Below are 55769 nucleotides of genomic sequence, written 5' to 3' on the forward strand. Positions count from 1 at the left end.
TGAAGCAAGAGAACTGTCAAACAAAATGTGTTTCACAGCCATCCATCCATCTCAGGAGATGGGCCATGTTGTAACAAAAGGGGTCAATTACTAGGAATGAAGTGGGGAGAAAACGTGTATCTGAGTTTACATATTAGCTGTATTTAATATTCTCAAAAATGTCATAAATGAGGAAACAGACCCAGGGGTTACATGACTTCCTGGAGAAGGAGAACTTAGCAAGTTTCCCTCACAAAAAATAAGTTGATCTCCTCATTCCCTCATGTCAACAATGGCCATAAAGCTAGGTGGTAAGTCACAGTACCTGGCCTTTAGGGGCTTGTGATCAATCTTCCTGGGAAGTCTCTGATCTCCAACTTGGCTAGGAAATGAGCTTTCTTCTTCATAGGCTTTATGCTGAGGCCATTAGGGCCTCACTAGCAATAAGTCCCACTAGGGTTTGGAGAGAAGCCTCCAGGTTCAGGCCTGAGCGGCAGTTAGGGCCTTTTACTTCCCTAGAAGGCTTACTGAGCAGGATGGTCCCTGGCACAGAATCAGCCCTTTCAGTACTCACGCCCTTGTGTTTCTCAGGGTTATTAATGCAGCCAACACACTAATCTTCCTGACTTGTGCCCATAGGAATTGGATCCCACCAAGTGGCAAGTCCAAATGCAAAAAGCAATGTAATCCAGTTGACTTTCCAAAATGTCTAATTGAGAGCAAATGGGAAGTACAAAATGGATCAGCACAAAGTAACAGAATAAGGCAGGATTCAGGGACTTGGATCAGCTAGGCTTATGACCTCTGCTTTCAACTATGCCATTAAATTGGAACTGTGCCCAACCATGATCATGAACGCTGTCCTCCATCACTGCCGCAAGCACGCCACAGCTAAGGTATGCTGTGCTGAAACAACGTAGGCTCTCTATCAGCTAATGCCATATGCTGAACTCAAGGCAGGCGAAAGCAACACTCAAAGGAAGCGCCATTACAACAGAGACATCACAAGACTCAGCTTCAAAACCGTGGTGCTTTGCAAGAAAGCACTGCAGAGTGGTAGTCGGGAAGATTTTAGGCTGACCCCCAGTGTTAATGGGATGCAGGGCCTGACCTGAAGAATCTGGGTAGATAGCTGCAACGGAGTCACATTTCCCCCATGGTTAGGGTTCAGAGACTGTGGCATCCTTCTATGTACCTACAGTAACCACCAGCACTGCTTTCTTCAATGACAAATATTAAGATCAAGTGAATTGCTCTGATGGGAGACAGCCTGGCAGAATTCTTCCCTAATACCTGAAACCCAACATTGGCTCCAACTCTGGGAAAAGCAGAGTGGCAAGTGAGAAGGGCTCCAGAGGGGAAATTACAAAACATGGATCCTACTCCCTGGTCTGCCTCTGACCAACTGCATTTAACTAGGCAAGCAATCTCCCCGTCTGGGCTCAGATGCCTTACCAGTAAAACCACTGGGGCTAGCTAGTGATTGCCACTATGATCCTTCCAGTGTTAGATCTTCAGTGTTTTATGGATTCCATGAAATTAGCTAAAAAGACCCTTTGCTGAAAATGTAAAGTATGGAGTTGCCTCTCAGGAAAACAAAGTTCAAAATAAAAGTAAAGAATGGAAAGAAAGAAATGAAAGCAGGACAGTCCTTTCAACTTGAAACTCTTCTGTTTTAAGAACAGCAAAGCAACAAGTTCAGACAGTTTGGGAGGAATAGAAAAGCACAAACTGCAAAACAGGAAATCCATTCTTGGCTTGGCTGGCTGTCAAAAAGCCATGGGCTGGTGAAAACTCAGATCCATTTAAATTTTTAATTTCTTAAAGCTAATAAAGTCCCCAAATTAGTGAATTATTCAGATGACCGCTACCAAAACACAGAAATCCTGTCCCATCCCAGGCTTTTTAATCCGTCCTGATTTCTCCAGTCCGATCTGTGAGGGTGTGACGGTACAAGGAACCGCTGGTTCCACCTTGTGCCTGTGCCGAGTACAGACTCCCCTAGCTGCTCGCCATCGTAACCACTGTTCTACGGACAATGGTCTCACACGGCCTTGTCTCACAGCTCTATGGTCTACAGACCGACCTTACCTCTCCAGATTGTGCATCACCTCTTGAACTTGTAGGGACCTCAATTTCCACACCTTTGATTCCTCCAGTGCCTTGGCTATAGTAAGCACTCAAATGATGACTAAGGATTAAGAAAAGTACTCACCAGTCTCCTCATGTATGTCAAACTACATGACCAGGTTTGTATTTCCAACCTCGGTTTGAACTACAAAAATCATTTTTTTTAAAGGCATCATCTAGAGACAGAAAAGCTAACAAAAATGAACTTAATAAACACTGAATCCAGATTTCCACAGAAAGCAGAAAAATAATTTATTCCAGTAGATGTCAGAAATAAGAAAGTCATCCTGAAAATATACTTTGGTGTAATTCTGTTGGGACAGATACTCCCTCTGAACATGCTCTCCTACTGACCGCCCCCCCTGGATTCTGTCTTGTGACAGTTTAAACACTTTGTTGATTCCCATGTTGTGACCAGGCAGGAGTCATCTTCAAGCTCACAGGTTCCAAGAAGAGAGCAATGTATTTCTCAGAAGAGTGCATAAACACTTTACAGAGTCAGCACAGTTTAGGTTAAGTAGGCACATAATTTGTCAAAATGTAAGAAAGGTGACAGGAAAAAATACTGCATTGTAGAATAAAATATTCAAATGCGGTGTGAATATTTAAGGCAGCTGATGGCCAAAAGAGGCGAGTCAAAGAAGGTGGTCTGGGTTTGGAGTTGATTTTGCATCTAGAGGAATTCTCTTCGTGACCTGCAAAACAAAGCCGTTCTAGTAACTCATCCTTACGCCATCCTTAAGAGGGCAAAAGGTTAATAACATCAAGAAAAGTCAATCAGGCCAATAATTTAAAAATATATAGCTACTCAATAAATACTTGAATGAAAAGTGGGCTCAAGTAATGTCCCAGTTTGGGCAGGTTTTGCAAGGCTGTGACAATAGGTCCGATTACCGAGGACACTGCTGAACCCAGGATCACAAGTTAACAGTTTGTGTCATGGAAAGCAGGAAGCTGACTCAGACTGATCCTACTGGAATTTAATGAGTTCATGTCAAGAATCTGTATTTGCCCCTTTCCTCTTACAGTCTGCAAACATTTAAAATAGAAATCTTCACAGATTAAACTGATAGCAGTGGTCACATAAACTCCCTTATATAAAGCTTAAAGGACTGTACAGGGGCGCCGGGGAGGCTCAGTCAGTTAATCGTCTGTCTTGGGCTCAAGTCATGATTTCACGGTCCTGGGATCAAGCCCCGCATCGGGATCCCTGCTCAGCGGGGGGTCTGCTCCTCCCTCCACCTGTGCCTTTTTTCTCTCTGTCAAATAAATAAATCTTTAAAAAAGAAAAAATAAAGGACTATATAAACAAAGCCACATATGCTGCTTTCAAAATTAAAGACCAATAAAGAGAATATAAAAATTAAGTAAATAGTGGCTTTCAAAGGAAATTTCCACACAAAGCCTGAGTTAATGGAAAAGAAAAGCTGGCTACGGGGTGCCTGGGTGGCTCAGTCAGTTAAGAGTCTACTTTCAGCTCGGGTCATGATCCCAGGGTCCTGGGATGGAGCCCGCATCAGGTTCCCTGCTCGGTGGGGAGTCTGCTTCTCCCTCTGCCCCTTCCCTACTACTTGTGCTCTCTCACTCTCAAATAAATAAAATCCTTAAAAAAAAAAAAGAAGGCAAGCTGGTTATGACACACAATCTGTCAGAATGTTGAGGGTTAGGTGCAGGTGGGCGAGAAGCTAGTTAAACTGGCAAGAGACATGGTTTACAGCCAGGCATATCTGACAAGACTGAAGGTCACATAGTACATAGGGGATCCGATAAGCCTTTGAGGTTTTCCCAATCAGTGGGCACAACCAGGAGAATCCACAGAGCAGTGTGGTAAAATGATAGGTTTCCCAAGGCCTGGGGTCCCTAATGCCCAGAAACAAACACAAGGCTGCTGGTAAGTTTTACCTGAGCCAGCTGGAGCAGTCCAATCACCCTCAATATGGAAAGCACCAGACTGCTGGACCCACTAAGGAGGGACACTGCTAACAAAATACATTCAACTCAAGATATAATCAGAGGACTGTTTTTACAATGTACTAGGAAAATAACCACATCGGGCCAAGGAGGGGCAATTACCAGAGCTACTGGTTTCTTGTGGCCTCACCGCCTCATAAAACCTTTAGTCTAATGATCATTTCCTCTTCTCCTCCTTAGGACAGCAGAGCAATCCATCTGCACAGACCTGAGTTCTAGGCAGATGATAAATATAACTTGAGAACACTGAAGCAGTGAATACAGATGTTTTTTGTGTTAATTTTTTATGAAGCACACAGGTTAGACCTCCTCATTGTTTAGACCTTTTTGGACACATGAACAACAACAAAAGGGAAAAATAAGTCTTCACCTTTGGAAAACCACACAGAAACAGAGTAATTTTCACTTAAGCTCAATGATACTAGTTTGAGATAAATTTGAGTGAGCGTTATGTTAAACAGCATGGACTTGTGGTTTGGTTTGGGAGTGAATTAAAGAAGCATATATTCTAATTGTCTCTCTTCACATGAAATAGCCATTTGGGGGTGGGTGGGGAGGAACTCAACCAAAGTGTCCATGTTCTCATTTTATAAAATAAGGAAATAGCTAAGGCCACTTTCAGATACAACGGGCAAATGAAGACAACATGAAACATATTAAGGGAAGAACCAGCAAATCTGTTCAGGGGAGGACCAGTGAATTTTTTTTTTTTTTAAAGATTTTATTTATTTATGTGACAGAGAGACAGCCAGCTAGAGAGGGAACACAGCAGGGGAGTGGGAGAGGAAGAAGCAGGCTCCCAGCGGAGGAGCCCGATGTGGGACTCGATCCCGGAACGCCGGGATCACGCCCTGAGCCGAAGACAGACGCTTAACGACTGCGTTACCCAGGCGCCGCAGTGAATGTTTTTTTTAATCAAAGAACAGGTTTCATTTTTATCTATATTTTTTCATTTTAGATATATTCACAAAAGAATTCCTTCTTTACAATTATGTGTAAGATATGTGTTTATTGTAGATTAACTACAAGAGATATTTAAGCAAACGAAAGCTATGTGTATTTAACATGTCAAGGCAATGCACAAAATGAATGGGAAAAACTGGAGAGCTAAATACATCTAGGGAGAAAGGAAATCACTTTGAGACCAAGTGGCCAGAAAAGAAAGTACAAGGATTTGCAAATTGGACACTCAAAGAGAAAACATCAGAAAGAATTGAGAGAATGGGTGAATGGAAGCAAAAGAGCAGAATGTCTGCAGAATAGTGTGTTTACTAATCTGCCTCCTAAATTAACGAATGTCGTAGGGCACTGAGAGGAAAGGCTAGGCTAAGCAAATTTCATTAGATCAAGAACATGGAAATGGCTGCAAAAGTGGTTTGAAGGCAACTGGGAAGGCCTTGACCACCGACTTAGGAAGCTGGACATAACCTGCAGGTTAGCCATTCTTACCCTTTGTGACTCATGGGAACTTACTTTGGTAACCCCGACAAAAACTGTGCTTACCCCATGTTACAGAGCATTCCAAGGGGCAGGTACCCACTAAACTCAGGGACTTCAAGTTTTTTAAAAAAAAAACCCTGCAGTAGCCTATAGAGAACTACTGAAAGCTTCTGGGGCAAGCAGTGATCTCTTTCAGGAGGTGCTGCATCAGGAAGACAAACAGGGTGCTGTTTGGTAGATACGGTGACTGTAGAGAAGGGGGACCTGATGAACAGCCACTGTAATAACTCAGAGCTGCAATGATCTGAGTCAGAAATTAGGGTGCCTGAAGGAGGAACAGGGAGGAAGAGCAGACTTAAGAGCCATTAACAGGATCAACTGGCTTCAAGGAAGAGGAGAAAGAAGTGATCAAATAGGTTCTGACTCTCAGTGACAGCGAACCCTGTAACCTCAGGAATTGAAACAGAGACATGACAGTTTGAAGTGGCAGCAGCATATCCGGTCAGAGACAGCAGAGTAAAAGATACACTTTTTAACCACAAAACACCTTGCACCGTTCAACTTTTCACAAATATGGCTCAATTCCAACCTCTCAACAAATCACAAACCTCTTCAGAGCGCACAGCCGTCCCTGAAATCCCCACTCAGTACCACGCACCTCATGAGCACTCAAATATTTTTGGAATGCATAGAAAAACAGCTCCCCTGGGCTGAGGCCTAATTACCAATACACTTTATTCCTCTCCCGTCCAGACTCTGTAATAAAATAGAATGTCTGCCCTTTAGGACTACAGTAAGCCATATAAACTCATCTAAAATATTATAATGATGTGGTAAACCAACTAATTTAAAGGATGCTGGGGCTAAAGCCAAATCCAGTCCAAGGAGATTGCACACTAGCATCACACCCCCAAGGCTCTAGGAAGAAGGGCCGTGACAAAAACAGCAATCTTGATGTGACCGTTCCGGAAGCATCTTAGGAATCTAGGAGAGGCAGACAAGGCTGGCAGGGGGCAGAAATGGAATGAGCGCTGTTCTTAGAAGTACCAGCAAGATTTCCAGCCAGTAAACATAATGTGCTGTAACTCCGTCTACCATCAACACATGAAAGAAAATCGTGGCAATTAAAGTGATTAAAGTAGCAAAAGATCAGCTAGGTGTTTAACTGTGCTGTGGAAATCAAGTCAATTCCATCTATATAAAATTATTCTAAAGCTTTCATGACTCTTCCTCATTTTCCTCTGCTGAATACCATGTCTGGCTTATACCGCCTACCTTCCAAAATCTGGCCTCTAATCACACACAAAATCAAACGCTTTTCCTTACCAGATGAAGACAGGCCTAAATCTGGTTTCTGGACTCCGTTATCATCCCACTGCTGTGTAAAAGCACAAAGTTCAAAAGGGAATTTAGCTCAGTCTTTTGATTTACCACAAAGAAAAGTGAGGTCTTGTCACAGGAACAGTTTGCTCCCATGTTAGGCAGAGATTAGATCTCTTTATGTGATAACTCCAAAGGCCTACAGCTAGGGTACTACCATAATCACTACCTCAAATGCAGAATATATGTGACAGGACATTCCGAGTTAGGGTTCTCCTGGTTTATGCCCTCCTGCTTCCTGGCATTTGCTTGTAAAGGAACCACCTTTAATATAAGAGTTTCAAGCAGCCCTGGTTTGTGCTGTGGACCAGAGTGCAAACAAGAAATTTGTCAATCAGGTTAACCTGAGTTTGAGAGTTAAGACAAATGAAACCTTCAGATCCACACACTCACTGTTCTTCAGACCCAAAGGGCCCATTTCTCTTTTATTACAAGGGAAGGAAATGAGGCTCAGAGAAGTTAAATGAAAGGCAATGCTGGAAGGAGATCCAACTGAGGCCTGAAAGTCTCTGCTTGAAACCCCAATCAACATCCTTACCTAATATCCACTGTAGTTGAAAGGAAGGATAACAAACAGGAGAAATTTATGGGGGGAAAAAAAGGTAAAAAAAAAAAAAAATCTTGTAAATCAGACAATACATGTGTGTACACACACACACTCCCCTTTGGGCAAAGACAGAACTCTAAGGGAAAAAAAAAAAACCTGACTACTTATCTATCAGATTGGCAAAAATCCAGGCTTGTTAGTGGAAATGTAAAAATGGTATAATCCCTATAGAAGGGAACATAGTAATAGGTAGAAAAAGCATATATACCTTTAAACCAGATTCAATTTTCAGGGAATCTAATCCAAAGATCATCACCAAAATATAAAATGTCATATGTTTAGAATGATATTGTACCTTTATCAATAATAGCAAAAGACTAGAAACAATCCAAAAGCTGTAACAATCCAAGGGCTATAAAAAGAATTGAGGAAGATCTCTATATATTGATGAGAGCAATCTCTAGGATATATTGTTCAGTGAAAAAAAAGCAAGGTACAGAATAGTATATAAAATACGATATCTCTTCTGTAATAGCTGTGTGTGGGGGACATACACTCGTATGTATATATACGTACATACATGTAAATCTATATATGTATGTATTTGCTTATCTTGGCAAAATAAAACACAGGAAGGAGGGACCTCTCTGAATGTAACTTGTTTATAATTTTGACTTTGGAAATACGTTTTACATATTCAAAAAACAGTAGCAAATAAAAAAATTACTATGAATTGAACACAAAATAAAACAATCTAATTATATATTAAATTGATAATGATGAGAGAAAATAATTATTCCAAGTGACCTCAGAAAATGACACCTTTTTCTTTATTTGTTATAAGGACAAATAAAGCAGCAAAGAAATCCTAAACTGCATTCAATAAACTTAGAGTTAGGGGTGTCTGGATGGCTTAGTCATTAAATGTCTGCCTTCCACTAGGGTCATGATCCCAGGGTCCTGGGATCGAGCCCCATACCAGGCTCCCTGCTCTGCTGGGAGCCTGCTTCTTCCTCTCCCACTCCCCCTGCTTGTGTTCCCTCTCTTGCTGGCTGTCTCTCTCTGTCAAATAAAAAAATAAAATCTTAAAAAAAAAAAAAAGGAAACTGTATGTATTACAGGATAATGAAGATAAGTAATTAAATTATTGTCTGTAGGAGCCAAGATTTTCAGCATATGTGAATGGTACTCAAGAATAAAACCAAAAAAGTAAAAACCACGTAATGTTTAATTTGAATTAAAAGTACTAACATGAGGGGCACCTGGGTGGCTCAGTCGGTTAACCATCTGCCTTCAGCTCAGGTCATGATCCCAGGGTCCTGGGATCGACCCCTGCATCGGGCTCCCTGCTCAGCTGGGTGCCTGCTTTTTCCTCTCCCTCTGCCTGCCGCTTCCCCGCTTGTGCTCTCTCCCTCTCTCTGTCAAATAAATACATAAAATCTTTAAAAAAAAAAAAGAAAGAAAGAAAGAAAGAAAGAACTAACATGAACTCATGATCTTTTTCTTCTTAGAAAATACTTCCCGGCTCTGTCCACTATAAAGGCTTAGAAGCAACAACACCCCAGCAGAAATGAATGCACCTAACAATCAGATCTTGGTTTTTAAATCCACTTCCCACTGAAAGGAACCACAGCCAGCTGGGCTTAAGGGCCAACCAGTGACCCAGGGATCCTGTCGGTGGGAAATTTAGAAAGCAATCTGAGGAACAGCTGATTCCAAGTCTGGGACAGGAAACACACAGAGGGGTCTGGGATATCTTGATGTTGCCAGTAAGTAAGGAAACTACCAAAGACTAACATCAAAAGGACACAGAAGCCAGTCTAGACAGGCTCCCATAGGCCAAAGAAAGAACAATTGAACATTAAAATCGATTAAAATTCAAAAGGGAAGAAAAGAAAACCTCTCTGTATACCCTGGAAGTGACTTGGGCACTAACATCTTACTCTGAAAATTAAAAGAAAAGAATTAAATATGAATACTGCTTTTCCTGTATGATCTATATTTCAAGGTTACTAAATAACCCTAGAAAGAGGGTAAGTTCACCTTTATAGAAACATTTCATCTAATCAAATGTAGATGTAATGATGGAACTAGAAAATCACCATTTTGCACTTTCTACTGAAATGTTTACTTCAGGCTAAGATCATCAATGGATAAAATCCGCAGATAAAAGGCTGGCAGAGAACTTGGCAATTGGAGGGACCAGGCTGCTGTTACCTGAACCCACTGATCATCACAGCATCATGAAAGACAGGAGAGTCAGAACCATGTGTCTCTTGATATGAGTTCACAGTACCACCTAAGAAAATGCTCTTGCCAAAAAGCAGAACCAGAATCTAGGCAACCATTCAGTGCTGACTTCCATTTATCAAAATAATGGAGAAAGAGGAACAAACTAAATGACAGGTTTTCTGACTCTCAGCCAGTGAATAAATCTTTCCATGATACCACTCCTTACCTCTCTGATCTTCTGAACCAAATAAAACCTACAATTTTAACTCCAGTTTTCAAAGAGCACCTGTCCCTCTCTATCCAAAGCACTCAGAAATGCCCTTCATTTAAAATCTGTCAGCAACTTTGAGAATCCTACAATGTCAAGTATAGTCATGCTCCTGTGTCTGAAAGACTGCATGCAAACTTTATTTAAGTGGCTGGGTAAAAGCAGAATTTAAAAGACTCTTATGAATAAATCCTTTGGTAAAGTGAATGGCCTAAGTTCCAAATTTATTTCTGCTCTGCAGAGGTTTACTTTCAGCAGCCTGCCCTTGCCAAGGGTTAAAATGGCTGTAGTTTTCTGAGGAAAAGTCAAGGCAACCTCTAGCTGCACACTGATGTGAAAGGTCGAGGGTATAGTCACCTCAGTGATGGAGCCCTGGAGAGCAGGTCTTCCTCCTTAAGGCCAGTGATACTTGAGGTACCAGATGGTTTCATTTTTCAACTGTGGTCCAAAGAGAGGGTTGAGTTGGGCCAGAATTGCAATCAGCCAACTGAAAGAATGATGGGGGGAGGAAAAGCAACAACAGAAAGTGGTGAATTTATGCTGGAACATAACCATTTTCAATTAGGATGAAAATGAATGCTTTAGTAAAATTTAAATCTATTCTGCTCAGACCAAACCTTCCATACCCTTAAGTTCATAAAACACATGGTGCTAATGGGAGCATGTCTTATAACCCATGTTTCAAAGAGCACGCCCTGCCTTTGTTTCAATACAGAGTGACAAAGCAGTGAAACTTCACCATAGTTGTTTTTTCTCTCATTATCTTAATTCCAAGTATCTAAGATCTCCCGCATTCATGAGATCTTTAGCTCAGAATATCTTTATCGAACTTCAATTTAGCATCATCACAACTTCCAAGATCAGGAAGAACGGGGGTTACTTTATCCATTCTCCAAACGCTAAGACCCACAACCAAAAGGACATGCCCATTTTTTTTTTTAAAGATTTTATTTATTTGACAGAGATAGAGACAGCCAGCGAGAGAGGGAACACAAGCAGGGGGAGTGGGAGAGGAAGAAGCAGGCTCACAGCAGAGGAGCCTGATGTGGGGCTCGATCCCACAACGCTGGGATCACGCCCTGAGCCGAAGGCAGACGCCCAACCCGCAGTGCCACCCAGGCGCCCCAGGACATGCCCATTTTTACTGAGAGCCGAGGTTAAATTTCAGCCCACCATCTTTCAATTAGGCTGTAACACTTGAGCTCCCCTTCTCTAATCACCATCACCACTAAAATATGTAACACATCTTTTGGCCCCAGTGGAGCTGAACCAAATGGGTATTTAATTCTCCCAGCTTACTTGAGAATCTAAGCAACAATGCATTCCTCTGTACTATACAGACTAATTATGGAGGAAGTACAGTGGTGTTACACACTACCTCAAGGTTAAAAGTGAAAAAAGCACACAGTCAAAACTGTCCTTAAAATTTTCTTCTACAGCTCACCAAGTTCGGAATAAATGGTTTTATGTCTGATACAGTGATACATATAACCAGCAAAATTTGAGAATCACTGAGCTAAGACCAAATCAAAGAACAAAAAGGAAGATAATACACAAATATCTGGCCATTCAAACCATTCCCTGTTTTACTTATTAAACAAATATTTAATGAGCACCTACTAGGTTCCAGACCCCAGGGATACAAAGGAGAAAATGAACTGTCACTACCTTCACAAAGTTTATATAATAGAATGTCAGGAAGGAAATAAAGGAGGATGAAGGAATCGAGAATGATGGAGGTAGTCAGGAAAGGCCTCTCCAACGAGGTAACATTTGAGCTGAGAGCAGAATGAAGCAGAATACACACTGTCTTTCATCTCTCTGTAATATACATGAAGTGATTAGGGAATCTCTCTCATTTTGCAGGGAGAAGGTATGGTAAACAAGCCCAGCCTCCATCGACTGATCGGGGAGAGGAGATGTTAGTAATATAATCTGACGCAGCTATTCTCTGTGCACAGAATAGAGGGAACTGCTTTCCAAGGAAAAGGAGAGATACTGCTACAGGAGTCTCCTTCTAAACTTTTAGCCCTTTAAATTCCCCTATAAGAGAGGAACCAGCCAAACCCAACCAGGCTGTTACCCGGTTACATCTCTTTTCTTCCAGTCGCTGTCATTTTTAGAACTCTTCCAGTCAAAGGATCAAACAGCTGATTCTGATCACCAATGACCAGACTGCTGGAGAATCGGCCAGCACCGCGCCCGCCCGAAGCTTGCACCTACAGAAACAAATGTACCCGCCCCCTCCCCGCCCCACAGAAGGTGGTTTTGTGACAGGAAACACGATACCTGAGGAAATCAGGCCAAAACAGATACCCCAGGCTGACTCACTTTATAAACAAAAAGCTAATTCAGATGAGACGCTCTGATCGGCCCTTAGAATGGGAATATTAAACACAAACAAAATACCAAGACTTGTAGCTGAGGTCACATCTGACACTGAGAAACAAAGAAAGAGGACAGCAGAGGCAGACACGTTGAAAAGCTCTGTGACTGCAGTGAACACTAATGGTGTGGAGCTAAGAGTCATGGAAAATTCCACACAGACCCAGGACTTCCCCAATCCCAGCAGGCAATAGAGGCTGACTGTAAAAACAGTCATTCATCCTTTCGTAAGAGACTGAAATAACTGGCCAATGCATAGAAGTACTAGATAAAAATATGCTAGAACCTAAACTGATCTTTTTCATCGAAAAAATGTATAGAATGATATAAAAGCACCACCTCCCAGCACTTCGTATGATGCTGAATAGCAGTGCGTCTCAATCCTGGCTGCTCATTGTAATCACCCAGGGAGCTTTAAAACATACGGATGCTATGCTTCACCTGTAATCTTTCTTTTAATTCTCCCACAATACAGTTAAGGAAACTGAGGCAGAGAGAGGTTAAATGGTTTGCCTGTGGTTATAATATTAAGCAGGTAGTAGTAGCTCCTGAACCAGAATGAGGTTAGACTAATGTTCCCCCTACAAAAATTATCTTCTGAAATATTTTTTAATGGACAACATTTCAGAAGGCATCCATTTAACTGTATCTAATCTGTCTGGGAGTTAAGGAGACAAAGAATGCATCTGCTGATTGCTGAAGAAGTCCATCACGAGCCGTTGTTACCTGAGGTAAAGCAAGAATACCCTAAATCAAGAACAAAGTCCACTTTGCTTGTTCAGATCAGGATTCAGAAACTTTCTAAACTTTAATTTTACGTACTACTCTTATTAATGTTTCAAATCAAGCAAAACATCTCACTTCAAAACAAAACAAACCAAAACAAACCAACAAACTACAGTTCAAGAAAATTCCTTGGAAAAAGCCCAGGTCAGTTCACTTGAAATTTCATGGAGGAATTTTCCCCCTCTAACCAGCTGAGCTCTGTGCCTGCCCTTCTGACTACCGCCTGACTTAAAATTTCCCTTCAAAGCTGATAAACACGGTGGAAAATTGGAAGGAGAAAAAAAATCCACTCTGAATTGATGGAAGTGGGTGGAGGAAGAGATCATATTCTAATGAATCTATTACTTCATGTGTCCAAGAAAAGAGAACTAAGTGTACCCTTCACATTTGCTCAAATTATTCCACATCTCTCCATAAGCTGGAGGCCAGTCTAATAACTAACCATCTGAAAATTATTCAAACTATTGAGGCAGCTACGGTGTGGTAACATATTTCAGAGAACTGCAGGGCTGGAATGGACCAGAGGTCAAGTCCATGTTCCTCATTTTAATGAGGAAGAAACTAAGTGCTAGGGAGCTTAACACCCCACAGTGAATCAGTGATAACGTTGGAAGAGGAACCCACAACTCCTGAGTCCCACTACGTCAGGCTGCTTCCATAGCATATTAAGGGCAAAACAAATCAAGCAGCCCCGGAGCTCCTAATTAATTCCACAAGCATTTACCAATGCAAAGATTAACTGGTTAAGGGGCCAACCCTTGAGGGGCTCATGTGCCTGTGAGAGACTAGGCAAGGTTAGCAGCAGAGTGTGCTTTAAATAACATATGCATGGGAGCGTTTATTCTACAAACACTCCCTGCCCACTTATCATGAGCTCAGCTCTTGGTTATTAGAATTCTCCAAGCACAAAATACGCCCTCCCCATTAAAAAGGCTATATCCAGATCTCTCAAATCTTGCTTTGTTTTTTTTGTTCTACACTCAGACATGAGAACAGGGAACAAAGGAATGGTTACTTCTTGGTGATGCAGAGATCAAGTGCATAACTGTCTGGCTTCCCTGTTGGAATGGGTTAAGTCTGGCTAGGACTTCTCTTCTGATCCCACTGTCCCCCCAGTGAGGGCCAGGATAGGAATGACCTCTATCAGTGGGCTCCTGAAGAAAAAGCAGAGATGCAGGAGAGCGATTTGCCTCATCTCCACTGAAATGACCCCTGTCATATCCCCTCATCCCAATCAAACGACACAAATTCTTTCAAGGGCAGCAATGTTATTAGACACCACTAGAAAATATAGCCTTTATCAATGGATGAATGAATAAAAAGATTACAGTATACACACACACACACACACACACACACAGGAGTATTATTCAGCCATAAAAAAGAATGAGATCTTGCCAGTTGTGACAACATGAATGGACTTCGAGGGCATTATGCTAAGTGAAACAAGTCAGAGAAAGATAAATACTATATGATCTCTCTTACATATTTTATATATATTAAAAAAAACAAGCTCATCGATAACAGAGAACAGATTAGTGGTTGCCAGAGGCGGGGCGTAGGGGATGAGAGAGATGGGTGAATTGTGTGTTTTTGTTTTAAATAAACTGAATTTTAAAAATGAAAGCTTTTATTATTACCATAGAGAGGCAGAAAAAAATATGAGATTCCATATTAGACAAGACTGCATTTCAATTCCAGCTACACCAAATATTAATGGAGCGACTCCAGACAAGTGACCTTACAAACTTAGCTTCAGTTTCCCCTTTTGTAAAATGAAGATTATAACCTCTGTCTCAAGATGTTAAGAATTAAACAGATAATACATGAAACTGCTCTGTGTAGTAGCGGACAACTAGATGTTCTAAATACTAGTTATTCCTCCTTCTTCTCTGTGAGACAGCCACAGAATGAAATACAACCTATTTACTTTACAAAGGAGTTTCTCATGTAACAATGAGTCATCTCATCTCCACCCCCAGCCCTCTGTGGTAGGCAGAATTCTAAGATATTCCCCCAAGATTCCCATTCCCTGGTATGGGACACACCCTGTCTAAACCCAGCATGGTGAGCGTGATGGGACAGTCACTCCCAAGATAAGATTGTGTTAGATTGTACTGTTGGCTTTAAGGGAAATTACCCTGAGTGGACCTGACCTAATCAGGTGAGCTCTTAAAAGGGATGGGACTCTCTCCCTGATCAAAGACATTGCGAGCATGTGTATCATTTATGCATTTATTGCCAATCAGTTCTGAACACACCCTTTAATAGGTGCTCTGTAATAAGCAACTGAATTCCCTTCTCTCCTTTACAGTAACATGACATTCAGCTTTCTCAGTAGAGGGAGCTGGAGGGACACGGCGGGTGTGGGCTGGAAGTTGGTAGAGTTGGTGTGTGAATATTCCATGGAGCCTGCACAGACTCAGGCCTGGAACACAGTCACGCTTAGATCTGGTAGCCTCAGCCTGGAAATAAACTTCCTGCAGTCCTCCTGACAGGGAAACCAGAGCCCCTGCATGGCCTACATGCTCTGAAGGCCTCCCACTGGCACTGGCACAGGGAATCCCACCCATCCACAGACTGCCCACTCTCCTGCCTGTACTCCAGAGGGTGGCCTACTGCTTGTCCACCAAGTCCAGACCAACTCCAGCCTGCCCAAACCAATGAAATTCTCTGCTATCAAGTGGGCTGAACCACCTTCCTCCAACAAGGAAGGTCTGATTCCCTTCCAAGTTTGTCCTTCCTTGGGTACTCTCCCTCAGCCCTAGAGTACCATAAATAGTTTCCTTATATCTTACAGTTACTCTTTTGTTATACTGAATAGTAATTATGTTAAATTTCCCGTTTAACCTACTGTGTGGTTTCTATCTCCTAGTTATTTCTACCTCCAGATCATTACAGGATGAGAAAGATTTGACACAAAGGAGATTCTCTATTGTTCGCTTTGAAGATGCAAGGGCCACATGGAAAAGAATGTGACCTCAAGGAACTGAGAGCAGTGACCAACTAGTAGCCAGCAAGGAAAAGGGACCTCAGTCCAACAACCACTTCAAAGGAACTAAATTCTGCCACAGCCACAGGAGCTTAAAGAAGGGCCACAAGCTCCAGATGAGAAGGCACAAACCTTCCACTAACCTTATCCCAACCATACCTCTATCAGGGCCCTTTCACTACCATAGGGATATGCCCTATTTTTGCCAGCTCTATACTTGAAATATTGTTTCTTTTCTCCATACTTTCTATACCAGGACTTCCAGTTCAAAGTCTGTAACAATCCCCATATCTCCCAAATTATAAAGGAAAACAGTATAAAGTCAAAGTAAGAAAAGTATACTTTTTCATATAGCAGATGAGAATATGCTGGGCCTGATTCCTAGATTTCTCTCCCACTATAAACAGTCAAGATATCCAGCTATTTTTAATATATCCATGATAGATAGGTAAGCAGTTCTCAGACCAAGAAACTGAGTGAAGGCAAGTACCCAGAGAGGAAAACCAAGTGATTATAGGTTGCTTACCACACCTTGAGAGCACAGACTAAACCAGATAACTTGAGCTTTTATTTTCAGACCTCCCAGGGCATGGGAAACAGTAGACAAAGCCCAGGGCCCACTTAAGGTAGATAATCTAATACAAGTTTCACATCCCATCCCCACAAAGCTGAGGTGCCAAAGGGCTATATCTCAAGGTACAGATAAATCAGACAGAATCCCTGAAGAATAATAGGAAAATCAACTGTCTCAAATATAAGCATCAAGAAGGAAGTAGAAAAACAGTGCCACTGAAAATTAGCCTTAATGAAAGCTTGTAAATCAAATTCATGCTACATGGTTTAAAAAAAAAAAACAAACAGACCCACATAACAAAAAATTTTACTTAATTTGATCCCACACTGGTGAGGCCTTTGGCACTTGGTAGAAGCAATGTAAATCTTTTCTGGAGAAGCCCACTTTCATAGTAGGCCTCAAAAAAGTCATACACATGGAACTATAGGGAATATGAACAGATGGCTACAAAATATTATAAAATACATATGGCACCATGAGTGAGAGGGACCGAAGAGAGCAAAGAGCTGACACCAGACATGGATTACAGATAAACTGTCTGCTATGTTTCAAGAAATAAGTATGAATATGAACAGGGAGAAATGGGGAAAGGAGGGAGGAGGGAGGGATATCAAAACTGTAAAAGCAGCAAAAAAGAACACCTACAGAAATGAAAAATACAATACCTGAAAATAAAAAAAGGCAAGTGGTGAAGTTCTGCTCTGATAAAGCAGAGTAGCTTATACCATACTCATCCTATAGTGATCATAAACTCTGAACAAAATATGAAAAATAACTATTTGATGGTACTAAAGAATGTCCAAAAGCAGGTAGACACTAGAGGGGATTCAATCCTTAAAGAAAGAAGTCACACCAGGGTTCCTGGGTGGCTCAACTGGTTAAGCATCTGACTTTCAACTCAGGTCATGATCTCAGGGTCATGAGATTGAGCCCTGTGTCAGGCTCCGCACTGGGTGTGGAGCCTGCTTAAGATTCTCTCTCCCCTGCCCCACTGCTTGTGCATGCACTCGTGCCCTATCAGAAAGAAAAAAAGAAAGAAGCCACACCAATATCTTTAGACAGCATTTCTCCTGAAAACACTGTCCAGTCCACATGTGGGGCAAGATAATTGAAACTCAAGCAAAAAGCTGCAGTCTTATTGGCTTGGGTATCAAGAGATGAAGTTCAGAGCTGCCAGAACAGCTAGAAATAAAAAAGGGAAATCTCAAAAAGGAAGGTGCCACAAAGGGGAGCCCCAAAGTCTGTGTATAAATTTCCCTTAACCCTTGCCTGATCCCTGAACTCTAGGAAAATGCCAAGGACTGTGGAAAACACCCGGAAGTCTGAAAGGATGGAGGGGAAATTTCAGCTGCTGCCTACCCCCAGAAGAAAGAGTATTCACAGTCTGAAGTTAGAAGGACTTGGTAAACACCTCAGATTTTCCACTGAAATCCCAGAACCAGAAGGGGCACACTTTAATGGAGAATTCATTCTAATCTAAGGGCAAAACTGACATAGATCTGCCCCAACAAAGTATAAAACCAACTCTCCACAAGTTTAAGGTGATCAATTAATAATTTAACTGTTACAACAAAATTTAATCTTTCTCGGAGGAACAAAGTAGAATCCAGAGTCTCTGTCATCTACAATATACAGTATTTAGTAAACAATAGTCATGCCCCCCCAAAAAGAAATGTAATCAATAATCAAGAACAATGGAATCAACAGAATTCCACACCATTCCAAAATAATACAGATGTTGTCATTAAAAGATAATGATTTTATAGCAGCTATTATAAATCTGTTTAAAGCCTAAAAGAAAAACTCACAATAAAGAACAGATTGGGAATGTCAGAACATAAATTAAAACTACAAAAAAGAACCAAATGGAGCTTCTAGAACTAAAAGGTATAATACACAAACTAAAACTCTCTGGATGGGCTTACCAACAGATTGGAGATAGCAGAAGAAATAGTCAGTGAACCTAAAGACAGATCAACAGAAACTATCTAACCTGAAGAAATAAGAGGAAAAAATATTGGAAAAAAAATCAGTCAAACATAGGTGCAAACGGAGTCTCAGGAGAAAAAGAATATAGCAGAAGAAAATAAAAGACACATAGGCTGAAATTTTCTCAAATTTGATGGAAAACATTAACTTACAGATTCATATAGCTCAGCAAACTCCAATCAGAATAAACTCAAAGAAGACTACACCTAAACATATCATAGTCAAATTGCTAAAACCAAAGATAAAGAGAAAATCTTGATAACATTCAGAGGAAAAAGAATGCATAAGGAACAATTATTCAGATTACAGGTGAATCCTCAGCAGAAACAACGGAGTCCAGAAGACAATGGAAGAGCATCTTTAAACTCATCTAAAAGGGAAAAAAATCCTGTCAACTCAGAATTCTATATTCAGAAAAACTATCCTTCAGAAATAAGCATGAAAAAAAGACATTTTCAGGTAAATGAAAGATGAGTGAATTTGTTATCAGCATACCTGTCCTACAACAAATACTATAGGAAGTTCTTCAAACTAAAGGGATAGCAGATAAAAATTCAGACTAAGAGGATGTCAGATAGAAACTCGAATCTACAAAAATAAGGAACTCTAGAGAAAGGGTAAACATGTGGGCAAATACAGAAGACTTTCTCTCTTAATTTCTTTATAAGACATGATTCTTTAAAGTAAAAATTGAAACACTGCAGTGTTTTGCTACATACATAGATGTAAAATATATCATAATCACGGCACAAATGATGTAGAGTAAATGGAATTATATTGTTGCAAAGTTGTTATATTTTATCTGAAGTAGTTCAGTATTTACTCTAAGTACTCTATGAAAAGTTAACAACACATATTGTAATCTCTAGAACAACACTAAAAAGAAAAATGCTAAAAAGCACAGCAAAAATAATCCATTAATGTAAAATAAAGCACACAAGGAGGGCAAAGGATGTAATGAATGCTGGGTGTTATATAAGACTGATGAATCACTGGGGTCCCTGGGTGGCTCAGTCATTAAGTGTCTGCCTTTGGCCCAGGGCGTGATCCCAGGGTCCTGGGATGGAGCCCCACATTGGGCTCCTTGCTCTGCTGGGAGCCTGCTTCTTCCTCTCCCACTCCCCCTGCTTGTGTTCCCTCTCTCGCTGGCTGTCTCTCTCTCTGTCAAATAAATAAATAAATAATCTTAAAAAAAAAAAAAAGGACTGATAAATCACTGAACTCTACCTCTGAAACTAATAATAAAGCATAAAAGAACAGAGGAACAAAAAACTAGATGAGACAAACAGAAAACAACAAAACAGTGGACCCAAACCTAACTATGTCAACAATTACATTAATTATATATGAAATATCCAATCAAAAGGCAAAGGCAGTCAAAATGGACAAAAAAGACAGAGCTATATGCTATATGTAAAAAGGCACTTTTTAAATATAAAGACAGATATAATGACCATAAGAAAGGTGGTATGATTATCAATATCAGAAAAAGTAAAAATCGAGTCAAGGAGTATTACCAAGGATAGACAGGGATACTTTACAACGAAAATGTCAATTCATTGGAAGACATAACAATCGTGAATGTGCATGCTCCTAATAACATAGCTTCAAACATATAAAACAAAAATGGAAATTAAAAAGAGAAATACAGAAAAATACACAATAACTAATGATTTTAACACCTTCTTTCAGTAATTACTAAAAGTGACCAAAAAACTCAACAAAGATATAGAAGATATGAACTACCTTGACCTGACATTTATAAAACACAACACACTCAACAACTGCAAAATATACAATCTTTTGAAGTACACATGAAATGATCATCATGATAAACCATTATGCTAGGCCATAAGACGAGCCCCAATTGCGAAAGACTGGAAACTTACACAGTATATATTCTGACAAGGTATCTAGAAAAGCACCAAATATTTAAAAATTAATGAAAAATACTGTGTCATCAAAATTTGTAGTCTGTGGCTAAAGCAATACTTAGAAGGAATTTTATTGCATTAACTGCTTACATTAAAAAAAACAATGAAGGTTTAAAATCATTTATCTAGTCTCCACTGTAAGAAGTTAGGAAAAGAGCAAATTAAACCCAAATTCATGAGAAGGAAGGAAATAAATAAATAAAAAGAAAATCTAAATGAATGGAAATATATACCATGTTCAGTATCAGCAGACTCAGTATTGTGAATGTCAGTTCTCTCCACACTGATCTACAGATTCAACACAATGCCAACTAAAATCAACAGGCTTTTTTTGGGTAGAAACCAACAAGATGGTTCTAAAAATTATATGGCTATTTTAGAATAGCCAAATAATCTTAAAAGACAAGCATGGAGGACTTCAACTTCTTGACTTCAATATAAAACTAAATACTCGAGAGTATGGTATTGTGATAAGGCTAGACAAAGAGATTAAAAAACAGAAGAGATCATCCAGAAATAGATTCATACATATATGGTCAAATCGCTTTGAACTAAGATGCCAAAGCAGTTTAATGGAGAGAGGAAAATCTTTCCAACCAACAATGCAGCAACAACAGAATATCCATACCACCAAAACAAACCAACAGCAAAACAAAACAAAACAAACAAAAAAAAAAACACAACAAAGCTTGGCCCCACCGTTCTAGTGCCTGTGACCTTTGGAAGCAGTCATACCTAACTGCCAAAATCTCTCCAAGTGTCAACCTGTTGTGGACAGCCTTCATGTCCAAATCCTCACCCAGTAATGGAACTTTAAGAACTCAGTTCAACAGGTTCCATATCTTTGTTTATCTCAATTCCCCCCCCCAACCCAAACCTCCCAGGACCATCTATTATGACCCAATTCCATCCCCGGACTACTCTGCTCAGACTACTCTGCTCTCTGCTCGTCTCACCACTTGACCAACTTCTACTCTTCCCTTTCTTCCAAATCCTTCCATTGTGTTCTCTGTAACTCGCTCAATGATCCACCACTCCCTCACATACTTCCTTCTATTCTAACACTTCCCATTGCCTCCCCCCACCCCCAGACTCTCTCAAGCAGAAGTTATTCTTATACCAGATAACTTAGGCTTTGGCAATGGGGTAATTTCTTTGCTCCCCTGTGCTGCCTCCAGACAATTCTCTCACTCTTGTGAAAACCTGACTTCTCCTTTGGGGTCCACGCCTGCAGATTTACTACCTTCTCATCCCTTCATACATCTTGTGAGAATTCTTTTTTTTTTTTTTTAAGATTTATTTATTCATTTGAGGAGAGGAGGGGCAGGGGGAGAGGGAGAGAATTTCAAGCAGGCTCCCTCCTGAGTGCAGAGCCTGATGCCAGGCTCAATCTCATAACCCTGAGATCATGACCTGAGCTGAAACCAAGAGTTAAGACTCTCAATCAACTGAGCCACCCAGGCGCCCCCCGTTATGTGGGAGTTCTAAGCTGAAAGGATTAAGAGCAGCAGGGCCTCATATTTCAGGAACAAATTTAATCTGAGATACCCACTGTTTTCCATTATTCATGACACCACTTCCTTTTATTAGCAGACATCACCAAATGAGGTAGGAGACACAAAAAAATCACTAATCTGTGGAGAGACAGAGAGAGACATCTCACCTATAAAAATACATTTCCTGAAGGAACTTCAAAGCTAGAGGTGAAGACAGAGACTAATAGCCGGCTAACAGAAGGACAAATAAAACACATACTTCCTCTGACCAAAGATGGGACAATATGAACATCAATGAGGACATTAATCATACTGTATTGAAATATATCAGGGGCGCCTGGGTGGCACAGCGGTTAAGTGTCTGCCTTCGGCTCAGGGCGTGATCCCGGCGTTATGGGATCGAGCCCCACATCAGGCTTCTCCGCGATGAGCCTGCTTCTTCCTCTCCCACTCCCCCTGCTTGTGTTCCCTCTCTCACTGGCTGTCTCTATCTCTGTCTAATAAATCAATAAAATCTTTAAAAAAAAAAAAGAAATATATCAAATATGTCTAAATGTATCAGATCATAATGATACCAACACAAAAAGAAAATCACTGTCCACCCTTAGAAGATGCTAGGGAACCCAATTCATTATTTTGAAAACTGGTAAGAAAAGAGAAAACCACACACAGAACCTAGCATTCCTTTATGAACAGTTTTCAGTTATCTGGATAATGAAATTGTTGAAGTAAATATTTACGGATGTATTCTAGCTAATGAATAAACAAATTATAGATAGATAATATCATCAGTGATACCAACAACACAAATGAGACATTATGTATCCGCTGATGAAGGTATCAATACCATGTATGAAACAGACTTACCAAAAAATTGAACCTGAATGTGATCTAGCCCCTAGATGACTACCAACTTACAGGAAAAAAACAAAGAACAAAGAACAATATGTTAAATAATACCACGGGTTTGGAATTAACAAGGACCACTCTCTGAAGAAGTATGCGACAAACAACCTGGTTTTTTTCTATTAACATGTGCGAGAAAGGAAGGAAGGAAGGAAGGAAGGAAGGAAGGAAGGAAGGAAGGAAGGAAGGAAGGGAGGGAGGGAGGGAAAGAAAAGACAAGACAGACGGACAGACAAATGGAGAAGAAACTGGTAAAAAGAGACTTGGGAGGCACATTCACCAGCTGCAATGTGTGGTCTTTATAAGCATCTTCATTCAAACACATTGTAAAATAAATAATGAGACAACTAGGGCAATTTAAACATATTTGATGATGTAAAGGGATTAACTTTTTCTGTGTGTGATAATAGTATTGTAGTTACACATGGAAAAAGAATGATCATCTTTTAGACATACATATATTGAAATACTTATAAACTCAAAATAATCTTGGGTAGAGTGGGAAAGTGTGTGGAGATGGAACAGGATTGGCCATGAGTTGGTAATTTTTGAATGTGAGTGACAGGTAGGTGGACAAATTTTTGTAAAGAGCATACAGCAGGTTTTAAAAGTTCAAAAGCAGAAAGTTAAAAAAAAAAAAAAGTGCTATAGTAAAGAGCATCCCAGAAACTGACCAGCCTGTAGCTACTTTGTTGGAAATCAAAGTCGAACACCTTGGGAGGTGATCACATCTTGTGCCCGAACTGCTCTAGAGCCAGGACCAAAGCAAGGCTGGGCTCAGCTGTGGATCTGCACATTCTTGGACAAGTGGGACAAAAGTTCCTGTAGGCAGTGTGGGTCCTTGTGCGATGGGCAGTATTAGGGGGCTGGAGAGGTGAGTGAGGGGAACTCGTTTGGGGTCACAGAATAGGGCCTATGGGAATAAGTAGATGAGGGAACCACTTTGGGAAGTGACTGGCTTTTCATTTGTTTACTGTCTGTCTCTCCTCACTAAAGCGGGCAGGGGAATATGTCTGTCTTATTTATTCACTGCTATATATCCAGTGCTTGGCACAAAGTAGGCCCTAAATAAATATGATGAGTGAATGAACTCTAGTAAAGATCAATAAAATACATGCTACAATAGCCTTCTAAGAAAATTGTGCTTGTACGTAACTCGTAGTTCTCTGAATTAAAATAATGTAACAGGGGCGCCTGGGTGGCACAACGGTTAAGCGTCTGCCTTCGGCTCAGGGCGTGATCCTGGTGTTATGGGATCGAGCCCCACATCAGGCTCCTCTGCTATGAGCCTGCTTCTTCCTCTCCCACTCCCCCTGCTTGTGTTCCCTCTCTCGCTGGCTGTCTCTATCTCTGTCAAATAAATAAATAAAATCTTTAAAAAAAAAATAAATAAAAAAAAAATAAAATAATTTAACAAACCAATGATAGCATTACTTTATATTTTTCTTGTTGTTACAAGTTTTCACACACAGCATCTCAATTTAAAATTCACAAAACCATACTACCATGTAATCAGCCTAGAAGAACATACATTCAGCCTAGAAGAACCAAGGACTCCTGCCTTTTGGTCAATATTTCCTTCTCTGTATCACTCTTCTGGTAAGATTTAAAATTAGTCAAGTTATAAAGATAAAGCATGTTTTCCAAGAAGCAACTGTACTTTCACAATACTGCACTAAATTTCTAATTTACCCGAAGACGTAAGGTTTGTAACTCTGGGTAAGCTACATCATAATTCAACATTAAAAACTAACCTAGGGGCGCCTGGGTGGCACAGCGGTTAAGCGTCTGCCTTCGGCTCAGGGCGTGATCCCGGTGTTATGGGATCGAGCCCCACATCAGGCTCCTCCACTATGAGCCTGCTTCTTCCTCTCCCACTCCCCCTGCTTGTGTTCCCTCTCTCCCTGGCTGTCTCTATCTCTGTAGAATAAATAAATAAAATCTTTAAAAAAAAAAAAACTAACCTAAGACCAAAAGAAGTATGCAACAGTAACTAACAGGATTGTATGCTTAAGGAACAAAAGTGACCTTGTGCCTCAAAGAGGGAACCAGATATTTAACATTCAGACATTCCTCTGCTGAGCTATTAACACAAACTGGTTGCACTGGCAGAGATCCTGATTTTTCAGAGCTCGAACAAGTTATGCCCCATGAATCTAACCTTAAACCAGAACAAACAGGAAAGGGAAAAAACTGCCATAAACTGAAGGCACTCTAAAAGTCCATGAATGTATTTCAAAATGTGACTTTGCTTAGAAAATCCAGTTTGGGTGTGATTTATTTCAAGAGGTATTTTCAAAAACATATACTTACTAATGGCAAACAGTGACGTTTTCTTTGAATTTCAAATTTATTATAGAATCCTGTCCCTTTGTGGAATAAAGTATTTGGGATTTGAATTCAATTCATTCACCCATGTTCCAGGCCAACATTTTGCTAAATAGGATATATGATCAGGTTTCAAATAAACAAAAGAAAAAAAACCAATTTCATAAAGTCTATACTACACAGCTCATTTTCCCATATGATGGCATCCAAAACATTTAATGTTGGAACACTGTGTGCTATCCTTATTAATACACTGATGACAGCACGAATCCACTGTCAACAGAGAAGTCACCAGCATGTCTGGGACAAAGGAAAAAAATCTAGACAATGAGAGGTAAAGGCTCAGAGATACTCCTCAACTGAGTCACTAAGACTCAAAGAGGTATAGTTTCCAACCATGTCCAGTATTCATTTTACACCTGAAAATGAAAATAAGAAGTATGGGACTGACTAGAAAGGTTTCTTGCTCGTTAAAAAAAAATATTATGAAAATGAAGCAAATTTCAAAGACAGTGGAGGACCAGAAAGTCACAAAACATTTCTGCCCCATCTTCTTAATCTCAAGTCATTCTTCTGCACAGTAATTTTCTCATTTTTAAGATCCTACCACCAACCTTGCTGATCGGGCAACGGAGATCTTCAAAGGAATAAAAAACAAAGGCCTTTTTGATCACAGGATCACTCCTTGGCTCCTGGACTGAAAAAGAGCTCCTGTTGGGCTTTCTAGAGGAGCTTCAGTGCTACAGACTGAAGCTCAATCACCCTACTAAAATGAGAAATTCTGGATGGTGCATGTACTTCCCCTTTACTCTTTAAAGCTAAACACAGCTTGTGTAAGAATTCTCTCCACATGTTACCTGTCAGACTTCCCCTCTGGAAGCTGAGCTGTATCACCTGAAAAAGTTATCTTTCTCACTAGAAGAAACAGAGTAAACAAGCCAACTGTAAAGTCTTATCATCTAAGCCCTAGTGCTAAGGCAAACAACACCATCACCATTTAGAAAAACTTCCATAGTGCATTATGATTCAGCTTTAAGCACTTCAAGTTGTGCTCAAACAAGTGACTGAATGGCCACATACCTAAAATTCATGGTGATAACTTTTTGTCAGGGGCAGATTTTGATCTATGCCGACAACTAGAATTGGCTCATCCCCACAAACCTCTTTGAAAAACCTTAGCGCAAAAGCCCCGGGAGATAAGAAATTAACAGATTCACAGCTGTGAAGAGCCATGGCCTTTCATCACATGGTTAGAACTGCTGTTTCCTCTAAGAACCATCCTGCTTAAGAATGACTGGGTAAACCAGGGAATTAAAAATGAGCTTAAGCAATTTATGGAAATGAATGAGAATGAAAACACATTGGTCCAAAACCTATGGGACACCGCAAAGGCAGTCCTAAGGGGAAAATACATAGCCATCCAAGCCTCACTCAAAAGAATAGAAAAATCTAAAATGCAGTTTTTATATTCTCACCTCAAGAAGCTGGAGCTGGAACAGAAGAACAGTCCTAACCCACGCACAACAAGAAGGCAGGTGATCAAGATCAGAGCAGAGGTCAATGAATTAGAAACCAGGAGCACAGTAGAGCAGATCAACAGAACTAGAAGCTGGTTCTTTGAAAGAATAAATGAGATCAATAAGCCACTGGCCAGACTTATTCAAAAGAATAGAGAAAGGACCCAAATTAATAAAATTATGAATGAAAGGGGAGGTCACGACCAGCACCATTGAAATTGCAAGGATTATTAGAAACTTTTATCAACAGCTATATGCCAAAAAACTAAACAATCTGGAAGAGATGGAGGCCTTCCTGGAAACCTATAAACTACCAAGACTGAAACAGGAAGAAATAGATTTCTTAAATAGGCCAATTAACTATGAAGAAATTGAGTCAGTGATAAACAACCTTCCAAATAATAAAACTCCAGGCCCAGACGGTTTTCCTGGGGAATTCTACCAAACATTCAAAGAAGAAATAATACCTATTCTCCTAAAGCTATTTCAAAAAATAGAAACAGAAGGAAAGCTACCAAACTCATTCTATGAGGCTAATATTACCTTGATCCCCAAACCAGGCAAAGACCCCCTCAAAAAGGAGAATTACAGACCGATTTCTCTAATGAATATGGATGCCAAAATCCTCAACAAGATCCTTGCTAATAGAATCCAACAGTACATTAAAAGGATTATCCATCATGACCAAGTGGGATTCATACCTGGGATGCAAGCATGGTTCAACACTCGCAAATCAATCAATGTGATACATCATATCAACAAGAAAAGACTCAAGAACCATATGATCCTCTCAATTGATGCAGAAAAAGCATTTGACAAAATACAGCATCCTTTCCTGATTAAAACCCTTCAGAGTGTAGGAATAGAGGGTACATTTCTCAATCTCATAAAAGCCATCTATGAAAAGCCTACTGCAAGCATTATTCTCAATGGGGAAAAGCTGAAAGCCTTTCCCTTAAGATCAGGAACACGACAAGGATGCCCACTCTCACCATTATTATTCAACAGAGTACTAGAAGTCTTTGCAACAGCAATCAGACAACAAAAAGGGATAAAAGGTATTCAAATGGGCAAAGAAGTCAAACTGTCTCTCTTCGCAGATGACATGATACACTATATGGAAAACCCAAAAGACTCCACCCCCAAATTACTAGAACTTATAGAACAATTCAGTAATGTGGTGGGATACAAAATCAATGCTCAGAAATCAGTAGCATTTCTATATACGAACAATGAGACTGAAGAAAGAGAAATTAGGGAATCCATTCCATTTACAATAGCACCAAAAATTATATGATATCTCGGAATTAACTTAACCAGAGAGGTAAAGGATCTATATTCTAGAAACTACAAATCACTCTTGAAAGACATTGAAGAAGACACAGAAAGATGGAAAAATATTCCATGCTCATGGATCGGAGGAATAAACATAGTTAAAATACCTATGCTACCCAGAGCAATATACACTTTCAATGACATCCCGATCAAAATACCAATGACATTTTTCAAAGAACTTATCTCCCGGGGATTTTGCACTGACTAACAAATAAATTTGTGTGGAACCAGAAAAGGCCCCCAATCGCCAAGGAATTGCTGAAAAGGAAAAACAAAGCTGGAGGTATCACGTTGCCGGATTTCAAGCTATAATACAAAGCTGTGATCACAAAGACAGCATGGTACTGGCACAAAAACAGACACATAGACCAATGGAGCAGAATAGAGAACCCAGAAATGGACCTTCGGCTCTTTGGGCAACTAATGTTTGACAAAGCAGGAAAAAACATCCAGTGGAAAAAAGACAGTCTCTTCAATAAATGGTGCTGGGAAAATTGGACAGCTATATGCAAAAGAATGAAACTTGACCACTCTCTCACACCATACACAAAGATAAACTCCAATGGATGAAAGACCTCGATGTGAGACAGGAATCCATCAAAATCATAGAGGAGAACATAGGCTGCAACCTCTTTGACATCAGCCACAGCAACTTTTTTCATGACACATCTCCAAAGGCAAGAGAAACAAAAGAAAAAATGAACTTGTGGGACTTCATCAAGATAAAAAGCTTCTGCACAGCCAAGGAAACAGTCAAAAAAAACTAAGAGGCAGCCCGCGGAATGGGAGAAGATATTTGCAAATGACACTACAGATAAAAGATTTATATCCAAGATCTACAAAGAACTTCTCAAACTCAATACACGAGAAACAAATAATCAAATCAATAAATGGGCAGAAGATATGAACAGACACTTTTCCAATGAAGACATACAAATGGCTAACAGACACATGAACAAATGTTCAAAATCATTAGCCATCAGGGAAATTCAAATCAAAACCACACTGAGATACCACCTTACGCCAGTTAGAATGGCAAAAATAGACAAGGCAAGAAACAACAATTGTTGGAGAGGATGTGGAGAAAGGGGATCCCTCCTACATTGTTGGTGGGAATGCAAGTTGGTACAGCCACCTTGGAAAACAGTGTGGAGGTCCCTCGAAAAGTTAAAAATAGAGCTACCCTATGATCCAGCAATCGCACTACTGGGTATTTACCCCAAAGATACAGATGTAGTGAAGAGAAGGGCCGTATGCACCCCAATGTTCATAGCAGCATTGTCCACAATAGCTAAATTGTGGAAGGAGCTGAGATGCCCTTCAATAGACGAACGGATAAAGAAGATATGGCCCATATATACAATGGAATATTACTCAGCCATCAGAAAGAACGATTACCCAACATTTGCAGCAACATGGACAGGACTGGAGGAGATTATGCTAAGTGAAATAAGTCAAGCAGAGAAATACAATTATCATATGGTTTCACTCATTTATGGATCATAAGAAATAGCAGGGAGATCGGTAGGAGAAGGAAGGGAAGAATGAAGGGGGGGTAAACAGAAGGGGTAATGAACCACGAGAGACTATGGACTCTGGGAAACAAACTGAGGGCTTCAGAGGGGAGGGGGGTGGGGGACTGGATAGGCCAGTGATGGGTATTAAGGAGGGCACGTATTGCATGGAGCACTGCGTGTTATACGCAAACAATGAATCACGGAACACTACATCAAAAACTAAGGATGTACTGTATGGTGACTAACATAATAAAAAATTTTAAAAAAAAGATAGAGAACAAACTCAGGGTTGCTGAAGGGAAGTAGGTGGGGGAGGGGCTAGATGAATGATGGGTTTTGAGGGCACTTGTTAAGATGAGCGCTGGGTGTTGTATTTAAGTGATGAATCACTGAATTCTACTCCTGAAACCAGTATTGCACTGTATGTTAACTAACTAGAATGTAAATAAAAATTTGAAGGAAAAAAAAAAAAGAGAAAAAAAAAAAACTGCTGTTTCCTATGTCATGTGGGCACTAAACAAAAGCCTGACCAACACCAACACTTCCATATAAAGAAGCCTCAGGAAGCTACACAGCTCTCTTTAAGAATAAAGAACTACTGGTTCTAAACTCTAAAAGGAAATCCATGAAAGGACAAATTTTATGGTATGTGAACTAGATCCCAATTAAAAAAGAAAGAAACAAACAAACCATTAGGCCTTTGAATACTTTGAAGTGGCTATCCTCTCCATGAACTGATTAGTACTCGGTTTTTTTTCTGGGGCTTGACTTGTCCTTGTCCCATTCTTCAGAGAAGGGGAGAATGTAGGCAAGATCTGGAAACCTTTACAATAGTTTAACAGCAGTCCTGTCATTTCTGACACTCATGAGGATTAAGAATGGTTTTCCAAAAATATATGTTGATGAATTTGCTTACATATCTTAAAATAGTTTTCAACCAACAGTTTGCACAAACTATATAATCTACTTAAATGTGTTAATTATCATACACTGATATAACATATGATTGTTAAAAAAAAATTGTCTTTACTTGATTACAATTCTAGCTCAACTTGTGTTCATCCGATAAACAAAAGTCTTAATCAAGAATGGCTTTACTGGCTTCACAGCGATATTTAAATGAAATGAGTATGCCTAAATTCTTCACAATAGTAAAATATAAAGTAGGACAAAGGCAATTTCCGGCTAATTATAAGATTTAAATTTGTGCCAAATAATTTACACTTGTATTGCCAAAAGAACACAGCATCTGTACAGTTTTTATGTAAATGTACTGAACAGAGAAAAAGTGTGCTCTTTTCCATCTTAGGATACTATTTCTAGATGTTACATAAGGGACAAGCTCCAAAGACACAAAACTGTAAAATTTCACAACGATCATGTTCCACGAATTTATTTTTCAATCACATACATTATAAATACCAAGAGTAATTTCCTATTATCTTGGGAAAAAAGCTACTTACAAGAGAAACATACTTACAAGAGATAGCAGCAAACTGAACAGGTTACCAGCATGGTGATGATAACTCTAAAAAAAACCAAACCAAAACAAAACAAAAAAACCATCATTAGATAACAAGCAAACTAAGGAGACACTGTCAAATGGTTTAAGCTTCCTTCCCAAATTACAAACTGGCAAGGTCTGTGCACCAAGAAAAGGGAACTGAATCTGCTCAAACACCAAGGGACTGCACTTAGAAGTTTAAGTAAGTAATTAACATTTGTATTTGAAGGGGTAGTATTGAGGCCACAGCCAAACCCATCTACAACTGAACACAAAAGACTGCAGTGACAATTAGTTTTGACATCCAAGAAACTACCTATCTGGTAATTTTCTCTGCAACTAAATGACACTATACTTGTAGAAATTTAACTTTCTAGGAGCGCCTGGCTGGCTCAGTTGGGACAGCGTGCGACTCTTGATCTCAGGGTCATGAGTTCAAGCCCCATGATGGGGAGAGAGATTACTAAAAATAAACTTTAAAAAAAAAAAGTCAGAACTCCATCGATTTACAATGAAAAGATGATGCTTACATAGACAGAAGATAGATAAATATCTATGTTATCTTCCCAATACTGACCTCTCCCATCTCTATTCCTGTCCGAAAAATAGTTAAATCTGGATCTCTGATCAGCTGAATCTCAACATTTAAAAAACTGAATTCATGGTATCTCCTCTTCCCATTTCTCCTTCCAAAGGCTCTTCTTCCCAATTCTCTCCGCCCCAGAAGCAGCTCTGTCACTTCCACCCATCCGAGCCACTCCTCAAATCTGTCATCGTTTTGTTCACGCCTCCTCTGCACCCTTAGTCACCAAATGCTAGCAGATTCAAAACTTTCTTCCTTCCCTTTCATCCTACCACAATCACCTCACAGTCATCTTTCTAAAATAATTCTTTCATCACATCACTCTGCAGCTGAACACCTTTCAATGCTCTCCATCCTCCATAGGAGTAATTTCCAAAGAGGGCGTCTCCACACCCCACAGATTAAGGAAGACCATCTCCTACAATGCAAGTAGCAAATATCAGAATTCCTGTTTATACTTATTTTCAATTCATCCTTTAGAAGTTATGTGTGTGTGCATGTACTTTCTGTGGTCAATACTGGCACATCCATTCATTCATTCAGCAGATTTTCAATGTGTGTCCAGTATGTACCAGGCTCTGGGGAAAAAAGAGTAAATAAAACGGATGAAAACCTGGGCCACGGTGAAGTTTACATGATTGGGGGGGGGGGTAGAGCGACGGGACAGATAACAAACAAGCTGAACATTAAACAAGAACTATTTACTTAGGAACCATTAGTATGCCAGGTGGTCAGTAAGTGCTAATGCAGAAAAATAAAGCAGGAAAAGAGGATAAGGGTGTACATGGGTTGGAGGCTGTCCTTGCAATTTTAATGAAGGCAGTCAGGAAAGGGCTTGCTGAGGACGTGGCAAGAGAGTCAAGGCCTGAAGGTGAGGGAGTGTTCCTGACAGGGGGAAGAGCAAATGCAAAGGCTCTATGGTACCAGGAGTTAAAAGAGGACAGAAAGAAAACAGAGGCCCATGTAGCTGAGCAGAGCCAGGCGAGCCTAGTAAGAAGTGAGGTCAGGGAAGGGGAGAACATAGACCAGAATTGGAAACACCTTTAAAATAGTTCAAGGGTAGTTCTGCCACTTCTGATGCTCAGGAGGATAAAGAGCAGGGTCCTGGCAGCTTCCAAAGGAAAAGGGAAGCTCTTTGGAGGTATCTGAGGACAGGACTGACAAAATCTGATTCAGATTCTAAGAGGACCTCTCAGCAGAGAAGAAACAAACTGGGGGGAAGAGAGACAAAGGGAAAAGCTGAGAAACCAGTCTGGGGCGGGGTGAATTGCAATAATCCATGGACCAGGCTGGTAGCAGCAGAAGCAGTGAGAACTGGTCAGACTCTGGATATATTGTGAAGGCAACTTCTTCGAAATACCTAACTTATACATTATGCTTATAATACATAAATAAGTATGCATGGGAGTTTGTGCTACAAAATTCTGACAGCTGCGTAATAAAAATGTTTGATTTTTGAAGAGCTACACAATCAAGTCCAGCTCCTTGTCTGTAACCAGTTCCCTTCGCTCATCCTCACCACTGTCCACTTTCAAACAGCCACCTTCCACTCCCCAAAACAGGTGGCCTCACTGTCCCCCCAAACACATCAAGTTTACTATTCTCCATTCCCAGCTTTTGCTCATTTTCCTCCTTTCCTCTGCCTCAATTTGGAAGCCCTCTGTCTTCTATCTTCCCCAAAGACCACCTCAGAGAGCCGAAACTGCTGAGGCTCTGTGTTTCTTGCTTACTACGTTCATATCTAAAGCCCCTCATTAAAATATCACCTCCAGCCTGGCCGGCTAAGTAGGAAGAAGAGTGTGGGACTCCTGAATCTCCAGGGTCATGAGTTCAAGCCCTACACTGGAGATAGAGATTACTTAAATAAATAAATAAACTTAAACAAAAATAAATAAAATATCTCCTCCAAATAGGCCACTTAGCTGTTGCATGCTGAAGTGTTTGAGGTGAAGTGTCATGATGAATGCAATTTACTTTCAAACGGTTTAGCAAAATTTTATGTGTACTTACACACATACACACACTCACACATATTCATAGATACAAAGCAAATATGAGTATGTTAACAATTATTATATATAAGTGATGGAATACAGTACTCTTACTATTCTTTCTGCCTTTCTGTACGTCTGAAACTGTTCTGTATGCTTGAAAAAACTGGAGCTGACTGAACTCCCTGTGAGCTAGCTCCATCCCCTCCCCCACATCTACCCCTAAAGGAGCCACCGAGAAAAAAAACGGAAGATTTTAGAGCATCTGTGGATTCCTAAAGAGAGGGAAATCATGAAAAACATGAAAAGTCAGGAAAGCTGATTCCAAACACAAACTTGTTTTTATTTGGCCCATTTTCAGTTGTAGAAAAGAATGAGAGCAATGGGTTTGCTTTAGGTTACACAGAGATTTTTCTGCATTCTGATGCGTGTGTGATAAAGGAGCAGAAGGCTAGCTGAGGACAAAGCACAAGCTGACACCCTGCAGCTTCCCCCACCCCCCCAACTCCTGGATGGGATATGTGTGACAATCTTCCAGGAAGCTCCCAACTATCTTAAAGGTAATGCCTTGCTGGGGGGTGGGGGGGGGAGAACAACTTTAACTTGACAGAGGCAAGGCCTCTGGTATCTTGTAGGTCCTCTTTAGCATATGAAAGTTCTTTTGAAATCTCCCTTTTCCTTACCTCCCCCAATTCCCAAGTATATAACCAGCCACCCCTCATAATCCCGCTGCAGCAGCTCTTTCTGCCCACAGGTCCTGTCCCCGCGCTTTAATAAAACTACATTTTTACACCAAAGACATCTCAAGAATTGTTTCTTGGCCATCGACTCTGGACCCCACCCCACTCCGGACCCCACCCCACCGAACTTTACCTATATTCCAAAACCACATCGCATGGGTCTTGCAGGGAAAAGGATTTAACATCGAAGTCTCTCTTCTTCCCTTGCCACATAGCACCTTTACTTAACTCCTTAATGAAGATTTTTTTTTTAAAGATGTTATTTATTTATTTGACAAAGAGAGAGAGACAGCCAGCGAGAGAGGGAACACAAGCAGGGGGAGTGGGAGAGAAGAAGCAGGCTTCCCAGCAGAGCAGGGAGCCCAACACAGGGCTCGATCCCAGGACCCTGGGATCACACCCTGAGCTGAAGGCAGACGCTTACCGGATGAGCCACCCAGGGGCCCCATTAATGAAGATGTTTTTAATCTTTCAAATCAGAAATGCTCTCATTAAAAATTAACCTAGTCCTTGAAGCAATTAAGCTCCTTCATGTATTAAAAAACAAACTCTTTTGCAGCCTTTCAGGAGATAAAGGGGAACTAGTACTAATTCAATACTAAAATTTCCTTCCATTTTACAATGAGGAAACGAGAACAGTGAAAAGTTAACTGAATTGTCCAAGGTCACAAGCATCATCCAGCTAGCAGCAGTGTTCCTCAAAGTGTAATACAGTAACTTCTGGTAGACACTGTGTTTCAAGAACTGCTCAATCCTGCCAAGAGCAGGAAATACAAGGATTGGGGTGGAGGCTGTGAATTAGACCCAGATAACCCATCACTACCAGGTCAAACCTGAATCTTGACACTAGAGCTAGAAACTGAGTAGTCCATATACTATAGGAGACATTTCATTACCCTGGATAACAGCAGTGGCATCAAGTCCCAAGGCTGGGCATGGTGGGTCCCAAATGGGGGTCTTTAAGAAAGGAGTAGTCAGTGTTACAAGTGCATTAATAAACGCTTTTTTGAGTATTTAGACTGTTAAGGCAGACGGTAGGGTAATCAAATAGTTGAAGACAGAAACACAACAAAGAGGGGCGCCTGGGTGGCTCAGTCGTTAAGCGTCTGCCTTCAGCTCAGGGCGTGATCCCAGCGATCTGGGATCGAGCCCCGCATCAGGCCCTTCTGCTGGAAGCCTGCTTCTTCCTCTCCCACTCCCCCTGCTTGTGTTCCCTCTCTCACTGGCTGTCTCTCTCTCTCTGTCAAATAAATAAATAAAATCTTAAAAAAAAAAAAAAAAAAGAAAAGAAACACAACAAAGAAGTACTTTGTTGTTCTCTAACTCCAGTAGGAGAAACAGGTCTAAGAAATTAAATTTGGTTAATACAAACTGTTTCAATAATCCTAGAATTCCAACACTCTGCATCATTTATTATAGTCTGGAAAGATGACCCTCTGTAACTGATGTTATCGGGGCGGGGGAGAGGGAGGGGAAACCCAATGCTACCAAATGATAGAAATTCATCTACCATTTTTCCTTTTTAAACAAAGTATGAATTACTTTCAAGCTAGATAGAAATACCAAGTCTAATACAAGTTTATTCCAGACAGCAAAAGGGATTTGGGTCGCAAAATATTAAGGAAGTAATAGCATTTTCTTTCCCTTAATAAAGGCAATAGAATTATCCACTCGACGGGTATTTACTGAATACCTACTATGCATGCAAAGCACCGGAAAGCCACCAATTTGTTTCAAAGAATAAAGCAAGAGATGGTGCTTTGGCCAAGCTCTGACTTCAGCCTAAGTTTCATTCCACATGATCCTGGGCTGAGAAAAAATGACTAAAAGGCAAAAGAGGAACCAGAAAGAGGGTGTTCAAAGCGCTTTTGAAGACAAGGCTCTATCTCAGACTACAGTAGAAAAGATATACTTACAACATAGGTAAAGGTCTATTTAACAAAAAAGTCCAGGGGAAGAGTCTTGGTCAATCATTCTAAGAAGTTGGTACACTCACATACAAGTGCAGGAGCGCCCTCCAAAAGGTATGACGCAGGAGTTTCTCAACAATACCTCCCGCTCTTCGGTAATTAATCTCGCTTTAGATCAGGCCCTAACTACCTGGTGCCCACTAGATGCAAGGCCTGGGCTCCACACTACTGCACAGGCTTGTGTCCCGTGCAACTGCGACAATACGTGAGGCACAGAGGGCAATTTTTGTTTTATCTGATCCTTTCCTTTAAAGTTTAGGCCTCATCTGAGTGGAGGGCAAGGCTAAAGGGGTGAAAGTCGTCTAGGGACAAACCACTACTTCTCCAGTCGGTATAAACCAATGTCCAATGCACCCTGCCCAGAGAGGCCGGTGATGAGAAAAAAAAATCCCCCTGTAACCCCTTCCCAAGGAGGGTCCGTCGGGAGTCACCCTCCTCACCCTCGGACCGGGGAATCCTGAAGCTGCGCGGTAAAGAAGTCGGGGGGCTGCAGGACGTCGGGGCCTGACTCTGGAGTGCGGGGCCGCGCCGCAAGGTCTCTGACCGGTGCAGGTCGCCCCCCTCCCCCGCCCGGTCCGGCGGGTTCTCACCGCGCGTTCTTCCCAAGGCGAGCCTGGCGCACTTACCCCCGGTTGGGACCCTTAGGGATGAACCAGGGCACGCAGAAGCCGACGAAGCCCCAGAACACGCTCATCACGATGAGAGGCACCGTGAGGCCGTTATACGCCATGGTCGCCGCCGGAGATACCAGCCCCTGCCCAGCCGCCTCACTTCGGTCCCACCCGGAAGTGTCAACACCGGGCCGCGTGACCAGCGCGCGCAGAGACCCGCCTCCCGCGCCCCACGTGACCCGCGCGCCGGACTCCGCCCCTCCCTAAATCCCGTGTACTTTACCTATGGACCCTAGTTTCAGCGCAATAGCCCTGTGTCCTTAACTCGAATTACCACCTGATTTCTTTCTTCACTAAGCAGAATGGATTCCTGGATTAAAAGGGAAGTTGGACCAATAACCTTTAACAACCTGTACCAACTCTTCAAAAACATAATTCCAAACTTTCACCTGGCCGGTAATATAGGAAACTAGATGGTCATCTTTGTGTTGGCACTGCTCCCCCAAAACAGCCTAAGCAAACATTTTACTAAGTTCCAGTCCAAGCGCTGCCTTCTCCAAGACCTATTTTATTATGTTAGCGTGTCTCTTGTGGACGTTTATCTTAACCAACCTTCTACTGGGGGCAAACTCAAGGACAGCCACTGTTTAACAGATCACTGCTCCTCAGGACTCAGGAGTACTTACACATAGGAGGTGCTCAATAAACACCTGTAACTGAGCTAATCAAGAAAGGGTGAGGTCAGCCAGAACTAAGACAAAAATGTCTACTCCTTCTATTTTTTTCTTAGTTTGTTTTTAACTGTGGCTAAATATACATAAAATTCACCATCTTAGCCATGAAGTGTAAAGTCCAGTAGGATTAAGTATATTCACATTGTTGTATATCCAATCTCCAGAACTTTTTCATACCCATGGAACAACTCCCCATTCTCCCTTCCCCCAGCCCCTGGCAAACCCCATCCTACCTTCCGTTAAGTTTGACTACTCTAGATACCTGATATAAGTGGAATCATACAATAGTTTTCTTTTTGTGACTGCCTTGATTCACTTAGCATAATATCCTCAAGCTTGATCCACGTTGTAGCATGTGTCAGAATTTCCTTCCTTTTTAAAGCTGAATAACATTCTACTGTATGTATATGCCACATTTTGTTTCTCCATTCATCCGAAGAGAGATATTTGAGTTGCTTCCATTTTTTAGCTATTGTGGATTTTTTCCTGTCTTTTAAATAAAGGCAAGTATTTTAAGTTGATCCCATTAAGTCTAACTTTTGCCTCACCTTCCTGGCAACTTCTTTAAAAACCAGGTGTTGGGGAGCACGGGGATGTGCCTGCTCAGACATCAGTGTTGTATAAATCTTTTTCATCCTTTGTGAAATGAGAAAATTCCCTAATCTTGGTATTATAGTTTGGGCTAGTACTGGCCAATAGCTCCCTCTATCAGTCAGTCTGTCAAAAACATTTTATCACACATTCCAAAGAAAAACTGCTATCCAAGGCCAGGATCTAAGACGCAGTGACCCACCAAATGAAGAAATATTCTCTGCCTTCAAGGCACTTAAAGTCTACCTCAGAAAATGTCAGGATGGCTCAAGGACCCCAGGGGAGGACCTGGGACTCTCCCAGCAGGTCTGTAAGGGCCTCTCTGTTCTAACTACCAATCTGTGTGAAGCTGAATTTTCTTCCTATGCTTTACCCAAAACATGTTGCAACAGATTGAACGCGGAAGCATTATTAAGAATCCATTTGTCTTCTATTAAGCCAGACATTAAGGAATTTTGCAAAAATGTAACAGAATGTCATTCTTCCCACAACATTTTTATTTATTTTTTATTTTTAAAAGATTTTGTCAGAGAGACAGAGGGTGAGAGACAGTGTAAAGCAGGGGGAGCAGCAGGCAGAGGGAGAAGCAGGCTCCCTGCTGAGCAAGGAGACCAATGCGGAACTCAGTCCCAGAACCCTGAGATCATGACCCTAGCCAAAGACAGACGCTCAACCAATGGAGCCACCCAGGCGTCTCCCACTACATTTTTAAATTTTGACTTGGAAAAGAGTTATTTTTCATAAAAAATGCTATTTCTGTTCATGTATTATAGGTTTATTATTGTTATTTAAAATGAATCTAAAATAAATGTTAAATTTTTGTTCTAATTTATAATACAGTAAATTTTATGATCGATATAACCCACATAAAAGTAAGATTTTGGGTCCACAATAATTTTTAAACAATAATTTTTAAATGTGTAAACAGGTATTGAGACCAAAAAGTCTGACTTCAACTCCTAGAGGAAAAACTTCCAAGGCAGCCCCAAAAGGATAAAGTAAGTAAGAACTGACTGAAACACTACAATGCAAGCCCACCAATTCCCTCTTTCCTAAGCCCAGCCCTGTAAATAAAAACAGGCAGGCAGAGTCACAAAGCCATGGAGTCATAAAGCTCCTTTCCAAGCTGATCTGGAAGGCTGGAAGTTACTGGAGAAGCTGAAAGCTCCAGCATGCTTTTTTTTTTTTTTTTTAAGATTTTATTTATTTATTTATTTGACAGAGAGAGACAGCCAGCAAGAGAGGGAACACAAGCAGGGGGAGTGGAGGAGGAAGAAGCAGGCTCCTAGTGGAGGAGCCTGATGTGGGGCTAGATCCCAGAACGCCAGGATCACGCCCTGAGCCGAGGGCAGAAGCTTAACGACTGTGCCACCCAGGCACCCCTCCAGCATGCTTTACAACTCATTTGCTCAGCATATATGTACAGAACATGCCCTGTGGGTGACCACTATTCATTTCTTGAGTGGCAGCCATATGCCATTGAACCATGTGCTTTGAATTACCTCTCATTCAATGTTCACAACACCTATTATGATCATATTAAATCCATTTTACATATTAGGAAAGAGAGGCTCAGGTTTGTAACTTGCTCAAAGTCTGTTTTATGTAAACAGAACTGGGATCTAAAAATAATTTTTCGGGTGCCTGAGTGGCTCAGTTGGTTAAGCGTCTGCCTTCAGCTCAAGTCATGATCCCTGGGATGGAGTCCTGCATCTGAATCCCTGCTCAGCAGGGGGTCTGCTTTTCCCTCTCCCCCCTGCTCTTGCGCTTGCTCGACCACTCTCAAATAAAATATTTAAAAATAAATAAATGTAGGTCTTCACAGTTCCTGTTCTTCCCTCTCTAAGCCATACTGCCTATTTCAGACAGCAAGTCGACCAAAAAACCCTAAATTATACACAGCTTAACAAGACAGTGACATCTAATTCATAAGATGAGACCTGTGAAAGCCCATTCTAGAACCAGCTGCTCTCCTGCTAGGGGTAGGCTACGATGCGGTTGACTTAGTTATTTCTGAAGGCCAAAGAGTATTTTATTTAATATTTGTGTCTACTTATATTGTAAATACGGTGTTCAAGCAGTAAATCAACTTTATATTATAGAGCTGTTTACATTTGGATGACCTGCCTTTCTTATGAAGACTTCTTTATGGATCAGACTTTTAGTAAGCACCCAGTCATATATGCACAGAATATTTCTGGAAGGATACAAAAGGAACTGGAAACAGTGACTGCTTCTGGGGGAGCTGAGTAACCAAGAATCACAGTGACAAGGAAACTACTTTTCACTATGTAATTTTTATACCTTACCATATGTAAGTATTACTTCTTTTAAAAAAACTAATTTAACACAACAATGAACAGAAACACAAGCCACCAGATGGGAAGTGCTCAAAGTCCCCAGTATCAGCAGAGTATGGTAGACTCTTGGTTAATGGAGTTCTGCCCTGTTCCCGATATATTCAATTAATTACTTGCCTGCCCAACTCACACTGAGAGCTCTGTAGGTGAGTATCTCATGCCTGAGTGCCATATGAAAGCAGACATTCAGAAGCAGTTATCTGAAGTTTAAAAGTGTGGAGGCTTCCCAAAATACCACAGGGGACTCACTCAAGTGAGTGAACGTCTGCAAATTCAATGAAAAGGTTAGTAGGAAACTGCTTAATTAAAAATCATTCCAGGAAACATGCTAAAATCCTTGGGGCCTGAACCTTGATAGGCAGACCCACCCATCTGGCATTCTCCAGTCCCCATTTCCTGCAGCAGCCCAAATACAGTATTACTGCCCTTAAATCCTCCCCTTCATTCAAGAACCAGTATTTGAGGAGTCTGGCTGGCTCAGTTGGTAGAGCATGTGACTCTTGATTTTGGGGTTGTGAGTTTGAGCCCCACGTTGGGTGTTGAGATTACTTAAAATCTTACACACACACACCCCAAAAGCCCCCTAAAAACCAGTGTATATCTGAATTCCTGAGAAAAACCTGTCCCTCTGCTCTGACAAACTCCCTGCCGATCTCCTCTAAAACACAACAGCTAAAATTTGCTGAGCAATCCGTGCTTCACGTGCTGTTATCTCGAGTCTGACAACTCCATGAAGAAGGCACTCGTTTTATTTTCCTCTTCTAAATGACAAAACTGAGGGCCAGAGGTTAAGCATATGCCCGAGGTCACACAACTAGAAACTGACAGAGCTGGGGTTAGAACTCACATGTGATGCTGAGCTCCTGCTCTTGACCACGCACTATGACTCAACCAGCTCAGTTTTAAGCAGTCGGGTAGAATCTGGTGAGGGCTGGTGGTGAGGATTACACCTCTCAAACCTCTTATCTATCATTTGTATTGAACAAGTTGCTGAAAACAAGCCAAGTCCGACTTCCAGGAAACATCATAATTTAAGTTTACTGATGAGAATAATGGCTGGAGCATAGGGCCCAGACGAGGGTATCAGAATATGTCATCCTTACTATAAATTTAATGTAGTATGAAATCCAACTTTTATGCAACTTTTGGGATACTAAATTATGTGTTGAGAATCAAGATAAAACTGAAAATTAGAAAAAACAAACTACAGATCTACCTTCTCACTAGATTACTGAAGATAACACACACCTACTTTACATGCTGCATGTATATATACATTTTGTTTTCTTTTTTTTTTTTTTTTTTTTTGGGACNTTTTTTTTTTTTTTGAGACAGAGAGGAGGGGGAGAGAGGAGCAGAAGGAGAGGGAGAGAGAGAATTCCAAACAGGTTCCACGACCAGAGTGAGCCCAACTCAAGGCTCCATCTTAAGACCCTGAGATCATGACTGGAGCCGAAATTAAGAGTAAGATGCTTGGGGCGCCTGGGTGGCACAGCGGTTAAGCGTCTGCCTTCGGCTCAGGGCGTGATCCCGGCGTTGTGGGATCGAGCCCCACATCAGGCTCCTCTGCTGTGAGCCTGCTTCTTCCTCTCCCACCTCCCCCTACTTGTGTTCCGTCTCTCGCTAGCTGTCTCTATCTCTGTCAAATAAATAAATAAAATCTTTAAAAAAAAAAAAAAAGAGTAAGATGCTTAACGAACTGAGCTACCCAGCTGCCCCTACTTTACATATATGATAATCCACAATTTCCCAAAGTTAACTGGTTGTAAGCATCACACAAGAGCCACGCCAGAAATATACATGCACTCAAGACTTGAAGAGGTCTCTCTCCAGAATTACTACGTCAAGGAATCACTACCAAGCAAGCATCGAAGTGACTCCTAAAGTCAGGAGAGTCTGGTGGACCACTACTTTAGTTTTAACATTTGATAAGCATTTTCTTTTCTTTTTTTTTAAAGATTTTATTTATTTATTTGACAGAGAGACAGCCAGCAGGGAGAGAGAGAACACAAGCAGGGGGAGTGGGAGAGGAAGAAGCAGGCTCCCAGGGGAGGAGCCCGATGCGAGGCTTGATACTATGGGATCACGCCCTGAGCCAAAGGCAGAAGTTTAACGCTTAACTGCTGAGCCATCCAGGTGCCTGATTAGCATTTTCACAAAGAGAAGCATTTTGAGCTCCTTACCTAGATAGGGAAACAAGCTCATTAAAAATGCCCAAAAACCAAAGCAGAATTTGAAGCCAGATACCTCTGGCTTCAGAGCCAAGACAGTATCGTTCTGCCTACTCTTAAATCAATGCCCCCAAATCAGAGAATGCATACTGAATTTTGTGGTTTGTGATTCCATTGATTTTCGTGTGTGTGTGAAAAATCATTACCTCTTTCGGTGCAAAATGCGGGTCAGAATTGGAAACACAAGTAAACAATAGCAATGTTAGCATTTGTACACTCACACTTTTCAGAGTCCTCAGAGCCTATCTGATCCTACCACTTCCCCTGAGACAGGAAGGCAGTGAAGGTATTAACTATATGCTTTACTACTGAGAGAATGGCGCAAAGGCTTACGACTGTCCTGTGGCAGAGATGGTGACAATGTCCAGTGGGCAGAGATGCCTGCTAAGCAGGACCACTGCTGCAAATATATGCGTTCTTATCCCTGCACACAGATGTCCAGTCTCTTGTCAGACTCTGGTACGGAGCTGACAGGGTGAAAGAAGGAACACCAGAGATGGATGGCTAAAGTGGGATGTGGGTGGTCTTTGATGTAGTCAGGCCTGGGTTCAAATTCTGACTCTTATCTCTTGTGCTCTCTGGGATCTGGACAATTAATCTAAGCTCACTTTTCTTCATCAGGCAACCTGGGAAATAACAGATTCAATCAACATTTACTAAGAAACTCCAATGTCGGGGCGCCTGGGTGGCAGAGCGGTTAAGCGTCTGCCTTCGGCTCAGGGCGTGATCCCGGCATTGTGGGATCGAGCCCCACATCAGGCTCCTCTGCTAGGAGCCTGCTTCTTCCTCTCCCACTCCCCCTGCTTGTGTTCCCTCTCTCGCTGGCTGTCTCTATCTCTGTCAAATAAATAAATAAAATCTTTAAAAAAAAAAAAAAAAAAAAATTTTAAAAAAAAAAAAAAAAAAAAAAAGAAACTCCAATGTATCAGGCCACGTGTCACTAGACAGCCATAAAAGGCTTTTTATAATTTTATGCAATTTCATCATTTATGAATTTTAATCAATAATTTATTACCGAAGCAAGGGAGGTTTTTATTTACTTTTTATTTTTTTTAAGTAGGCTCCATGCCCAATGGGGGGCTTGAACTCACAACCTTGGGACTGAGACCTGAGCTGAGATCAAGAGTCAGACGCTTAACCGACTGAGCCACCCAGGCGCCCCACGGGAGGATTTTGGATGCCGATCCGGAGCTAACTCTTGAAGGGTAACTAGAAGTGATGGAAGCAAAGAGTTAGGGGTCCTCGGAAAAACAAAGAGAAGTCATTTTAGGCCCCAGCTGTTTCCCACCATCGATGCCCAACTGGCTGTTCTTGCCCTAGCACACTTCTTGCAGAACTTCCTAGGAGGTGTCAGAATTACAAAGAAAAACAAAAACCTCGATAGTTAAGGATTTTAAGGGAACAAAGAGAATGCAAAAACTAACAGATTCTAGTAGGCCAGGAAACAGCCTAACCATATCAGAGACAATAAATCAGTGGCAAAACTCCCAGGGCTGTTTCAAAAGTAAGCAAGGCCCAGCATTCCTTCCCTGAGATAAGGAGCCCAAGACCCAATCCAGTTTATATTGGCTCTCAGAGCTTGCCCGTAGCCCTTTCCTCTTGTCCAACAGTTACCTCTGTTCATTATAATGTTAAAATCCCCACCCAAGGAGAACAAACCTCATTAATATAACATACAATGCTTGCACAGGCATGTTTCCTCAAGACACATGCACAACCTTATGCCCACCTCTACCTACAGTGAAGAAACTCCTTTCTGAATATTCATCATAACCCTAAATAAAAGAAACCTATTCACCCCTACCGGGGGAGTCCCGGATTTGGAAGCTATTCCCTGTGATCCTGTTTGCTGCAGTTTCCTTTGTATAACAACACCTGATGTAGTCTCTATCTATATAACTCACTAAGGAATGAACTCACATTAGGTTGGCTGCAGTTAGACCTGGAGTTTAAAACTCAAGATGCCAGTGGGGGCCCAGCAAGTTGTGTACAGGAATGGTGCTGGATGGGAAGCAGCCAGCCTCTGAGCTCCACACAACTGATGCTGTGTGGAATCAGGGCCCCATGCAACCAGGTGAAGCAAGATCTGGATTTCTCCATGAAACCCCTCAACTTTTAAATGTTGGAAATTGACCTATTAAAATTATGAAAACATGGGGCGCCTGGGTAGCGCAGTTGTTAAGCGTCCGCCTTCACTTCAGGGCGTGATCCCGGCGATCTAGGATCGAGCCCCACATCGGGCTCTTTCACTGGGAGCCTGCTTCCTCCTCTCCCACTCCCCCTGCTTGTGTTCCCTCTCTTGCTGGCTGTCTCTCTGTCAAATAAATAAATAAAAAATTAAATCTTTAAAAAAAAATTATGAAAACAGAAGGACAAACATAATCTGTGAACCAAATCCTGCCTCCAGACTGTGTCAGTCTGGAGTTTCCTGAGTTAGCTCCAGGTGAGAGGAAGGACATTTCAGTCATTTGGAAATGCACTTGCAAAGTCAAGACCTTGGGAAGGGCAACCTGGTCAGGGAGCTGCATGCCATTTGGTTTGGCTGGAGCACAAGGGAGAGGAAACGGGCCATGGAGCAATCCATCAGACTTGAGACAGGAGTATCAGAGCAGCACCAGCCACTGAGCAAGGTCTTACATGTGCCAGCTGACGTCACGAATACTACTAAGTGGGACAAACCCCTGAATTAGGGACCAGAGCCCTGTCCTGTCTACCCAATCAGCATGAGGGTCCAGGCAGGAACAGAGCCATCCTGCCACTGCTATTCTATTGCTCAGTACATTAAACATAGGAAAGAATGGCATCAAGGAATTGACAATAAGATGAATTTTATCTATAAAACAATGCAAATTCCCCTTGGAATTAGGAAACATTTTCAATTGTTAGTCATAAAATTATTAATTAAAACAGCAAAAGCGGATTTACAAAGCTACATTATCAATAGCAAAACAGGAAGGAGATGAAATGTTTGGCAGACATCTTGAGAAGTTTCAAAGGAACACACACCAAGCTAAAGGTCTACAGTTAAACGGCGCTTGCACAACAGGCTACATTCAATTCTGCATTTTCTCAATAAGTTCTTCCTTATATTTGCCTTTCTCTTTTCCAAACTGTCGAGATTTGGCTTTGCGTTCGAGAATTTTTTTCCGATCTTTGTCCAGCTTTAGCCTGGTGATAACCACCTGTTAAGAGTAAGAAAACACATCTTTATTTTTTTTTTTTAAGGAAAGGATTTATAACTACAATTATTTTGTACAGAACAGCTTTTCCCAACAATAGCAGTTTGGGTTCCTTCTGCTACCCATCCTCCTACCCTCTTACTCCTGAGGATGTAAGAGGCCAGTTAGATATTAGTGATATCAAATACCATTTGGGCTGGGAAAAATTATACTACCAAGATGTTTCTGGTTTGTCTATCACCCCTTGGCTGGCAAAATGCATTGTTTTTTAAACGTCTGCATTCCTACCAGCTACTGGACCATAGATCATAAGGATAAGTAAGACCCTCATCACTCCGTCCTTATCTGTAACTCTGGAGGAGAAAGACCCTACAAATACAGTGCATGAAATAGGAGTGCAAATGAGGAACAGCCTATTCCAAGAGGTGGGTATGTGGGCCACAGTAAGAGACGTTCTCAATTCTCCCTCTGGACATCATCCAGTGGGAAAGCGATGTCCACAATACCTGGAACCCTCTTGCAACCTGCTCGAAGACAGAGCCTTCAGCAAGGATGACAAAACAGACAAGAAAAGAATCTGGATCCCTGATGATATCACAGGCCGGTGAATGGATCAAGCCTGCCTGACCTTCCTCTAGAAGTCTTTGCCTGGGCCACCTGAGTAGACAGTACCAACACACTGATAACTCTAATAACAGCGCTAAGCTACACAGCTGCTACCACCGCTCAGTCCCAGGACATACCTTGCTCGGATGAATGCCCACGTGGACAGTTGTACCATTAGCCTTCTCACGCTGCACCCGCTCGATATAGATGACATACTTCTTTCTGTACACCTGGACTACCTTGCCAATTTGCTGACCTTTGTAGTGTCCTCGAACCACCTAAGAGAAAACACAAAAGAGAATTCCCCCGCATTCAAATATGTGAACATCACAGAGAGGAAATTAATTATCAGGAACACACAGACTAACATATAACTTTTTGCACAAAAGCAGATGAACCCTAGCTGTCAAAAGTCAGTTATTTTTTGGCTATAAATCTGCTCTGCGTTGTTCTAAGTCAGCTGAAAATTCTTCACCTGAATTTTTTTCTCTTTTCTGAAACAAAAAATTCCTTAAACTAACATGGTCATCACAGAACTAGTCCCAAGAGTAAAAAAGTATAATCACTATACACCCCAAACTAACACAATCTTATATATCAATTATATCTCAGTTAAATAAAGCTAAGTAAAATTTAAGAAAGAAAAAATATAATCGCTCTTAAGTAATTAAATGGAGAAGGGTGGTTAAAGATATTATACTGAGACTCTCATGCAACCATTTAAAATCTGTTTTCGAAAATAATTTATGACCTAGGAAAATGCTGAAGATAGGACCTTAAAAAAAAAAAAGAAAGAAAACAAAGCTTTAGATGAAAGATAGTCTGAATCTTGTATATGTATGTTTCAGATATACGGCATGTAACAAGATGGGTTGGAAATATAAGTGTCAATAATGGTTGCCCAGAAGTAGGACTACAGATGACTTTCTAAAAAATGTACTATTCGGGGCGCCTGGGTGGCACAGCGGTTAGGCGTCTGCCTTCGGCTCAGGGCGTGATCCTGGCGTTGTGGGATCGAGCCCCACATCAGGCTCCTCCAATATGAGCCTGCTTCTTCCTCTCCCACTCCCCCTGCTTGTGTTCCCTCTCTCGCTGGCTGTCTCTATCTCTGTCAAATAAATAAATAAAATCTTTAAAAAAAAAAAATGTACTATTCTTCCAAATTCCAAGACTTTTTTTGTGGGGCTTGAACTCACGACCTTGCAATCAAGACCTGAGCTGAGATCAAGAGTCAGACACTCAACCAACTGAGCCACCCAGGTGCCCCCAAATTTCAAGATTTCTATAATTAACACAAATATTTTACAGTTGGAAAAAAATTAAATTGTTAAATTAAAATCTCTTGGGCTGTTTTCACACACTAAAAATCTACTCACACTCCAACACTATTCAAAACCAACCAGATTATGATTTCCCTGAAGGCACAAGCCTATTAAACAGGAGCCACAATACGGCTGATGCTGATATAATAAAATTAAGGAAATACCACATATAAAAAAACTAGAGAATCTCAATACTCCTAAGATGTCTATTTAGATTGTTCAGCTCACTTACCACGGTGATTTTCAGGTTGGAAAGAGAACAGCCAGGCCTCACTGAAAATTCACCACACTCCGTATGACCAGAGAGACTCTTACACGGAAGAGTCCGTGAAAAAGCCCCTTAACCATCATCAAGACTGAAGAAAGAGGTTAGTAAAGTGAGTCCAAAGGAACACGCTGGTTAAAGAGAACTGGACAAACACTAGACCAGCGAGGAGAGGGACAGGATGGGACTAACCTGGCTGGGTTGGAAAGGGGAGGGAGAAGAGGCAAAGATTGCATCCAAAATCTGATTGAGCAACTGGATGGACAGATATGCCTTTCCCAGAGGCATGGAACATGGGGGAAGAAACATGTTAGCAGAAAACAGTGTAGTTGGGAACACGCTGAATTTGAGGCATCTCGTTAACATTCTAGTGGAGAATTCCATACACAGCTGGAAGACAACTGGGTTGACAACAAAGACGTGGGAATCCTCCAAAGATAGCAATTCAGAGCCTGATTTTGCTCAGGGAGCTTATGGTACGAGGGCAGAATGCAGAAATCTAAGAAAAGCCAACATTTTGGAAAAGCTTATAAGGCAGACTGAGGCGGCCACAGAGAATGGGAAACGGGGAATGTGGGGTTACTGCAGCCAAGGAAAGAATGTCAAATGCCATGGAATGGTCAACTACAGGAAGGATAACGGAACAAATGTGACAACAAGCTGTTAACTAATGAGCATGCAAATACATATGCTCACTACCCGGAACACGGCACATGGGGACTTACTGGATCGTAATCATGGTGATGGCTACACGGCTTTTCATCTGCCAAAACTCACCTGTGCATTTTACTCTATGTAAATTATGCCTCAGCTTTATTTATTTTTCATTTGTGGAGACATTTAATAATTCACTAACGTTGCACAGAAGTACAATAACAAGGGCGAAGGGGAATGTTGGAGTGACTGAAGTAACAGGTACAAAATCGTGATTACAGAAAGTTTCAGACTTCAGAAGGGGGCGGAGCGGAGACTGCAAGTATTCTGAAAGAAAAAGGTATTCATTTGGTTCCAAAATGGAAAGGAGTGGCTCTGAGACAGAACATATATTGTGCACGGGTGACCATGTGAAGATCTCCAAAACTGCCCTGTTGGCTAGAGATAGCAGTTAGCTGTCTGGAAGAGGAACCAAAAGGTTTTCATCATTTGGTAGCAATTGGAGGCTACTAGAGACTTCTAAAGAGAACAGTATGTAAAAAGTTGAGAAGCTAGAGGCAGGGGCTCCTGCAATAATCTGGATACAGAGTCACTGGAGCTACAAGTGAATGTAAAGAAGACAGGCCCACTAAAAAACCAGTAAATCCTGGGCACAGGATGTGGATGAAGGAGATGGCTTAGAAGAAGTTTAAGCGTACCAGCCTTGGAAGAAGCACGAAGAAGGAGGCAGCACAAGGGGAAACTGGGCCAAGCTGAAGTGTTCTTGCAAAGCAGATAATGAGTTCTAAAAAACCAATCCAAAAAATGAAGAGGACTGGCGAGGAGCAGGAATGCAAACTGAATCAAACGTCCACTTTTGGAGGTGCACAGGTCAAAATGAATGCCACAATTTCAGGGGAGGGGAAGCAGTGTGCTGCAGGGAAAGAACTAGGCAAGGGTAAAGGTTCACAGGCCAGAGAACTGGCAAATCCTCATCGAGGAGAACCTCGATATGGCCTTAACATGGAAGCCAGAAAGGACAGTATTCTGATGTGTGTCTCCTTGGCTGTCAGTCATGGCTTCCCTGAGCTCACCCTGAACTCACCTAGAATCCTCAAGAGTTGCCAAAGGCAGAAAAGATGTGTTACTCCCATGAGACCAGCTTTGAATCAGTGTCTTCAGAGAATAGGTTTCAAAATTCTGACCTTGAGAGCTAGGGCAGAGATGCCCTCTCCAACCCTGCTGGGATGTGGCAGGCAGTTCACATTATCTCAAGAGGCAGCTGGGCCTTCAATCATTTTGCTTCAGTTCCACGAGCAGAGCGGTGGAGTCAAAGCTCCAGCCTGGCTGAAGGTTGAAAGGAATTCCAGTTGTGATGCCGTGACTTGGCATGCCTGTTCTGGAACCACACCTGGATCCTAGGCTCGGAGCAGGGTGAGCACAGACAGGTGCTGGCACAGGCGGATGTCAGGGTACATGGTCTGGAGGAAGACGAGCTCCAGCAGCTGCAGGTGGGCCCAGTATGCCTCAGTTTAAAAAGAAATAAAATCAAATTGTGTTCACTGCTAGGAAGCAAATATAAATAAGAGGGTGCTATGATACCACGCTGATCAATGTATCTGGGAAGGCTTTCTGAGGAACAGACATTCAAGGTAACATTTGAACAATGAGGAGTTGGTCAGGTAAGTGGGAGAAGAAAGAGCATTCCAGGCAGAGGGGGCCTTCTGGGCAAAGACCCCGAGGGAGGAAAGATCAAGGCATACTTAAGGCCCTGAAAAGGCCAGTGTGTCTGAAGTACAGAGCATGTGGGGGCATAACAGGATAAGACGAGGGTGAACAAGTAGACCAGGACTGGGGCACACAGGGCCTTGTTGTCAATGATTTTAGATTGATAGTAAGCAATCAAGCACCAATGATAGGTTCTAAGCAGAATCTAATTTGCAAAAAATGCCCCTCTGTGGAGAATGCCTGACCAGGGTAAGAGTGGAAGCTGGAATGTCTTGAACTAACCTGGAAATGTAAGGAAGTGGTCAGAATTAAGACTTATTTTAGAGACAGAATCAATAAAATTAAGTAATAGATTAGAAATGGGTTAGGAAGAGAGAGATGTCAGGGAGAATTTAAAGGTTTATGGCACAGGCAAGTGAAGAAGTGTTGCTTATCGAAGTGTGAAATATGGGCGGAAAAGCAGATTACAGACAGTAGCAGCGTCCGATCAAGAGTACTCCCGGATTAGAAGCCTGAGACAGCTATGAGGTGTTTAAATAAAGATGATCCACACACGGTTAGAGCTACAGGTCTGTGTTCTGGAAAATGGTTTGGACTGGGATATAAAAGACGGAATTGTGAGCACAGGGCAGATGTTAGATCTCGGAAGAGATATTATCACCCAGATAGGCAATGTAGGCAAGATGAGATGTTAGACCAGGTGCAGACCCTGACAAGCTCCACCATTTAGAGATCAGAGGAGAAACAGCCAGCATGGGAATCTGAAAAGTCAAAAGTAAACTGAGCCCGAATGGTCATAGAAGCCAAAAAGCCAAACTATTTCAAGAAGTAAGGCAGGGCTACCGATGCTAAATGCTGCTGAAAAAGTCAAGCATGATGAGACCAAGGTGTCTCCACCGGATTTAGTCACAAACAAGTTACTGGTTACCTCAGCCAAAAGCAGTTTCTAAAAAGTAGTGAGATACACTTCAGGTTAGAGAGGGTCTAGGTATAAATGGGGAGGTGAGGAAGTGTAGACAACCCTTTTGAAGGTGCTGGCCATTCATGTGGAACAGAGAGTAGTAGCTGGAAGGAAATGGGGGGCCGGAAAGAGAATCTAAACTTTCCAGTTTTCTTGCAAAATCAAGAATCTGACAACGAGGAGCCTGCATTTCCCCACGACAGCAATGGGTTAAAGGTACACAATATCCTTTAAATGAGGCATGAGCTTTCCAGTTGCTATTTTCTTTTTTTTTTTTTTAATATTTTATTTATTTATTTGACAGAGAGAGAGACAGCCAGCAAGAGGGAACACAAGCAGGGGGAGTGGGAGAGGAAGATGCAGGCTCCCAGCAGAACAGGGAGCCCAATACGGGGCTCGATCCCAGAACCCTAAGATCATGCCCTGAGCCGAAGGCAGATGCTTAAAGACTGAGCCACCCAGGCGCCCCCAGTTGCTATTTTCTTGCCATCAGCCAACTTCCCTTTTGTAATTTGCCTACCCAGCCCTTATGTGTATTTGCAATTCCCCCATTCTAGAACACGTCTGATGGGAAGGACCTAGAAGAGAAGTTGCAACTGTTGATCATACCTCTGAACTATTCTTTCCACTCTATTCCTGTCATTCCCTCAAGCCAAATTATCCCCTGGTTTCAAGCTACTCCTCAAAATGTTCCTCAAAGCTTCAAAGTGTCCCAGTGCCTTAGAAGATACATTAAATCCCTTACTCTTATCCCCTTTCATTCTGTAAAACAATGGTTCTCAATTTGGGGGGGGGTGGATCTTGCCCCCCAGGGACACTTGACAGTATCTGGAAATATTTTTGCTTGTCACAAATGTGAGGAAGGTACTACTGGCATCTAGTGGGGAGAAGCCAGGGATGCAGCTAAACATCCTACCATGCACAGGAGAGGCCCCCACAACAAAGTATCCAGTCCAAGATGTCAACAGTGCTGAGGTTGGGAATCCCTGCTCTAAGATGTTGAGCTGCATGGCAACAGGTGCCTTGTCAGTCTTGCTTACTGCTAGTGCCGAGAACAGTGCCTGCTCCATAAATACTCCTTTAAGGAGTTAATCTACCCAGTCTATTTTAGTCGTCCCCCACTTTCCCTTTCTTACCACACACCGGAAGCTCTAGGAAGAACAGACGTCTTATACTTTCTCACAAGGATCATTCTCTTTCATAATTTCATGCTTCTGACTTGCTGCTTTTCTATTCTCTCTGCCAAATCCAGTACCACCAAATGCCCAGCCTCCGCTAAACCCAATACTACTTAAACACTACTCCCGGTGGAAAAAAGACAGTCTCTTCAATAAATGGTGCTGGGAAAATTGGACAGCTACATGCAAAAGAATGAAACTACCACTCTCTCACACCATACACAAAAATAAACTCCAAATGGATGAAAGACCTCAATGTGAGACAGGAATCCATCAAAATTCTAGAGGAGAACATAGGCAACAACTTCTATGACATCGGCCAGAGCAACCTTTTTCACGACACATCTCCAAAGGCAAGAGAAATAAAAGATAAAATGAACTTATGGGACTTTATCAGGATAAAGAGCTTCTGCACAGCCAAGGAAACAGTCAAAAAAACTAAGAGACAGCCCACGGAATGGGAGAATATATTTGCAAAGGACACCACAGATAAAGGACTGGTATCCAAGATCTACAAAGAACTTCTCAAACTCAATACACGAGAAACAAATAAACAAATCATAAAATGGGCAGAAGATATGAACAGACACTTTTCCAATGAAGACATACAAATGGCTAACAGACACATGAAAAAATGTTCAAAATCATTAGCCATCAGGGAAATTCAAATCAAAACCACACTGAGATACCACCTTACGCCAGTTAGAATGGCAAAGATAGACAAGGCAAGAAACAACAATTGTTGGAGAGGATGTGGAGAAAGGGGATCCCTCCTACATTGTTGGTGGGAATGCAAGTTGGTACAGCCACTCTGGAAAACAGTGTGGAGGTCCCTTAAAAAGTTAAAAATTGAACTACCCTATGACCCAGCCATTGCACTACTGGGTGTTTACCCCAAAGATACAGACGTAGTAAAGAGAAGGGCCATATGCACCCCAATGTTCATAGCTGCATTGTCCACAATAGCCAAATCATGGAAGGAGCCGAGATGCCCTTCAACAGATGACTGGATTACAATCAATCAATCAATCAATCAATCTTTAAAAAAAAAAAAAGAAAGAAAGAACGAATTCTCAACATTTGCTGCAACATGGACGGCACTGGAGGAGATAATGCTAAGTGAAATAAGTCAAGCAGAGAAAGACAATTATCATATGATTTCTCTCATCTATGGAACATAAGAACTAGGATGATCGGTAGGGGAAGAAAGGGATAAAGAAAAGGGGGGTAATCAGAAGGGGGAATGAAACATGAGAGACTATGGACTATGAGAAACAAACTGAAGACTTCAGAGGGGAGGGGGTGGGGGAATGGGATAGACTGGTGATGGGTAGTAAGGAGGGCACGTATTGCATGGTGCACTGGGTGTTATACGCAACTAATGAAGCATCAAACTTTACATCGGAATCTGGGGATGTTCTGTATGGTAATTAACATAATATAATAAAATAAAATAAAAAAAAAAATAAAAAAAATAAACACTACTCTTACGGCACTTTCTCCCGGAGACTCTGGTTCAAAGAGCCACCCTGAGCAACGCCTGGGAAACTTGCAGGCAAGGGACTAAATCGAAAAGCAAAGTTTTGCTTGGCCGGTATACTATTTTTTACACAATCATTACCCTTAAAGAACTGCATCTGAATGCCCTCAGTTAAGCTGGGTAGACATGCTGGTGGCCCCATCTCCGGTCCAACACATCTGCAGGGTGACATTACTCGCCAGGGTCGTGAGGGCATGTGAGTCTACGATTTCTCCACGTCCACGCGACACTCCTGGGCGGCACCAGAGCGACATGCAGCTAAGTCACGGAAGCCTGAGGGAGTGCAACCTGGACCTCGTCGTCCTTGCGTATGGGCATGGAGCGGACGTTGTATTTCTGCCGCAGCTCCTCGGACAGTGGGGAAGACATGATCTTCCTGCGCACGTGCGAGGGGGCATTGAAGCGGCGTTTGCGGGTTTTGCTGCCGTCCGAGGTAACGCAGGGGTTGAACTTCATGTTGACCGTCTGCAAAGAGAGGCGTGGGAAGGAGGGTAGGGTGCTCGGTTGGGTACCAGGGCCTGCTTTCCATCCAGGACACTCCTCCCCATCGCTGCACAAGGGCTCCACGGGAGGAGGTGGCCTCGTAAGAAGGTGGCTGAGGGAGGAGAATGGGGGAAGCGAAGGGTCCGGGTGTAACACAGAGTAAGGCAGGCGCGGGGAGCGCCTGCCTAACCAGAGGGATCGTGGGAAGAGGACGGCACTGGGACCTCGAAGCGGACTGTGGGAGGAAGATTCGAGCAGGAGAAGAAAGCCCGGTCGGAGGTCACAAAGAGAGATCTCTGGGGAGGTGGGCGGCCCCGCGGCACGTCGGGGAAAGATCCACCCGGGCGGAGAGCTTCTCACTCGGACAAAACACCAGCCTCTATTTACTTACCTTGCACCCGGTAGGTTCAGGCCGTGAGCGCGCAAGGCCGGAAGTGAGGGCTTCCTTGCCGCGCAAGCGTAGAAAGGAAGCGGAGCCCCGTTCCTGCCCCAACGAGACTGGGTGGTGCCCCCTGCGACTTGGGGTGGGATCGCAGTGCCTCACTCCAAGGGGAGCATTTCAGGGCTGTGAGGCTTCGGCGGTTCCGCCAGGACCCAACGAAGAGTTGGCACCGCCGGGGTAAAGGAGCATACTTCTCTAGGGCCTGCAATAGAGGCCTACTGGTGTTTTAAAAATAGGCACACCAAGAGTCCCTTTCGTATCCCAAACTCTTCTTTGCCTCTTGTTGCCCTCGGCTGAGGTGATTTAGTTATGTCGTTGGTTGCTTTGGGCATTCATGATGATCCAAATACAATCCACTGACTTGCTCCTTCAAAATCACTGAGAAACTTGCTCAAAATGCAAAATTTTTGT

General features: G+C 41.8%; 2 protein-coding genes across 2 annotated transcripts; both read right to left on the reverse strand.

Annotated features, from left to right (window-relative positions):
* Positions 1–2332: 2332 nt before the first annotated feature.
* On the reverse strand, positions 2333–37299 carry ATP6V0E1 (ATPase H+ transporting V0 subunit e1). Its single transcript, XM_002916922.4, has 4 exons — positions 37121–37299; positions 31187–31234; positions 10305–10434; positions 2333–2804 (listed from the first exon to the last, which is right to left on the reverse strand). Exons 1-3 carry the CDS (start codon positions 37222–37224, stop codon positions 10341–10343), a joined length of 246 nt encoding a protein of 81 aa, XP_002916968.1. The 5' UTR covers positions 37225–37299; the 3' UTR covers positions 2333–2804; positions 10305–10340.
* A 6608-nt stretch (positions 37300–43907) lies between these two features.
* RPL26L1 (ribosomal protein L26 like 1) lies at positions 43908–55380 on the reverse strand. Its single transcript, XM_034656728.1, has 4 exons — positions 55308–55380; positions 54722–54898; positions 46944–47084; positions 43908–46203 (listed from the first exon to the last, which is right to left on the reverse strand). Exons 2-4 carry the CDS (start codon positions 54887–54889, stop codon positions 46075–46077), a joined length of 438 nt encoding a protein of 145 aa, XP_034512619.1. The 5' UTR covers positions 54890–54898; positions 55308–55380; the 3' UTR covers positions 43908–46074.
* Positions 55381–55769: the final 389 nt, after the last annotated feature.

This window comes from Ailuropoda melanoleuca, chromosome 3, assembly GCF_002007445.2.
Source record: "Ailuropoda melanoleuca isolate Jingjing chromosome 3, ASM200744v2, whole genome shotgun sequence".
Lineage (NCBI taxonomy): Eukaryota > Metazoa > Chordata > Mammalia > Carnivora > Ursidae > Ailuropoda > Ailuropoda melanoleuca.

Excerpts from the sequence above, each read along its gene's own strand:
- ATP6V0E1 (XM_002916922.4), bottom strand. The coding sequence starts at position 37,224 with ATGGCGTATAACGGCCTCACGGTGCCTCTCATCGTGATGAGCGTGTTC. Across the intron at positions 31,235-37,120 it reads CCTAAGGGTCCCAACCGGGG|AGTTATCATCACCATGCTGG; the intron begins GTAAGTGCGCCA and ends GGTTTTTTTTAG. Across the intron at positions 10,435-31,186 it reads TCAGTTTGCTGCTATCTCTT|TTGGCTGATTGCAATTCTGG; the intron begins GTAAGTATGTTT and ends TCATTCTTTCAG.
- RPL26L1 (XM_034656728.1), bottom strand. The coding sequence starts at position 54,889 with ATGAAGTTCAACCCCTGCGTTACCTCGGACGGCAGCAAAACCCGCAAA. Across the intron at positions 47,085-54,721 it reads GCAAGGACGACGAGGTCCAG|GTGGTTCGAGGACACTACAA; the intron begins GTTGCACTCCCT and ends GTTTTCTCTTAG. Across the intron at positions 46,204-46,943 it reads TGGGCATTCATCCGAGCAAG|GTGGTTATCACCAGGCTAAA; the intron begins GTATGTCCTGGG and ends TACTCTTAACAG.